The sequence below is a fragment of the Phyllobates terribilis genome, unplaced genomic scaffold (genome assembly GCF_046119375.1).
Source record: "Phyllobates terribilis strain yellow unplaced genomic scaffold, ASM4611937v1 Scaffold_3__8_contigs__length_932513732, whole genome shotgun sequence".
In the NCBI taxonomy this organism is placed as follows: domain Eukaryota; kingdom Metazoa; phylum Chordata; class Amphibia; order Anura; family Dendrobatidae; genus Phyllobates; species Phyllobates terribilis.
Genome location: NW_027362763.1, coordinates 68707391 through 68779479, shown reverse-complemented (window position 1 = coordinate 68779479; position 72089 = coordinate 68707391). Strand labels below are relative to the sequence as shown.

General features: G+C 45.5%; 1 protein-coding gene across 3 annotated transcripts; it reads left to right on the top strand.

Annotated features, from left to right (window-relative positions):
- Window positions 1-18753: 18753 nt before the first annotated feature.
- Window positions 18754-44699, top strand: LOC141258821 (cytochrome P450 2C23-like). 3 transcript variants are annotated; one of them, XM_073673981.1, is made up of 10 exons: window positions 18754-18908; window positions 33325-33515; window positions 35199-35361; window positions 38012-38161; window positions 39004-39164; window positions 39700-39876; window positions 40552-40693; window positions 41151-41335; window positions 42228-42369; window positions 44369-44699. In XM_073673981.1, the coding sequence occupies exons 2-10, from the start codon at window positions 33348-33350 to the stop codon at window positions 44545-44547; spliced, it is 1467 nt and encodes a 488-aa protein (XP_073530082.1). In that variant the 5' UTR covers window positions 18754-18908; window positions 33325-33347; the 3' UTR covers window positions 44548-44699. The 3 variants fall into 3 exon arrangements, with proteins under 3 accessions (XP_073530082.1, XP_073530084.1, XP_073530083.1); XM_073673982.1 differs by lacking the exon at window positions 18754-18908 and adding an exon at window positions 23382-23534; XM_073673983.1 differs by lacking the exon at window positions 33325-33515 and having other exon boundaries at window positions 18756-18908.
- The last annotated feature ends 27390 nt before the right edge of the window (window positions 44700-72089 follow it).

Sequence of the window (72089 nt, the reverse complement as noted above, 5' to 3'; positions counted from 1 at the left end):
GATTGACGCACAATTCGTGGGGACGGTAAGACTTGGACAGCAGCCCCTTGTCCTGCTGTCACCATAGTTACCCAGTGCCCAGTCAGCGACATGTAACGCCCCTGTCCATGCCTTCTCGTCCAAGTGTCTGTGGTGAAGTGCACCCTGTCACACACAGAGTTTCTCAAAGAAGCGGTGATGTTGTGTGCGACAAGCTAGTGGAGCGCAGGCACACCTTTCTTTGAGAAGTAGTGCCGACTGGGCATCTGGTACTGGGGCACTGTGACGGACATAAGGTCTTGAAAATCCTCTGTGTCCTCCAGGTGGAAAGGCAGCATTTCTGTAGCCAACAGCTTGCAGATGGTGAAATTCAACCTCTTAGCTTTCTCATGGCTAGGAGGAAATGGTCTTTTACTTTTCCACATCTGAGGGACGGAGGGCTGGCTGTTGTGCTTAGACGGTGTTGAGTAGGGTGTCCCCGGCAAACTGCCGGTCTGTGAGGAAGATGCAGGTGGACATGTTAGGTTGCCTTGATCCAAAGGTGGTGCTCTCGATGTCGGAGAGCGCTCAACACTAGCAGGTGTTTCCACTTCCCAATGAACTGACGACCTGCCAATCACACTGGCTGTTGCGGGTAAAGAGGTGGCAGGTCTGCGTCCAAAAACATGTGTGACTGCTGTCCCCCCAGTCACAGAGGATGAAAAGGCTGCGGATGCACAAGATGGGGCAGACGGTGGTTGGCCCAGCCGGCTAGGCCGCATTGTAGCACAGTGAGCTTCCCACTGCAACTTATGCTTCATATCCATGTGACAGTACATGCATGAAGTACTCAAACTATGGATTTTTTGGCCTCTACTTAGCTTTTGCTGACAAATATTACAGATAACACGAGTTGGGTCATCCTTATCGATCTGAATAAATGCCCAGGCTATGCAAAGCTTAGAGTCCATGTGACCTGAAGAGCCACTACGACTTGTGGTCAGAGGCAGAGTTGTGGTTGAGGATGCAGTTGTTGACGTGCTTCCAGTACTCCGTCTCTGTTCAGGAAGGCGCAACCTAACCTCGTCGTCAATAGCATCTGTGATGCCCCGCTGCGCTTGGTATCACAGATCCTAGAAGAGTGCATTGATGGAATCCTCCACAAGAGGCCCCCATAAACATTCACACATCTCCACCTTCCACCTCAGACTAGCAGAGGGAGCCCGTTAGGGATATAAATAGGGAAGGTGGAGCTAGGCAGTTCAGTTCCTCTGAAGAGTTCCTGCAGTAGAGAAGCCTAAGAGAGGTCAGTCTGCAGTGGAGCTCAGTCTAGTCTCGAGAACGCAGTTAATAGTTCAGCAGTGGAGCACGAGGCTCCTGCTTGCTAGATTCAGGGAGCCCAGATAGAGCTTAAGGTGTGCCGGTGCCGTAAGATCAGTGAAGCGCGGCAAGCTGCCGTTAGTGTGTATAGCCTAGTGAGGGCCCGAGTAGGCCGAAGGCGAGTGGCGAGTTAGTACATAAGGGGCAGAGGAGCTTAACCAGCTCACCCCGAAGCATTTACCGGACACAGGATCCGAGCTTACCGGTATCTCTATGACCCAGTAAGGCATAACCGGAATCCCTGGAGAACTACAAGTCCTAGGATCGCTAAGGTGCTGATATGTAACAGAGCCAGGAGACGCTTAGGCCCCGCATACTGGGAGCGTGAACTCCAAGAGAAGGCCCTACCACAAGGTCAGCCAGCGCAGGAGAGAGACAAAGTTAGGCCTAGCTCAAGGCAGGTCAGAAACTTACTACGCAAAGGCAAGAAACAGGAGGCCCTACACCCGCTCATTGGGGAGGATCCTGATATGCACCCTTCACCCTACAGTGCTCCGGGATGTGCCTGAATTTCCACCAGTAAAAGGTACTGAAGTGACTACCGTGTCGATTCCCGTTCTTGCTCTGACCCAGCTGGGTCTCGCCTGTCCTGCATTCCCCCTGCATACGCTGCCCTGAGACCTAGCTCCACCTGTGGGGAGCTATACCATCGAGCTGCCTTATCACCGGCCTCAGTGGACTGCTGCAGCGCTGGTGCTTGTCACCAGATACCACAGGTGGCGTCATGAACTCTTATAAAATTAACAATTATCCACCCTTTTAAAGAGAGACCCCAGGGTACGGGCCAGGGAGCCGACCACCGCGACATCCCCAAGGCCAGGCAAATGCCCGGGTACCGAGTCATCCCCATCCCCAGGGCTAGTCACATCCTCCTCCACCTCCTCTGCTGACCTCATCGACTGGCTGACTGTGGGTTGACAGTAAGTGGGATCTCCAACCTCGTCATCATCACCCTGTGTGTTATCACACCCGTCGTCCTCAGAGCCAACCTCTTCTTGCCCTGACCGAAAAGTCAAGTTGTCGCTCCAATCAGGTATTTGAGTCTCATCATCGTCTTCATCATTGTCTCCACCAACAGGAGTTACAGTTTGGGAACAAGGGTCTACATTATGCTCAGAACCTTCTTCATCTGGTCCTGGATCCGACTTATAAAGATTCTGGGCATCAGATCAGATCATTTCCTCATCTGGATTAACAGAAGCTCTGGAGCAGACCTCCGTTTCCCAGGCTATAGTATGAGTAAACAGCTGTGCAGACTCAACCATCTGTGTTACCCCATACTCAGACGGGCAGCTGGAGACTTGGGAGCTGTGAGGAAGCAAGTGCGATTGGGGTGACACCTCTGAGGACTGGAGTATTTGTGATGTTGAAATTGAGGTGATGGAGAGCCCACTTGAAGGAGCACTTGATATCCGTTGAAGCACCTGCTGTTTTTGTGCCTCATCTAAAATTTGTAGCGATGGGCGTGTCCGTAAGAATAGGATCGTATCACATTGTCCACGAAAAGAAGTCGACATCTTAGTTTGGCTGGAAGATGGTCTTTCTTCTGCAGATGTTACTCCCCCCCCACCGTGGGGGGCCTCGACCCACCGGCGGACAGGCACCAGTATTGGGATAGGGGGGCTGGCCGTCAGGGTCCACCGCGGCTCTGGCACAAACCCGGCGACACAGAGGTGGCACGGGCAGGAACGGACTGGCCGTGTCGGCTTCTCACTTTTTGGATTTTAGAATGGCATGACATGCCTATATCTGTGTCTCTCCCTCCTTTTACTCCTCCACCTCTTTTCTTTTCTCATGACTATATGTACTTGTCACTTTTCCATGTGTTAGTTGTGTCTTCAGAGCAGTTTGTCAGCTTTTGGACACCTTTGAAGGTGTTTTCTATGTGTTTCTATGTGTTTTTGTTTGCCTGCCATTGGTTTTAACGGTGTTCGAAGGTGTTCGACGAACAGTTCGACGAACAGTTCGGTGAACACACGAGTGTTCGACGAACCGAACCGAACTCGAACACTACGGGGGTGGCTCAACACTAGTTATATACACTGTATGTTGCACACACCCCAGTATATAATACACAATGTATGTTACACCCAAATATACACATTGCTTTTTACACACACATATGTATATACTCATAGCACATACACAAATGTATACACAGAACACGCATATTTATACACAGAGCACATACATAGGTACAGACCAAAAGTTTGGACACACCTTCTCATTTAAAGATTTTTCTGTATTTTCATGACTATGAAAATTGTACATTCACACTGAGGCCATCAAAACTATGAATTAACACATGTGGAATTATATACTTAACAAAAAAGTGTGAAACAACTGAAAATATGTCTTATATTCTAGGTTCTTCAAATTAGCCACCTTTTGCTTTGAATGCTTTGCACACTTTTGGCATTCTCTTGATGAGCTTCAAGAGATAGTCACCGGAAATGGTTTCCACTTCACAGGTGTGCCCTGCCAGGTTTAATAAGTGGGATTTCTTGCCTTATAAATGGGGTTGGGACCATCAGTTGTCTTGTGTAGAAATATGGTAGATACACAGCTGATAGTCCTACTGAATAGACTGTTAGAATTTGCATTATGGCAAGAAAAAGAAGCTAAGTAAAGGAAAACGAGTGGCCATCATTACTTTAAGAAATGAAGGTCAGTCAGTGCAAAAATTTGGGAAAACTTTGAAAGTTTCCCCAAGTGCAGTTGCAAAAACCATCAAGCTCTACAAAGAAACTGGCTCACATGAGGACCGCCCCAGGAAAGGAAGACCAAGAGTCACCTCTGCTTCTGAGGATAAGTTTATCAGGGTCACCAGCCTCAGAAATCGCAGGTTAACAGCAGCTCAGATTAGAGACTAGGTCAATGCCACACAGAGTTCTAGCAGCAGACACATCTCTACAACAACTGTTAAGAAGAGACTTTGTGCAGCAGGCCTTCATGGTAAAATAGCTGCTAGGAAACCACTGCTAAGGACAGGCAACAAACAGAAGAGACTTGTTTGGGCTAAAGAACACAAGGAATGGACATTAGACCAGTGGAAATCTGTGCTTGAGTCTGATGAGTCCAAATTTGAGATCTTTGTTTCCAACCACCGTGTCTTTGTGCGACGCAGAAAAGGTGAACGGATTGACTCTACATGCCTGGTTCTCACCGTGAAGCATGGAGGAGGAGGTGTGATGGTGTGGGGGTGCTTTGCTGGTTACACTGTTGGGGATTTATTCAAAATTGAAGGCATACTGAACCAGCATGGCTACCACAGCATCTTGCAGCTGCATGCTATTCCATCTGGTTTGCGTTTAGTTGAACCATCATTTATTTTTCAACAGGACAATGACCGCAAACACACCTCCAGGCTGTGAAAGGGCTACTTGACCAAGAAAGAGAGTAATGGGGTGCTACGCCAGATGACCTGGCCTCCACAGTCACCAGACCTGAACCCAATCGAGATGGTTTGGGGTGAGCTGGACCGCAGAATGAAAGCAAAAGGGCCAACAAGTGCTAAGCATCTCTGAGAACTCCTTCAAGATTGTTGGAAGACCATTTCCGGTGACTACCTCTTGAAGCTCATCAAGAGAATGCCAAGAGTGTGCAAAGCAGTTACTAAAGCAAAAGGTGGCTACTTTGAAGAACCTAGAATATAAGACATATTTTCAGTTGTTTCACACTTTTTTGTTAAGTATATAATTCCACATGTGTTAATTCATAGTTTTGATGCCTTCAGTGTGAATGTACAATTTTCATAGTCATGAAAATACAGAAAAATCTTTAAATGAGAAGGTGTGTCCAAACTTTTGGTCTGTACTGTACATGTATACACGGAACACATACACACTTGTATACACACAAAAATGTATACGGAGAGCACATACATATTCACATGTATACACTGAGTACAGACGCAAATATGTATACACAGACCACATACATATATACATGTATACACTAAGCACATATACACACATATGTTTAAACAGACAAATGCAAGCACAGAGCACATGCATTCAAACATATATTTATACAGAAAGCACATACATACTATGACAGGGTCACTGGCAATGTATGTGAGGAAAGATATGTATAACGAAGTTTGCTATCTTCCGTGATGTGAAAACACAGAAGTTTCTCTCCAGCATGTTATGTACTGAGAGGGGTTAATAGGTCATGACATGGTTTGTTTTTTTTGTGAATAGCTGTAAGAGATGAGAGAGATGGCAACTCTCCATATCTCCACTCCAAGAGTGTGGTACAGAATGTTAAATGTCTGGCCACTGAGTTTTTTTCTCTATCTGTGTGTCTTGAGGCAAGAGAGCACCAAAGAAGTGTTTATGTGCAACTGTGCTGGACTCTGTTGATTGAAACGCTGAGCGGGCGGATTTCCCAGGCATATTGATTGTGCTATACGTTACCTTTTTGTTTCCAGGATTTGTCAGAAAGGCCATGTTTATTTTGTTGAACCCTGCACTGCTTTATGCCGTGATTTAAATAAACCAGCAGAAGAAACGTTCTTGAATCTACCGATATGAGCAGCTGAGTTAGTTGCATTACCACAATACAGACATATTTGCATGCACAGAGCACATAAACACATTTGTACGCATAAAGTACAAGCATACAGATATACACAGAGCACATAAACACACATGTACATACAGATCACATATATACAGACACGTGCATATACAAAGCGCATATGACTCGCCCCCTGGGCCGTGGGGTACCCGGACCCGGGCCAGTAGACGCTGGGGGTTGTAATCACCGTGGCGGCGACCCGGTCCCTGACCCAGGGCAGTCAAACCAAGGGTAGTCTATGTGTAAAGGTGTTTAATGTCCGACTACGCCACCTGTGGAATGCGGTCAATAGGAACCGCCGCTGCGGAACAGTCCTCTGAAGATGGTGGTATAGCAGCTAAGGTAGTGTAACTCCCCACAGGAAGAGTGTAGCTCCAGGGCAGCGGGTGTAGATTATGGTGGTTATGGTGCAGGTAGTCAGTAATAACACTGAGTCAGATAGTGCAGTCCCAGGGTCTTTACTCATGATTATAGCAGTTCCAGTTACAGGCGCCAGTGCAAGGCCCACGGCGTCCTGTGTTCACACAGTGAGGGGTTCAGCCGACCCTCAGGTAACTCCAGAGCATTTTACAGGACCCCCTTCTGTGTGTCCTCTCTCTGGCCTGCTCCCTGCACCTCACACCCAGTGGCACTTCTATCCGGTAACCTCGGGCCTTGGCGGGCGACGTGTGTTCGGTCCCCTGGTCCTATGCCGCTACCTTCTTAGTGTACTGGTGTGGACTTGTGGCCTGCGGTACTTGAAGTGCTGCAGCCCCCGGTTTCCTAGTTGGGCCTTGTAGCTCCTTGCTAGTTGAGGGACCGGTTACCTTTTTCTGACCTGACCCTCTACTATGCTAGTAGTGGCGGGTGTACGGGTGGCTTGCTGCACGGCCCATACCCCTGGGGTCCCTTCTATTCCTGGAGCCTTCCTGCTCCCACTCTTCTCAGGTTCAGGCCTCCTGACTAGGCCCGCCTGTGGAGCAGAGCTCATACCGAGCCCCTGATTCCTGTCTTCACCTCAGTCCGACTGGACTGGAACTCTCTGTCCGGACTCCCTTGATCTAAGATGGCTCTCATACTTATACTCCTACTCCAGTGATCCCAGGATCTACGTCCTCCACCCATCCACTACATAGTTCCCCCTTTCTAAGTGGTTCCTCCCCACTCCAGCCATGGACAAGCGACTGTGCTCTCCGGTAGGAGCAATCTCGTGTAGTGGATGTAGTGTTAGGGTCCTGAGCCATAATCCTTCCTTACCTGAGAGTGAGGTACCACATCTCTGGATGAGATGCAATAACTCTGTGGCGACCGAACCCTCAGGGGTGCCACACATACACAGACACATGTTCTGGTGACACTGTTGGGGATTTATTCAAAATTGAATGCATACTGAACCAGCATGGCTACCACAGCAGCAGCATGCTATTCCATCCAGTTTGCGTTTAGTTGGACCATCATTTAATTTTCAACAGGACAATGACCCCAAACACGCCTCCAGGCTGTGTAAGGGCAGACATATTTGCATGCACAGAGCATATAAAGTACAAGCATACAGATATACACAGAGCACATAAACACACATGTACACACAGATCACATATTTACAGACACGTGTGTATACTAAGCGCATACACAGACACATGTATACACAAAGCACATACCTACACATAAATGAATTCACACACAAATTATAGAGGACTTTCTAGTCTGTCTCCTCATATTCAATTTTTCTAGCCATCTGCAGGGTACATGACCTTTCTTGACATTATGGTCACATGACCAAGTTGTCACCAACGGTCCTGCTACAGTATTAACATCGGAAGCTACACTGATAAAGCAGAACTGCTATAATCAATGCAGTTTCAGTTGTAAAAGTTAGTGATTCCTAAGGTGGGACCTGGTCAATAGTCCCATTTGTCTCCACCCTAAAGCTGGCACTGAGTTTTATAAAAGCCACATTATTTGTCTTGCTCCGCTTGGCAGTGTTATTTCTCGGGTAATGTATGTGCACAGTGATGCCACCAGCAGGATAGTTAGTTCAGATCTGGAGTATAAGGCTATGTGCCCACGATGCAGAAATGAAGCAGAAAATTTCTGCAGCATTTCTGCATCTCCCTGGCAGAAAAAACGCATGCGGATTGTACATGCGTTTTTCCTGCGTAATACATGCGGATTGACAAGCGCTTTCCAGGCGATTTTAGCATCACTTTGAAAGTGCTTGACAACTAAGTCACACTATATAAATCCATGCAAACGGCATGGATTTATATAGTATGACCGTAAAGAATGGTAAAAAATAAAAAAATAAACCTTGATACTTACCTTCCGATGGCCCGGCGTGTGTTGCTGCGCTCCTTCCAGGCTGCCAGCTGATCGCGGGACACTGCACTGAAAGACCTGCCGTCACATGACTGTGACGTCAGCTCAGGTCCTTCAGTCTGCTGGCAAGCACAGGGAAGGAGACCGGGGGCCGTCGGAAGGTGAATATAATCTTTATTTTTTATTTTATTCTTGTCTTTACAGTTTCTATGGTACCTGGGTGTGGAGGAGACTCTCCTCTCCTCTACACCCGGGTACCATCCGCACATTAGAACGTGCCAATTACGCAAGCACAGATGCAGTCTTGCGGAATTGGCGCGTTCTAATGCAAGTCAATGGCGGCAAAAACGCAGCACTTCCGCAAAATTAATGGACATTCTGCGGATTTTTGAGCGCAGCATAAGCGCTGAGGAAAAATCCGCAGCATGGTCATTGAAAGTGCGGAATTGCATAGGGGACCATGGCAGAAGGCTTACCATGCGTTTCCCAAGCGTTTACGCTGCGGAAAATTCCGCAGGTTAAACGCTTGAAAAACGCATCATGGGCACACAGCCTAATACAGGATGTAACTCAGGATCAGTACAGAATAAGTAATGTAATGTATGTAAAGTGCCAGCACCAGCAGAATAATGAGTGCAGCTCTGGAGTATAATACAGGATGTAACACAGGATCAGTACAGGATCAGTAATGTAGTATATATACACAGTGCCTGCACAAGCAGAATAGTGAGTGCAGCTCTGATCAGCTGTTGCTCACTGTGGTGAATGTGGGTGTGGTGGCTGCAGATCCTGCTGTGCGCTCCAGAGCTCTGAGAACCAACATCTCTCCTCCTGGGGATCTGCTCTCTCCTACCCAGGAAGGGAGTGGGGTTCCTGGGATGAGTGATAGAGCCAAGTCCCAGGCTTCTGCTTCCCGAACCAGGCCGGCGGGGTGCAGGAGAAACCAGCAACCGGCCTGCACATCAGAGGATTCGGGGGTGAGACGCTCCATCAGGAGTCACAGCAATGTGGCTCCTACTCCCCCCGGGACTGAAGAGACTCCTTGAAGCCGCAAGGCTTCCAGCATGGAGGAAAAGCCTGACAGCATGCATGATGGCGCTCCTTCCAGAGGAAAGCTGAGTGCTCATGAAGGTGAGGCCGACCTCACTGAGGAAGGTTGGGTGATTCAAAGTCCCCGGGAGTAAGTGTCCACCTATGCCTCCCGGGTCATGAGCCACCTCCATGATTATGAAGATGCAAGTAAGCTCATCAGGAGGCTTCGGGAGGAGCTGCGCTGCACTAGCGTCAAAGCTGAGGGAGCCTCCAAATCGAGGAAGACAAAGCTCCAAGCAGAGGTAAAGAGGCTAACAACTGAGATTAATGTGCTGGAACTAAGGAAAGCTACCATCAGAGAGCAGAGTGGTCCTTTAAAGGAAAAACTGATAAATGAAGACCGATTAAGAGAAATGGCTGATAACAGAGAGCAAAGGCAGATGGGGCTGGAGCCTGAGAGTCAGGTGGATGGTGATAGTGATGATGACCAGCAGAAAGCTCCACCTGGGAGCCTGCAAAGTTACCCGCAGGCCACGTGCAGCGAGCTCCCTGCAGGACAGGCGACAATGACATCCGGTCACAGTTCTGCCGGCTCTGGGGAGGACAGTGACAGCAGCGGCCAGGTAGGGGCGCTAATGGCGGAAATAAAGCTCCTGGAGTCCCCAGTGTGCCTCCAAAACTTCCATCTTGGTGATGATCTACCAGAAGAGGCACCTGGGGGCCACAAAAAGGCTAAGAAGACCAAGTCAAAGCTGCAGAAAGCGGTAAGATATGTATATTCCCCCCTCCCTGTACCCCCTGAGTCGGCGGCAGGCTCAGCTCGCTGTATAAGCCCCGTTGCCCAGCCCAGCCCAGCCTGTGTTCTGCTGTGGATCCGGTGCAAAGGTGCGGGGAGTTTTCACAGCATGGTAGTGAGGCACAGAGCTCCGTTTCTGCTTGTAGTAGCGGGGACACAGCAGGAGGTGCATCAGATGAGAGGCTGGACAGTGAGGGCGGCCGGCGGTGGGTGTTCAGTCAGGCCACGATGCTGTGGTGCGCTCCTCAGTGGGAGGGGGAGCAGCCCAGTGTCAGGGGAAGCTCCGGTAGCCTCGGCGCCTCTGAATGCTGTTGTCCCTGATCACTTAGTTGAGGAGCGGCGGCAGTGATAGGGGGTGCTGTCAGGGCTGAGAGTTCCGGTCCTCCCACCAAAGTGTTATTTTGTGTTGGCACCGCTGGTCAGGAAGATCCTGATGCTAAAGATCAGCGGCGCCTCACAACAGCTAAAGATCAGCGGCACATCGCTGCAAATGCAAAACAACGGAAATTACCAACTGATGATGTGGAGGGCACACAGAAGACCAGGGGTGAGGTTGCCTCCAGTTCTATGGAGGTGACTGAGCCCTTTGTGCATGATGATACTGAGGTCAAAATGTCATCCACCATTGTTACTGGTCCAGCAGGAATGAATGTGGTGGTGGGTGTGAATGAGGCCAATTCATTGTCTAGTGGTGTGGTTGCTGGCTTGGTGGAGGGTGAGATGGAGGTGGGTAATGGTGATGTTGTTGGGGCTGATGTAGTCACTGGTCCAGTTGCCCCCCCGGTGGGGGCAACACCTGTCCAGAGTTATGCCAGTGTCACCTCTGGGGTAAATAGGGCATCCTCCTCCTCGTCTCCGGGCTTTGGGGACTGCATGTTGCAACGGCGCCTCCTGGAGGTTCTAAAGAAGGGGCGAGAGATCACTAATTGTAGAGGGTCGACAGGTTGATCTATCCTTCTGGATAGAGAGGCATGGCCTCGGAGCCTTCCGAGAGCAAAAAGGAGGGGATACAGTGTGGTCCCTCCCAACAGCCAGGCAGGCAGTGTGTGTAGGAATGTGGTCCGTCTTCGGTGGAGGGGCTGTGATGCATGTCCTCCAAGGTCTAAAGTTGTGGAGCCCCTGCTGAGGATGGGCTTCAAGGCGATTGACATCTACACCTTGATACATCCCTATTCCATGCCTGAGTTTGATGTCAGCTTTGTTTGGCCGGAGGGGCTTGAGCTCTTCTGCACGAATTATGAGTTGGCAAAAAATTAGCCCGGCTGGCGAGACTTTGCCGTTCAGGCAGTGTGTCGCCAAAACCAAATCAAGAGAGTGACCGTGATGACGAGTCTCTTTCTTGTTATGACATCATGACGTGGCTTGGTCAGTATGGAGAGGTGGTGGAGATGCCAAAGAAAAACCGCAACGAGTTTGATATCTGGTCAGGGGCCTGGGCATTTATGGTTTAACTTAAGCGTTCAGGTGGTACGGTTGCCCACATTCCATCATCTGCCTTCCTGGGTAGGGATCATATCCTGGTCTTCTACCAGGGGCAACTGAAGCTCTGTCACAGGTGCGGCGACCCCACACACTTCAGTGCAAACTGCACTATGCAGAAATGTGCGTTGTGTGGGGTGTCGGCCATCTTGCTGCCTCTTGTGTGGAGATTGGGTGCCACCTGTGTGGTGAGTTAGGTCACCCATTCAGCCGTTGTCCTCGCTCCACTCTAATACAGTCGAGACCCCGGTAGGAGAAAGCCGTGAAGCCTATTCTGCTGGGGAGCGGACTAGCAGGGGTGGGGGAGCTGAGGGGCCAGGGAAGAAAAGCAATAAAAAGACGCCTGTCCAGCTGAGGCATTAGACAAGCGCAGACAGGGCTACTGGGGCAGCCCCTGTCCTCGATGCCAGTCTTGCTGCTGAGGCCCCGAGGGATGATGAGTAGGATGAGGAGGCAAGGAGGATCCATAGGGAGGAAACCGCCTCTGCCTCAGAATCCTCCCATTATGAAATTATGGATGAGGATAATAAGCGGTGGCTAGAGGACAAGCATAAGCTTGGCACCAAAAAGAAAAGAAAGAAGGGTGATAAAACATCTTCTGCCGCTCTAACCAAGTTACCTTGGAAGGTAAAACTGACTCCCCTCTAGTTGGTCTTTTTAACTGGTTCCAAGACCTTGATAACATCTGTTCCTCTGAAGAGGAAGCTGAGGGCGAGGTTCCCGCTTCGGCGGAGATTACAGGGGGCGCCGAGTCTCCTTCTCCTGGGGATGCAAGGTTCTTGGGGGGAGGGACTGGCCCAGAGTCCGGAGACGAGGACGAAAAAAGAAGCAAAAATGTGGGAATGGACACCTCTATGTCATTAAAGAGTCGGAAGGATTCCTCGTCTGAGGCAGAGGATAAGGGGAGTTGGAAGAAAAAAGCCATACAACTCGATCACCAATGATGGCGGTACCCACTCCGTTGACACTGGCATCGATTAATGTCGCCAGCAGTAAGTCAAATATGGCTAGATTTGCGGCCTTTGATTTTCTCAGCCGGGTTGAAGCTAACACTTTCTTTTTGCAAGAGACCAGGCTGCCAAACATGGCAGAGGTGTTTAAAGCAAAGAGGGAGTGGAGACTTGGGCCCTCCTATTGGTCTCTTGCAGCCGGGCGGTATAGCGGAGTAGCGGTCCTTTTTACCGCACCGGTAGAATGCCTACGGTTTATTTAGTTAGAAATGAGGAGGAGCCAGATATTAGATGTCCTCATGAAGGGACAGGAGCTTCAGCTCATTAACATCTATGGTCCCCAATCTAAGTGGGACCGGAAGTGTCTCTTTATGAGGATCAAGCCCTACCTTTTTATGAGTCGGCAGGTCGTCTTTGGAGGGGACTTCAACACTTTCACGAGGCCCCGGGATAGAGGAGGTTCCAGTGACAAGCTGACTTATGATAGCGTCGCCCTTAGTAGCATAGCTAGTGAGGCTCGCCTGGTGGATGTCCACATCCAGCACACCCCAGGCCACGAAGGGTTCACCTATCATAGAGGTAACTGTAGGTCCAGGATAGACAGGTTATATATAAAGGAGGAAGCCGTCTCTTCAGCAGTATCTGTTGTCGAGGTGGAGTTCTCTGATCACTGTTTGATTTTGTTTTCTCTGAATGTTACAGACACCCCCCCGGATGGGAAGAGGATTTTGGAGGCTCAATTCGTTTCTCTTAGAATAAACGGAGAGAAGACAGTCCTTTGAGGATTTTCTTCAGAGCCAGGTACCCTTACTGAATCTTTGTAGTAGTAAGTCAGAATGGTGGGAGATGTTCAAGAAAAGGGTGGTGAGATTCTTCCGTCAGCTCTCGAGCCTCAGGAGCCTGGACCGGTATCGCCTGTATCAGGGCCTGAGGAGTAAACTCGAGCATCTTGTCTCAACTGGAGGTAGCCACGAGGAGATCTCCAGACTGAAATCTTTGCTAATGAGGTGTTAGTATGATAGACACGCATCTTTGGTTTTTGAGAGGGATTACGGGAAGTACCGCTCGCCCGACGCTTACAGAAACTGCAAGATGTCAGTGAATAGTAAAGTTGTTACAGGACTGGTTGACACTGTGGGTTCCCTGAAAAGATCCAGATCAGGGATCCTGGAGGTCGTCACATCCTTCTTCTTGCACCTCTTCGGAAAGATGGATCTGGTTTGGGATGAGATGTCAGCTTTTCTGGCTGAAGCCGTCCCCAAATCAGGGGTAGACCCCTCTCTTGGCATTTTGACAGAGATGATCAGGGAGGGAAGAGGAAGTTAAGTTGGTGATTGAAGGGCTTGCCCTAAAGAAATCTCCCGGTCCAGATGGCATAACATCTGAATTCTATAAGACCTTTATGGACGCCTTGGTTCCCCTCTTGACTGAGTTATTCAATGAGTGTCTTTCCTCAGGCACTCTGCCTAAGTCAATGAGGAGGTCTGCCCTGATCATCTTGTCAAAGGGTAAGGACTCATCTTGCATTGAGAATTGGCGTCCGATAGCGCTTCTCAATGCAGACAGGAAGGTTTTGGCAAAGATGCTGTTTAATCAGCTGGTGAAATTTGCGCCCCGGCTCCTTTTGGGGGCCCAGCATTGCTCTGTTCCGGGCCGCAGTATGATTAGTGTTGTACTCTGTGTCGGAGAGGCGGTGGAGCAGGATAGGGCTGGCCACTGGAAGGGGTACATGCTGTCATTGGACCAGGTAAAAGCATTCGATCGGGTTAATCATGAGTACCTCTGGTCTGTCCTGAGTTTTGCCTGCCGGGGAGGTTTGTTGATTGGCTTAAGACCTTGTATGCTGGGGCAGAGAGTTTCCCGCTTGAGAACGGTTAGATTGGTAGCTCTTTTGAGGTTTGGTGTGGTGTTCGCTAGGCTTGTCCCTTGAGCCTGCTGCTTTATGTGTTTGCGGTTGACCTGCTTCTTAGGAGGGTGGAGCGTGGACCGTTGGCTGGGAACGGGATGGACCGGACAGCACCGGAAGCCACTCTGAAAGTGGTGGCGTATGCCGATGACATCACCGTTTTTGTTTCCTCTGACGGGGAGGCAGAGTGGCTGATGTCAGAGGTAAATCGCTACTCGGAGGCATCCGGGTCTAAGATCAACCGGGATAAGTGTGAGAGTCTCTGACTGGGAGGAGGAGATCCTGGTTTTGATCTCCCGGACTGCCTTCCAGGACCCAAAGTCTCTGCAAAAGTTCTTGGCATCGAATTTGGCCAGGGGGATTACCCCAAACAAAATAGGTACAGCAGGCTAGAGATCGGCACTCAGAAGGTGAACCAATGGAAGGGTTGGTATTTGACCCTAAGGGAAAGGATAAACCTGATCAAAACTTGCCTGCTCCCTTTGCTGATCTATGTGGGGAGTGTGTTCATCTTGCTGGAGCCTCTGTGGACTCGGGTCTACAGTTTGTTCTTCCAACTGTTATGGGGGAATAGACTGAACCTGGTCAAGAGGGAGGTTACTTACCTTACGAGGAGACTAGGAGGGTTGGATAAGGTCAACCCTGTGGTATTCCTTGTGAATGCCTTCATTAAGATCAATATTGCAAACCTCTGGAAAGAGAGGGCTCCTCCGTGGGTATTCTCCTGTAGGGGATGGTTTCAACCTTTCTTCCAGGAATGGGAGACAGAAGGGCAAGTGAAGGATCTACGCACACCGCATGGAGATCTCCCAGCTTACGCTACCCTGGTTCTGAAGGTAATTCACCGGTGAGGTCTGGGAATATGAGAGGTCAGGACTCTGCCGAGGAATATCCTTGACAAAAGGGTTCTGTTGACCCATTTTCAGAGACCTCTGGTGCTCAGGGATTGCCCAAGTCGGGTTCTTGGGGTGGGTCTGCATCTTTTGAATTCTATCAGGATCCCCTCGAAGTTTTGGGACTTGGCTTGGTGCTGCTTCCATGGGAAACTGTGTGTGGGACCATCTGAAGTGTAGGATCTCTGAGGACAGGAACTGTCCTTGGGAGCATTGTGGTACCATGCTGGAAAGCATGGACCACTTCCTGCTTTGTTGTCCCTTTAACATAGAGGTGTACAACAGGGTGGGCTCCTCTATTAGCTGGCCCCGGCTGGCCGGTCTCTCTTATGCGGAATGGGCCTATGAAGCATTCGGAGACCTGGGTAGTCAGGACCACTGCACCTTATTTCTAGTTAACGCAGTGGTTAGGTATCACATGTGGAACGCACAGTGCTTAGTATCGACGCAATAGAAAATCCTCCAAGTGGACCATTTCTTTAGGACCATACTCGGTGACCTGGTGAAGGTGCGCTCTTTGGAGTATGAGAGACTGGGTACATGATGGAACCACTCTCCTGTGGATGGGCTTTTCTTTTAGTGTGCCCTAATCTGGTCATCTCCTTTCCTGGTGGTGGGCTGCTGCTGACACAATAGACTTTTGTTTTGTTTTGATCAGTAGACAGTGATGTAGGGCTGCAGGCACCGAACTTGGGCTTTGTCAGTTGTGGTTATTGTATTGTTTGTTATTGTATTGTTTGTTTCTGTATATATTGTATATAAGGATATGGATTTGGGTGTCCTGTCAGGTTTAATAAGTGGGATTTCTTGCCTTATAAATGGGATTTGGACCATTAGTTGTGTTGTGCAGAAGTCTGGTGGATACACAGCTGATAGTCCTACTGAATAGACTGTTAGAATTTGTATTATGGCAAGAAAAAAGCAGCTTGGTAAAGAAAAACAAGTGGCTATCATTACTTTAAGAAATGAAGGTCAGCCAGTCGGAAAAATTGGGCAAATTTTGAAAGTGTCCCCAAGTTCAGTTGCAAAAACCATCAAGCGCTACAAAAAAACTGGCTCACATGAGGACCGCCCCTGGAAAGGAAGACCAAGAGTCACCTCTGCTTCTGAGGATAAGTTTATCCGAGTCACCAGCCTCAGAAATTGCAGATCAACAGAAACTGAGATTAGAGACCAGGTCAATGCCACACAGAGTTCTAGCAGCAGACACATCTCTACAACAACTGTTAAGAGGAGACTTTGTGCAGCAGGCCTTCATGGTAAAATAGCTGCTAGGAAACCACTGCTAAGGACAGGCAACAAACAGAAGGGACAAGTTTTGGCTAAAGAACACAAGGAATGGACATTAGACCAGTGGAAATCTGTGCTTTGGTCAGATGAGTCCAAATTTGAGATCTTTGGTTCCAACCACCGTGTCTTTGTGCGACACAGAAAAGGTGAGCGGATTGACTCTACATGCCTGGTTCCCACCGTGAAGCATGGAGGAGGTGTGATTGTGTGTGGGTGCTTTGCTGGTGACACTATTGGGGATTTATTCATAATTGAAGGCATACTGAACCAGCATGGCTACCACAGCATCTTGCAGCGGCATGCTATTTCATCCTGTTTGTGTTTAGTTGGACCATCATTTATTTTTCAACAGGACAATGACCCCAAACACACCTCCAGGCTGTGTAAGGGCTATTTGACCAAGGAGGAGAGTGATGGAGTGCTACGCCAGATGACCTGGCCTCCACAGTCACCAGACCTGAACCCAATTGAGATGGTTTGGGGTGAGCTGAACGCAGAGTGAAGGCAAAATGTCAAACAAGTGCTAAACATCTCTGAGAACTCCTTCAAGATTGTTGGAAGACCATTTCTGGTGACTACCTCTTGAAGCTCATCAAGAGAATGCCAAGAGTGTGCAAAGCAGTCATCAAAGCAAAAGGTGGCTACTTTCAAGAACCTAGAATATAAGACATATTTTCAATTGTTTCACACTTTTTTGTTAAGTCTATAATTCCACATGTGTTAATTCATAGTTTTGATGCCTTCAGTGTGAATGTACAATTTTCATAGTCATGAAAATACAGAAAAATCTTTAAATGAGAAGGTATTAGCTTGTATATATTTTTTGGGCTATTGTTTATTTTACTTATTATATTGTTATTATTTTGTTTGGTAACCGGACCAGATGTCACAGTGTAAGTAGTTGTTATTCTGTATATATGTATAATATGTATGTGAGGAGATAGGGAGCGACAGGACCAGTTTCATTTCATTGTTTATTTTGTGGTTATTTTGTTATGTTTCTGTTATTATTATTGTTATGTTTTTCATTTTTATAATAAAAAGATCTACAGGATGTAACTAAGGATCAGTACAGGATAAGTAATGTAATGTATGTGCACAGTGACTGCACCAGAAGAATAGTGAGTGCAGCTCTGGAGTATAATACAGGATGTAACTCAGGATCAGTACAGGATCAGTAATGTAATGTATGTACACAGTGACTGCACCAGCAGAATAGTGATTGCAGCTCTGGAGGATAATACAGGATGTAACTCAGGATCAGTACAGGATTAGTAATGTAATATATGTACACAGTGACTGCTCCAGCAGAATAGTGAGTGCAGCTCTGGAGTATAATACAGGATGTAACTCAGGATCCGTACAGGATCAGAAATGTAATGTAAGTACACAGTGACTGCACCAACAGAATAGTGAGTGCAGCTCTGGAGTATAATACAGGATGTAACTCAGGATCAGTACAGGATCAGTAATGTAATGTATGTAAAGTGACTGCACCAGCAGAATAGTGAGTGCTGCTCTGGATTATAATACAGGAACTAACTCAGGATCAGTACAAGATAAGTAATGTAATGTATGTACACAGTGACTGCACCAGCAGAATAGTGAGTGCAGCTTCGAAGTATAATACAGAATGTAACTGAGGATTAGTACACGATAAGTAATGTAATGTATGTACTCAGTGACTGCTCCAGGAGAATAGTGAGTTCAGCTCTGGAGTATTATACAGGATGTAACTCAGGATCAGTACAGGATCAGTAATGTAATGTATGCACACAGTGACTGCACCTGCAGAATAGTGAGTGCAGCTCTGGAGTATAATACAGGATGTAACTCAGGATCAGTACAGGATCAGTAATGTAATCTATGCACACAGTGACTCCATCAGCAGAATAGTGAGTGCAGCTCTGGAGTATAATACAGTCCCAATTTATTTACATTTTTTTACTCTTTATGTCAATTTTATCTTAGAGTCAAAAAGCATACAAACTAAAGTTAAACTAATGTTAAACTAGAGTTACTTTTTAACTCCCTTATCCATGAATGTAATAAGTTTGTCTTTCACAAATTTAACCTCTTTAAAACTGCCTGCTGTGAAGAAATTACTTAATAACGGGTCAGTAGTTTCTTGGAGAACTTCAACTTTATGGTTATTGTTAGGCGAATCTGCTATGTAATGTTTATAGATGTTCATGAGACAGATTTCACAAGGTGAGGTCAGTACAAGGTTTACATATTCTCTCTGCGCTTGGGATTATTTATTACACTCCCTCATTGTGGAGTGTATGACAAGGTAAAGAGGAAAGAAGTGAGCCGCCTGCGTCCACTGCATTCACTGGATGGTAAGCATGACTCCTACTAAAATCGATATAAAATGTCATTAAATTATTCAATAACATGACATAAAATAAATGTATCAAGTTACTATATAATACTGTAGCAGAGTTATGGAGGGGGCAAAGTTTGATATTGTTTGCAGATGAATAGGGGGTGGCACTGACTATGTAAAGTTAAGAGGATCTTTTTTTTAGACATTTTTATCTTTGCAGTACATTCATTATGGCTTTTGTGCCATTTGTAAACTATTTTTTCAGTGTTTGTCATTTTTTACTTTTGTTCGATAATTTTTATTTTTCTGGTACTTCTACTAATTCATCAATTATTTGAGACTTTTTGAAATGTTGGCAAACTAATAGATTTTGCACTCCATTAGAATAGTGTAATATAATTGTGCATAGTCTCTTTGCACAAGGGGGAACTAACGTGCAATATTTGAAAGCTTAGTGAAAGTATTGTGCAACATAAAAAAGTGCAAATAAAGAAAAAGAACAAAAATAAAAGCATTTTTGAATTTATGCCAAATTTATCAAACATTGTGAGCCATTTTTATGAAATTTGGACAAATTCCATGAGCGCAAAAAGAAAGACAACATAAAAAAATACTTAAGAAAAAAAACAGTGAATCTGGAATCTTTCTGTGCTATTGCTCAAAAAATTAAAAGTAAAAGCCACAGTAAGAGGAATTAAAATTCCCCCAAAACGCAAAAATAAACGTAACAAAAAATTACAACACTATTTCCCTTCCCAGGTCTAAGAACTAATGCACTACCAGGGTGCAGAAGACTTATATGACAAAGATGGCAGCTATACAGATGCAAAATACTGATGAGACAATCACTCCAAACCTACCATTTTATGGAGGGGGTGACTGCTTAGTATTTGAATTGTACACAAGAAGTGCTGTTCACACTTGGGTAGTGCACCGTATCCGGCTTAAAGCCTATTAGTGATGTCCATACTATTAGATTGGGCGGTCTGCCAAGCACTATCCAAGTGAACCCCATGAGGCGTCATTAATAGGCTGTAACCCAGACACTGTTCACTACCTGTGTGTGACCAGCCAAGTATACAAACCTTTTTTCTGTGCAATTTTAACCACTCTACAACCTATAACATATAGGCATGTCATAGGTCGCCTCCACCTCTTTGATATGGGCTCCGGTGATGAGCCGAAATATTTTCAAGCATATGACAGCTGATATGATCAGCTGTCATGTGCCCCTAAAAGAAAAGGGTGGAATCGAGATACACCCATGGCTGTTAACATGTTAAATGACGCTGGCAATCTGTAAAGCGCATCACTACCTCCACCCATCCGTACCCCTGTCACATGATCACGGGGCGCCAATGGGATGGCATGACAACCGGGGGTCTGCAGAAGACACCTATGCTTGTCATTTCCAATCTACTATGAGCGCCTCCCGGTGGCTGGCGTTTATAGCAGAAGAACATTTCTACTACACACATGTGTAGCACAAGCGATCAGATGATCGCTGCTTCAAGTCTCCTAAGGAGGCAATTAAAGCATATAAAAAGTAAAAAAATAAAAAACATGTAAAAAATGTAAAGCTTAAATCACCCCTCTTTTTCCCATTCAAAATTAAACAATAAAAAAAATACACATATTTTGTATTGCCACGTTCAGAAACGCCCAATCTATGAAAATATAAAAAGAAAATAATCCGATCGGTAAATGACAGAACGATAAAAAAATTAAAAACCCAAGAATTATGTTTTTTTGGTCGCCGTAACATTACAATAAAATGCAGTAATGGGCGATCAAAGCATCCTATCAACCCCAAAATGGTATCAATAAAAACATCAGATTGGCCCACAAAAAATAAGCCCTTACCCTGCCCCAGATCACGAAAAATGGAGACGCAAGAGTCTTAAAAAAGGGCATCAATTTTTTTTTTTACAAACTTTTAATTTTTTTTCACCACTAAAATGAAAGAAGAACCCATACATGTCTGGTATCTGCGTATATGTAATGACCTGGAGAATCATAATGGCAGGTCAATTTTACCATTTAGTGAACAAAAAGCAATTGTGGAATTGCAATTTTTTTGCAATTTCACTGCACTTGGAAATTTTTTCCCAATTTCCAGTACACAATATGGTAAAATCAACATTGTCGTTCAAATTTACAACTTGTCCCGCAAAAAATAAGCCCTTATACGGCCATATTGACAGAAAATGTAAAAAGTTATGGTTCTGGGAACAAGGGGAGCAAAAAACAAAAACGCTAAAATGGAAAATCCCAAGGTGGTGAAGGCATTAATACTAAGCAATCACCCCCTCCATGAATTGGTTTGGTTGTTGTGACTAGTTGTCTCATCAGTATTTGTCCCCTGTGTTGCCGCCATCTTTATTATATAGGTTTGCTACATCCTGTTCTTTACCCTTGTTCATCTGTGATAGGAAGGGGTCATGGCCTAAATGTTACTCTGTTTTGCAACAAAATTAGCCACTTTTGGCATGTTTTAACCACGTCTGGACCCCAAAATTTTAAATGTCCGAGCAGTCTGGTGTCTGCAGTGATGTTTTCAGATGTCACTGCAGAGAACACAACTACACATGATTATACAGTTGAGGTAGGTCCAGCTGTCAGAGGCAGCCAGAGTTCCCATAGAAAAGGCAGAGACGGATTACTACCGTCTGTGCATTCTCCATCTCTGTATACACAATAACTAAACAAACGCTGTGTATGGAGTAATAGGAAGCGCTGAGGGCACTTTATCTCTCTGCTACGCATCCAGCTAGGAGGCATTTCCACTGTAACTTGGGCTAATATACCAGCCCTAGTTACAAGGGAATAAGATAAAGAAATTAAAAATATTTAAATATTGATATGCGTCCCCCCCACCCAAAAAAAAGGACTCTTAGGATTTATGAGGAGCACAATATTTTAAAGAGTTGAAAAACAAAATGAATAAATAAATAAAAAATAGCAGGTAAAAAAAAAAAAAAAGCTATTGTCAATCAATATACGGTAATAAACTGTATACTGTTTATGTGTACATATACATGTATATGATATATAAACATAATTGTTATAGAATGAGGAACACATTTTAAAATGTATTTTGCTTGTCTTGTGTGGTCATTAAAAAAAAAATAAAAAATGGGAAAAACAGATACTTATTTCCCTTATTTTCCCACGAATATTGTCTGATATCTGGAAAAAAAAAAGAGACAATGACAGTGACAAAAAAAATAATCCTCTTGTATCACTAAAAGAAGACACAAAAATTAGTTAAATATCCGAACAAGAAAATTTTTTTACAGCTCCTTAGACTGCATGGTTGAAAAATCCTGAAAATGTGCCTGGTCAAGAATGTGGGTATTTCGCCTGGTCATAAACTGGTTAAGGCTGTCTAATTTAAGTTTGCAATGTTTAAAAATTAGAACATAGCGCTAAATATGCCCCCTCTCTTCATCATCTGCGAGACAGTGTGGCAAATCAGGGATGTTCATATGGGCGGAGCTGATTTTTTTGCACAAACAAGCCGGAACCCCGAACACGAACACTAATTTGAAATGCCGAACAAATTTGCTCATCACTAGAAAGCACTAATCCCACCACTGCTGTAGATGACCAATGAAACTGGCAATAACCCTTCTGTTTCCCTAAAGGAAAGCTAGAGATAACTTCTTTAGTACCCCAAACCACTTTAAAAAAGGATATACCTCTTCCACGCCTATAGACTACCAGAAAATTTGTCCTTTTCATCTCTCATGGCACTTGACCATCAAGAAAAGTGACAATACCTCCTTTTCTCCTCCAGACCACTCAAACGAGGGAAATAACCCCTTCAATACCTTAGACCATCACTTCTCTAGATCACCAGGGAAGCTTCCAACAAAGCTTTTTCTACCCTAGACGACAATAAAAGAAGATGCATAACTCTTCTACTGCTGTATCTTAGACCACTTTCTAACCTAATTTCTTTACCCTAAGACAATCTTAATATTAGAGTTAGATAGAAGGACTTCTCTCTTATGGGCAGACCGTGCAGCCTGCCTCACGGGATTGATTTTCTACGCGTAAAACAATATCCCCTATCATTCCCTATATCTTACTCTTTGAGCTGAATTATTATAATACTTAACACCTGTTCAAGCTATTTAGGAGCAAATAAAGTTAAAAAATAGAATAATCAATCCACTCACCAATGTCATGTGTCTGCAAACCGGGTAGCCAAAATCCATGTTATATCCATGAGAAATATACTACAATATCATAGAAATTCTGTAAGTAATGTCAAGTGAGAGGTGAATATTTATATAACACTTCATAGCAATACAACTTCTAGCCTTTCATTGGGTATGCAACCCTTGTTCCAGGAGTACAAAGACTCTGTGTTCCGGGGGACAGGAGATTAGTTTTTCCAGCAGCCTTTTCAGGTTCTTGGAAGCTAAGACAGAGGCTCATTGTGCTAAGAGTAGGGGGTCTTGATCATCAGTAGTGACTGTCAAAAGTGATGCATCAGGAAAACGCTTTATTGAGCTGATAAGGAGACGAGGGAGAGAAAACGGTGGGAATATATCACATGGGGCATTGTAAGAAACACTCAAGAAACTGGTCGATCAAGCAACTAACTACTGCAAGGAGCTAAATACACCAGGTCAGTGAGCAAAATATACAGTATATTTGGGTCAGGGGAGAGTGGAATTGTACTTAAGAACAACGTGAGCTAAAGACACAAAACTTTTTTTTTCTGCAAGTAAGATTCAGAAAAAGAAATTAAAATGCAGATCTGCGTCCTTCCTTATTTTTGCACTTGGCTTGATATTTCAGCTGGGCAAATCAATTTGAATCTGAATAAGGATCTCTTTGGATTTTATAAAAAATTTGCTTCTGAGATTATTATTATTAATTTATATAGCACCATTGATTCCATGGAATGTACATTTGAAGGGGTTACATACCAGATACAGACATCACTTACAGTAAACAAACTAACAATGACAGACTGGTACGGAGGGAAGAGGACCCTGCCCTTGTCTGCTTACATTCTACAGGAATGAGAAAGGACACAGTAGGTTGGGGGGTTGCAGTGCAGATGCAGTGATGCTGTGGAAATGAGCGGCATGGAAGTTCAGAAGCTGGCTTCCGGTCTTGTGCAGAACACCTCTGAAGCCGGGACGAGTATACACCCCACTTCAGAGACGCAGTGACACTGACGAAATGAGTAGCGCGCATGCACTAGATTTGCATTAGCTGGCAAAGTGGCCGGCTCATACAAACTATGTTATCACCCACACAATGGTGTGATAACATGGAAAGAGGGCTGACAAGTTTAGGGCAACTAGCGCCCCATCGACTCATCAAACCCCTCATTGGCATAGGAAATGGGGACATTATAAATTCTTATTAGAGCATTTATTTAAATAATTTACATTATACAGGGCTGGTTATGGAGGGAGTTTAATCATATATAGGTGAATGCTGCTTCGTTGGTGGGCATGGTGGACCTGACAGGTTCCTTTTTAAAAGTGAAAGGCCGAGGTTCCTCTGGGATTTGCAGTTGGAGTGGCTTGAGTAAAGTCTGTCCGAGGTAGCCTTTTTGAGCTAATGGCCTTTACAGAGAGTTGATCTGCATATACACTTTTGATAGCTGCTGTCTAAATGACAGTTATTCTTCTCAAGTAAACCGTTTAGATGTATGTGTGACACCCCAGGGGTCTGGTTGCCACAGTGATAGAGATATTACGTCTGAGAGCAGGTGGGAGGTCTCTTGGTCAGGGATCCTATGCATGCCACACCTCCTGCACAGTCCTGGGAGGGGAAGAACTTCCCCTATATAAACCTAGGGCTGAGGCAGGGTTAGTGAGTAGAGAAGAAGTAGAGACAGAGAAAAGAAGCAAATATAGGAACAGAACATCAGGAGCTCTGTGGGAGCAGTGTTACAAGGAGTCAGGGGCTGGCAGCTGCAGAGCTCGCCCTGACTGAGAAGATTTCTTACCGGACCCGGAGTCCGAGGCTGTGGGGACTAACTCCTACCCAGCAGCAGAATCCGTCAGGCAGGGGATTCCAGGTCCTCTGGCCAAGAAACCCGAAGGCACGGTCACACGCATGGGACCAGCACCGCCGTCGTGGAGCGGAAGCTACTAGAAGGCCCCGAGTCACCGGCCATACGGGTGAGCACCACACGGTACACTGAGGTACGTGGGCTACTTATACCCGCCTCTAGCAAGGTAGCCAGAAGAGTACAGTTAGTTTGGGAGGCCTACAACTCCGCCTGGCCAGGGGAGATCCCATCTGCTCAAGGACTGACCAGGCCCCAATCGCTAGCCAGTACTCCGGGAGGGTCTATCTTTGTCACCAGTAAAGACCCTGAACTACACCGTACTGTCTCCGAGTGGTTCCTGCTACCCCCATCATCCACGTCGGCTGCCCTGAGGCCATACCCCTCCCGTTGGGGGTTATACTATCACGCTGCACAATCCTACCACCGGCCTCAGCGGTCTGCCCTGCAGCAGCAGCTCCTTAGCTGTACTCAACGGGTGGCATAGTCGTCCAACATCTACCGCTGATACATCGCCGCTCAGTTTGACTCCCTGGGCACGGACCGGGTCACCGCCACGAGACTACAACCCTCAACAGATCCGGCTCCGGGTAAGCTCCCGCGTGCGCAACGCAGCGCAACACAGGCCCAGGGGCGCGTCAACTTTTGGCGTAGTCGGCAGGATTTCGTGCCCGCAACCACCGGTACTGCGTGCCTGAAAAAGACTGTTCAAACTTACCTGTGGTGAAGATTCCCGCACCATCTTCAGCCTTCTTCCCGCCATCGGTGAAGATTCCCGCCATCCGGCACCATTTTCAGCCTTCTTCCCGCCTTCCGTGAAGTTTTCCCGCCGTTGGACGCCATCTTGAAGACGTCGTGCGCGAAGAAGAGGGGCGTGGACTCTGAAAGCGCGCGAGAACTGAAGCCCCGCCTCACGTCCGGACGTCGCGTAAGGTCCTGGAAGGAGCCCAGCAGAGCCCAGCAGACGCCGACGTCACAGGAGCACGACGGAAGGTCCTCAACCCTGACGATCTACTGCGGAGCCGCGGCCTACGGAAGAGGATCATCGCAAGGTAGGCCACGGTCCACTAGGGGGGAGGAGGATGTCGGATACGGAGGAGAGCTTCACTGCCTCAACCCCCACCAGCGCCACCGCTGCTGCAGTCATGCCTTTCACCATGCCCTATATCCCGGGAGCGGTCTGGCTACCCCAGTACTCAGGGGAGTCACATACCAAGCATGACTTTAGAGAAAAGCTGGATAGCCTCTTCCAGGTGTACCCCCTCACAGAAGAGCAAAAAGTGAGCATCCTGGTGGCCCAATTAACTGGGGCAGCCCGAAGGGAGGTAAAGTCCTGGCCACCTGGGGGGAGGACTGTCGCAGGGATACTAACCCGGCTGAGGGACACCTTTGATACCCTCACCTCAGCCGAGATCAAGCTTAGATTCTACGGGTGCAAGCAGCGAGCATACAAGAGTATAAGGGACTATGCCCTGAACCTACAAGAGGCCCTGAGAGCCATTAAGCAGACCGACCCTGACGGCGTGGGAGACGAGGACAGGCTGTTGACTGAACAATTTATAGAGGGTTTATATTGCAATGCCCACCGAACCCAGTTGCAGGCAATGGCCTTACAGGACCCTCATCTGGGATTTGCACAGTTCAAGGACAGAGCCATCCGGGTGCTCCGAGAACCGGCACCAGGTGGCGTTGTGACCCACAGACGCCCCACTACCACTTACCACCAGGAGGCGGCACCCTTGTCGGCAGGGCCTGTGGGAGCTGATGCACAGGCTTTGAACAATGACCCGGCTCCAGACCTGCACCATCAGGTCCAAGAGCTAGCTAAAAGCGTTGCTGCGCTAACCCGAACTGTGCAGTCTTTACAGGTTTCCACTCCAGGGAAGATCCAGCTGGCATCCGGACCGGAGGACATCCCGTGGCGTCGACCAAGGAGGACCCCACCGGCCAGAGGGAGACCCAGCGACCGATACAACGAGGACGGACGACCCATCTGCCGCCGCTGCAATCAACCCGGACATATGGCAAGGTACTGTCCTTTAAACTGGCACAACCTGGGGTAGAGGGCCAACCCCCAGGAAAAAGATCACCAGGCCCATCGAACTGGCACGACAAATATGTTGGAGGACGTCCAGTCTTACCCGTGGTACTGGATGGCATTTCTATGAGTGCCCTACTGGACACCGGGTCACAGGTCACCACCATCCCGTACGTGCTCTTCAAGCAGTACTGGAATGACTCGGATATCACCCGCTACCCTGACGACGACTTGAGTATCATCGCCAGCAATGGTCAGCCCGTGCCACAGATTGGATTTAAAGAGGTGACCATTAAAATCGGTAGAGTCGAACTGGCAGCACAGGGACTGATCATTGTAGACATTGACAAACACGAGAGTCACCCAAAGATAACTCTAGGAACTAATGTAATTGAAAATTGTCTTGCAGAGGTGATTTTCCTTTTACAGCAGGTTGCCAAGAACGCCAGCTCCGGCGAGCAGCGAGTGCTCGAAAAAGAGATCCGGGCACTGATGCGACGGCAACAGGTGGAACTCTCCGGCGGTGAGATTGGTAGCGTGAGAATGTGTGACCCTTTCCCTATTGCCATGCCCCCAAAAAGTGAAATGATGATTTGGTGCCGGGCAGCTATTGGTCTGAGAGGTAGAGATTACCAGGCAATGGTAGAACCAGTTTACTCAGACAGTAGGCCCACCATCTTGACAGCACGGGGGGTGGTTAATGTACGCCATGGGAGGGTGCCCGTTCGCATAATCAATATCGGGAAGAGGGAAGTGTACCTGCCCGGTATGCCACACTAGCCAAATTATATACCATTAACCAAAATGCTATACAATCTGTGGAACCCTTGCCTCCATCTCACCCAGAGGAAGGTAACGGCTCTAAGAAAACAATGGAGGACTGGTGTCAGCAACTACATTTGGGTACTGACTCCACTCCCTCACACCAGAAACAGGGAGTCTATCGGGTGGTTCAAGAGTACGAGAGAGTGTTTAGTAAACACCCGTTAGACTTCGGGCGAGTCAAGGGGGTAGAACACCACATCCCCACGGGAGACCATCCTCCCATAAAAGAGAGGTATCGACCCGTACCCCCTGCACACTACCAACACGCCAAGGGGATGCTTAGAGACATGAAGGAGGCTGGGGTGATCAGGGATAGCTGTAGCCCCTGGGCAGCTCCACTAGTCTTAGTCAAAAAGAAAGACAACACCATGAGGATGTGTGTAGATTACCGGAAAATCAACCGTATCACACACGAGGATGCGTACCCCTTACCAAGGATAGAGGAGTCTTTGGCTGCTTTAAGATCTGCTAACTTCTTCTCTACCTTGGATCTCACTAGTGGGTACTGGCAGGTTCCTGTAGCAGAGGCGGACCGGGAGAAGACCGCATTCACCACACCGATGGGACTTAGCGAGTTTACCTGTATGCCGTTCGGACTCTGCAACGCACCAGGAACCTTCCAACGATTAATGGAGTGCTGTCTGGGCCACAGAAACTTCGAGACGGTCCTGTTGTACCTGGACGATGTCATCGTATATTCTAAGACTTATGAGGACCACCTGAAACACCTGGCGGAAGTGTTCGAAGCTCTGGCAAGCTACGGCCTAAAGGTGAAACCCTCCAAGTGTCACCTCCTGAAACCAAAGGTGCAGTACCTGGGACACGTGGTGAGCGCTGACGGAGTGGCTCCCGACCCTGATAAGATCACCGCAATTAAGGAATGGCCAAGTCCCTCCAGTGTAAAGGAAGTGCGGCAGTTCCTCGGGTTGGTAGGCTACTACCGCAGGTTCATCCCCGGTTTCACCAAAAAGGCAGCTCCTATGCAGGACCTCCTGATAGGCCAGTCCCGGAAGGCCAAGAACCAGAAGCCGCCCTTCAGATGGGAGAAGTTGGAAGAAGAGTCCTTCCGCCAGCTGAAGATGGCCCTCACGGGGGATGAAATCCTGGCGTACCCGGATTACAGCCAACCCTTTATCCTCTACACCGACGCAAGTAACATCGGGCTAGGAGCCGTGCTGTCCCAGATCCAGCAGGGGAAAGAGCGAGTAATCGCTTACGCCAGCCGAAAACTGCGACCCACCGAAAGAAACCCTGAGAATTACAGCTCATTTAAGCTAGAGTTCCTGGCAGTGGTGTGGGCAGTCACCGAACGCTTTAAGCACTACCTCGCTTCTTCCCGGTTCGTCGGGTACACGGATAACAACCCGTTGACACACCTGGACACGGCAAGACTCGGTGCCCTAGAGCAGAGATGGATGGCCCGCCTGTCCAACTACGAGTTCACCATCAAATACCGGGCAGGACGCTCCAATACCAACGCGGACGCCCTGTCCAGGATGCCAAACCTACCGGACGTAGGAGAAGATCCAGAGGGACTGGAAGAAGTCGAACTCCCCGCGTTTCACCGTCATGGGACTATCCAGTATTCCCATCGGGTAAGGAGTAAGCAAGGCGCTACACTTAACCCCTTACCTCACTACAACTGGGCGGAAACGCAAGACAGTGACCCTGCCGTCCGGCTGGTGAAGGAGATGCTGACTCGGCCAGAGGCTCGCCTTGACCCAGACGCTCCGGAGGAAGCCAAGCAACTGTGGGCAGAAAAGAGTAGACTGTTCCTTTACAAGGGGAAGTTGTGCCGCAGGATGGTTAACTCCCGGACGCATGAACTAATCTGGCAAGTAGTGGTGCCACGACGAGACGCAGCCATGGTGATGGAGGCATACCACGATGGAGCTGGGCATTTCGGATGGAAGAAGCTGGAGTTCCTGCTGCGCGGGCGGTTCCATTGGGTAGGCATGAGGGGAACCATCGAGAGGTGGTGCAGAGACTGTGGCCCGTGCAACCTGAGGAGGAAGGACCGTGCCAGCCAGAAGACTCCCCTGCAGTCCATCGTCACCCGGCAGCCGTTGGAACTGGTAGCCTTGGATCATGTAAAACTGACCCCAAGCAGAAGTGGCTACGTCTACGCACTAACCATCGTGGATCACTACTCCCGGTTCTTGGTTGTCGTCCCCGTCAAGGACTTAACAGCTCGAACAGCAGCTAGAGCCTTCCAGCAGCATTTCTGCCGTCCACACGGGTACCCGGACCAAGTGTTGACAGACCAGGGACCTGCCTTTGAAGCGGAGGTCTTCCAAGAATTCTGCACTCTGTATGGCTGCCGGAAGATAAGGACGACACCCTATCATCCGCAAACTAATGGACTTTGTGAGAAAATGAACCAGGTGGTGATAGATCTTCTGAAAACATTGCCCCTGGAAGAACGCAGTCTGTGGCCTGAGAGGCTGCCCGACCTAGTGGACCTATACAACCACATCCCGGTAGGTTCCACCAACTGTACCCCGGCTTACCTGATGAGGGCAAGACCTGGGAAGCTACCTGTTGACCTGGAGATGGGAGTCCTGACACCCGAGGACACTTCACCAGAAGCAGACTGGGACACAGAGAGGCAGCAGCAGTACCGGAAAGTACAGGAGAGCGTGGAGCGAAGTCTCTGTCAAGCTAGGGAAAGACAAGAGAAAACTTACAACCAGTGTGCTCCCGCTGTTCCCCTGGTACCTGGAGAGCAGGTCTTGAAGAGGAAAAGGCGGCTCCACAAGTTGGACGACCAGTGGGAGAAGGACCCGTACATCGTACTGCCCTCAAGCCACGACAACCCAAAGGTCTGTACCATCAGTAAAGACGGAGGGGAAACCACAACCATTGTATCCCGGGATCACCTGAAGAAGTGTCCCAAACAGCTACGGAACCCTGAAGAGGAACAAGAAGACCCTCGACCCGTAGAGGAAAGGGAAGATATGGTTAGTACTGTGCTCGGAGACTTCCCTCGGTCTTGGACTCAAGTCAATGGCGCAGTTGTGGTACCCGTACTCACCTTCCTCCAACCAGCATCCCAAGCACCTACGGAGCAACAGCTAGAGCTGGAAGAACAGCCGGTCCAGGAGGCAGAAGACCCCACACCAGCAGACCAGGAGGATCAACCCTCTGCTTATAGTGAACCTGCCATGCCTCTAGTGAGCCAAAGGGCCCGTGGACAGCTGCCCAGTTTACCCTTGACAGTTCCTACACCCTGTAGTTCGGGGCTAGACAGTCAGCTCCGTAGGTCCACTAGGGCCACTAGAGGCCAGTTACCCGCACGATGGAGGATTTGAAGTGTATAAGTTGTTTTATTTATGGTTACCTGTTTTTCTTGTTGCTTGTAAATAATTATGTGTTTCTAGTTATTTTTAGGAGTCCTTGGTGGATTTATCGGGAATCCTTGTACAATTAGTTGGAGCGTAACCCAGGATGGACTAAAAGACTGATAAGGACTCGGGGCAGGACAGACCCCTACCTGGTTACGTCTCCCTGTTTTGGTGAAATGGACACCTTTGTTTTCTTCAAAACTGCACCCGGTTGCGGACACGCCGTAACCATCTTTATGTGTTTTTCTTATTGTATTATTATTGTTTATACCTTGTTATGTTTTTTCTAAAAATATGTTTAGTCCCGGAGTACTAAAGTTCACTAGGGGGTAATGTGACACCCCAGGGGTCTGGTTGCCACAGTGATAGAGATATTACGTCTGAGAGCAGGTGGGAGGTCTCTTGGTCAGGGATCCTATGCATGCCACACCTCCTGCCCAGTCCTGGGAGGGGAAGAACTTCCCCTATATAAACCTAGGGCTGAGGCAGGGTTAGTGAGTAGAGAAGAAGTAGAGACAGAGAAAAGAAGCAAATATAGGAACAGAACATCAGGAGCTCTGTGGGAGCAGTGTTACATGGAGTCAGGGGCTGGCAGCTGCAGAGCTCGCCCTGACTGAGAAGATTTCTTACCGGACCCGGAGTCCGAGGCTGTGGGGACTAACTCCTACCCAGCAGCAGAATCCGTCAGGCAGGGGATTCCAGGTCCTCTGGCCAAGAAACCCGAAGGCACGGTCACACGCATGGGACCAGCACCGCCGTCGTGGAGCGGAAGCTACTAGAAGGCCCCGAGTCACCGGCCATACGGGTGAGCACCACACGGTACACTGAGGGACGTGGGCTACTTATACCCGCCTCTAGCAAGGTAGCCAGAAGAGTACAGTTAGTTTGGGAGGCCTACAACTCCGCCTGGCCAGGGGAGATCCCATCTGCTCAAGGACTGACCAGGCCCCAATCGCTAGCCAGTACTCCGGGAGGGTCTATCTTTGTCACCAGTAAAGACCCTGAACTACACCGTACCGTCTCCGAGTGGTTCCTGCTACCCCCATCATCCACGTCGGCTGCCCTGAGGCCATACCCCTCCCGTTGGGGGTTATACTATCACGCTGCACAATCCTATCACCGGCCTCAGCGGTCTGCCCTGCAGAAGCAGCTCCTTAGCTGTACTCAACGGGTGGCGTAGTCGTCCAACATCTACCGCTGATACATCGCCGCTCAGTTTGACTCCCTGGGCACGGACCGGGTCACCGCCACGAGACTACAACCCTCAACAGATCCGGCTCCGGGTAAGCTCCCGCGTGCGCAACGCAGTGCAACACAGGCCCAGGGGCGCGTCATATGCATGACTCAATCACTTCCAGATCCCCCGTTCCTTCCTTATGCTGACATCTACAGTCAGGGGAGAGTGAGGAAGCCATATACTCATGAGATTTTGCAACATTTTAAAAAGTCAAAATGTATCAATCTGGCTTAAAAAGGACCCGTTTTCAAAGTTTTCATTCTGAACTGAGCACACAAAATAATACCGGCTGCAGAGCGGAATAAAATATACATATAGTTTATTATTTATCTCTCCATTGCAGAGATAAGTATTTGGCAACTAATGAGTTAACTCTTTTTTTACATCCAAGTAGGTGATATCAGACAGTTTCAGTGGGGGCGTGTACTTCCTCCTACTGTTTGATGCTGACCAATCATAAGCGGAAAGAACACAGCTTACAGCAGTTTTCTCATTGTGATATGTAATGATACAGCCCTGTTCTCCTTGTCTGATAACACCCACTTGGACGTTAAAAAAGTTAACCTACTAGGTACCAAATACTCTGCCCTCTAATATCTCGGGAACGAGAGGATAAATTGAAAAAAGATATGCTACGCGACTATGTAGCCACAATTACATTGTGTTTCTAGCTCAAAATGGAAAATTTGGTGTAAGATGCTCTTTAATTCTTATTTATCCACATCCAGTTTTCACAAGTGGAGCAGAAGCTTTAATAAATTCTTCTCAAAACAATTTTCTTTTAGACAGGTTTGATAAATGAGGCCCATGGCTCTAATTTATCTACCCGGATGACCTGTCTTTTTCTTCAAGGTGGACGCATCTTTAGGATGATCTCTAGTCATTGCTTTTAATTTTTGGTTTCTTTTTTGTATGTATATATATATATGTCTCACATTTCAGGTGTCACAGAGAAGACTTTCACAATGGAGCTCATCTTACTCCTTATATCACTTGCTGTCATCCTGTTTTTGGCCAATGTGTTTAAGAATCATAAAAAGTATGCCAACTTTCCTCCCGGACCTAAATCGTTACCGCTTATTGGAAACATGCACATTATCAACACAATGAAACCTCAAAAGTCTTTTATGGAGGTAAAAAGCGCTTTGCTATACAACTGAAGCTAGTTAAGAACTGTTACTTAAAGATTCCAACTCTCGGGCTAATGTTTAAGATTGTCTATGGCTCCATGGCATATACAGAGCATGGTGTTCTTAGAAAATATGAAATGGTGCCCAATGATGACTGTTCATATTGCTGCCCATCCCTATCACTGAACAAAGGGTTCTTTGGGTTTAAGCTTAATCCTAGCTCAGAACTGTCAGGCTATATAGTGCGTGCTAAAAGTTTTGTCATCTAGACTATTTTGCTGAGTGGCTCAAACTTATTGACTCTCAAAATTTACATACAGAGCATGCAGCAATTAAACCATTTCACTTCCCAAATTCTGCTCAAAATATTACATACAAGGACAACTGCATAAAACATAATGCCAAATGTAAACCAGAACCCCAAAAAATGAGCCAGAGCATATGTTGGTATAAGTGCAATGCATTTACACTGCGGCCATTTAACAAACAGAATCTAAGATAAAAAAAATGAGCTAATACCCTGTAGTAAATAAATAAATAGTAATAGTACATATAAACAACACAAGGTACTTGGTTAACATTGTTTTGATAAAAAAGGCCATCCCACCACGGCAAGGTGTACCCAAATTTTTGCTGTTCATTTTGTTAATATAACTTTCTACAGGCATGTGTCTAAACAGTCGGGACCCAGGTCCTACTCTGCCCTAATCTATTTTTATGTCTGCTGATACATAGGGATGTGATCTGCATCAGTTAAGTACCATCCCGATTGGGGTACACCTTGTCGGGGTGAGATAGCTTTTATATTTTTTTTATAATCAAAACAATGCTAACTTAGTACCCCATGTCATTTATATGAACTATTACTATTTGCTTACTTACTACAGGGTGTCACAGTTGTAACTCACATGCGTTCCTGCCACCATGCTACTCCACATGGCTATGGAGAGGCGTGGCCAAATCCTGCAGGAATTTAACTCTGTTGTATCCTGCAGGGTTTAGATCAACCAACCAATCACCAGGAAGCAGGTGCTATATCAGGCAGCACCACCCTCCACAACTTGCCTGAGCTAAGGTCCCAGTTTGCTGTTAGCATCTAGTTTCCAGTCAAGGTGTTTAGCTGTTTATCCCTCCCATAACTCACCCTATCTGTTATCTCCACTGCTGAACTTGGCTACATATCCTGAACCTGTGCTGCCTGCCCTGACCCCGGACCATCTGATCACGCTTATGTCTCACCCCTCTTTACCTCGCGTACCTGCTCTGACTCGTGGGTCAGCAGCTGCAGGTCCAAAAAGTGCCCTGGAGTGGCTATCCTGCAGCTCAGCCTATCCTCACCATCAGAGGTGTTAGTGAAGACCAGGTAGCCACTTAGTTACGCCCATACAGGGTAAGTCTGGCCAGTGGCACAGTGGGTTCACACCCAACAGCATTAAACGGGATGTTTGTCATCTTGACTTTATCTTAGATTTTGTTTTATAATACCAAAAGCAGCAACCACTGCTAATAGATTAGTGATGAATATCCTGCTGATAGTTTCCTTCAATTGCACACAAGAGATTTGCTTGTCTATATGGAAAAAAAATGAATTCAAATACAGACGATATAATATGAAATGGAACAGAATATGGACCTATAAGTGACATAATGTTATAATGGGGGTCATCACGTGGCTTCTGATTCCAGATATCAAAGACGTATGGCTCAGTGTTCAGCGTCCACTTGGGCACGGAAAGGTTTGTTATCCTGTGTGGTTATGACGCAGTGAAAGATGCTCTTATCAACCATGCGGAGGAATTTGCAGGAAGGCCGGTTACAGCTATGGGTTCTAGAACATCACAAGGATATGGTAAGTTATATTAATTAAAAGTAATAAAGAAATAAATATTTAAAAGATGGATTTATAGTTCTGCTCATGCCTGTAACTTTGCAATTAAGGGTTTATAGTCACTATTGGGATTTGGAGCACTGGACAGCCCAAATGATTCCTGAGTGAGAACGTACTAATAAGTTCATGTGAGGAGACCAATACTGCTAAATAGTACAGGGATTGGTGAGAACATTGATCACTACAGTTTAACCCCTTAGTTCTAACCACTACTAGTGACCGCAGCATCTTAAGCGGTCAGAGGTTGAAGGCTCCCTTTGTCTGGTTATTGGCCCCTCTGCAACCCAATTGCTGTAGTGCTGATCTATTGTCATGGCAGCTGGAGGCATACAATGGCCCCCATGGCTGCCAACTTAATCGTTCTATTCGATCCCACATGACTGGTACCTTCGTCTTATTTTAACATATGCTGAATGTTGTAAATGAATAAAAAATGAAGAGCAAAATAATGATTATCATAGAATTGCTGTTTTCATTCATTTGCCTCACAAAAAATGTATAAAAAGTAAGAAACTACATTATAAAATAAATAGAAAAATCACATGTTCCCTAAAATAGTATAATGAAAATGTCAACTTGTCTCACCAAAAAAAAAAAAAATCACACTAAAGGAAAATAGAAAATCTGTTGTGCTGGAAATTTAACCTGTTTTTAGGTCAATTTTTGTTGCCGATTCTAGATCTGTCGTTATTTTTCTACCTGCATACGGCCGATCGAACACTAGGACTGGTGTCTACTAAACATTATTATTTTTGCCTTATTGGTTATTAAAACAAATTCATACATGTAGATTTCTTTTATTTATGAAGAATTTACATCACAAAATACGAATAACATGCACAAAAAGTTGTCATTGATACATTGTTCATTTACAGAGATAACTCGCATAAGCGGTGCTTTGGAGATTTCTTGCGATTAGTTTCACCAGGGCAATCACTTTGAATAAACCAGCAGTAATCCGCCAGCATGTGGGTATCCCAGTGTCCTCAGTATCTTTCTTCTATAGTTCTTAAGTCTTGGTGGAATCATTCACCTTGCTCTTCACTTCACCAAGATTTTCTGAGAAACGATCCAAGTGGCTGTGGAGATAATGCACTTTGATACTCGTAATGCCAAGGTGACGGACAGAAGATGGGATTCTTTCAACTAGTTCAGTGTAATTATCCGCTTTAGAGTTTCCAAGAAAAATATGTACAACCATATTGAAAGAAGACCATGCGTCTGCCTCAGCAGCGTTCAATGAATCTTCTGATTTGAGGATCATCAAAAATACCTGCTGTGAAGAAACGGCACCAGGGGGCCCCGCAGAATCCCGCTGTCGCCACTTCTTCCGGTGAATCCACACCCCGCTACCTGCCTGATGTCACGCAACGCCACACGGAGCACGTGATATGGATCAACCCTTTGCACCAACGTGACGTTCTGCACCCCCTCAAGGACGCGTAAGGTCAGATCGCCACAGTTCTACACCATCACCTCCTGTCCACATGGGTACAGCAAGGCACCAGGGGGTGGGACAAGGTGGTCCACTCAGACACTGATGTGGCCCCACACTCTCCCACACTCCTGACAGGCTGAAAGGCTCTTTCACTACTCCAATGAAGCAGAGCCTAGTCAGCTCTTGTGACGTAACTCCGGACAGTCAGAAGTTACGGGCACAAAATGGCTCCATGGAACCGAAGCGGTGTCGGTAAAAGGTGAAGCCACTGAAAGGTGACTATAAGAACGGGGGCAGGGGCTTACATTTAAAGCGCTACTCCAGCGCTGATAAAAAAAAACCCGCTGGAGTGGTGCTTTAATACTTATTTAAATGCGCATTTCATTTAATAAGTATTAGAATATTTGTCACATACCTTACAGACCAACTTTGATTTTATAATTAATACCCTTGTCGAGGAAAAAATTCCAAATTCATGTGTGGTCAACTGGACATTTTCTCAAAAAGTAGAGCTGGTGCAAAACATATTAAATACATAAACTGATTCAGAGGACCTAAGGCACCAAAAACATTTTTTTTATACAAAAAAAGGAATTTATAAATTTTGGATCTTCATAGTCATACTGACCTGTAACATAATGTTGACATTTTACCTACAGTGTATAGTAGTGACTGAAAAAAAAATTCCCTGCTTCTAAAAAGTAGTGTTTTCAAAACATTATCTGTACTCCAAAATCAAGCCATTAAAAAATTCAAATTATCATTTGTGTCCTCCTAGAAGATTTGGGGTTCTATATAAAAAAAACTAAAATATATTGAAATTAATAATCCACTGCAGAGGTGGACGGTAAACTGAAAAGCAAATGATAAACTTCAAAATTAAAAATCCTTCCATTCTAGAGAACAGAAAGTATTTTTAACAAAAAGTAAATTGCAAAGTTTCTTTGTTTTACAAGCACTTTTGCAATTTTAACCATTTACAGACATGAAAAAATCCCCATTAAGAAAGTAAAATGCTGTCCGAGAGTGGATATTCATTAAAAACAAGAAGATGGTGAATCAGGGTTGGATGATGGTATCATGAGTAAAAGCTGTGATTTTGGTAACTTACTGGCCAGAAATACATCATGAAAAGATCATTTCAATGGTATAACCCCCTGCTTGTTTTTGCAGGCATTCTATTTTCAAACGGGGAGAACTGGAAAGTGATGAGAAGATTCACTCTGTCCACATTAAGAGATTACGGAATGGGAAAGAAGGGTATAGAAGACAAAATTATTGAGGAGTGTGAATGCCTAATGCAAAAATTTAGATCTTATGGAGGTAATTACTGGATGTTCATGTTCTGCAACCATAAGTAAATTAAAAAAGATTAACTATCTCATGCCAAAAGTAATAGGAGTCATCTGATTCATTTACAGTCCTCTACCTATGTTCATATAGGTAGAGACTGGTCATTCTTGCTAAGGGGGATGGGAAGGAGCCATCAGGGACCTTCCTCCATGACTAATTCTAGTCTTCCTATTCACCTCGTCCCGGTCCCCCATTTCCAATTACATTATTTTTTATTTAGTTTTTTTTAACTCGCTTATATAGCGCCATCATATTCCACAGCATTGTACAGCCATTATCATTGTTGTCCCCCTTCAGGCTCACAATCTACATTCCCTATCAATATGTCTTTGGAGTGTGGAAGGAAACTGGAGAACCCGGAGACAACTCATATAAACACGGGGAGAACATACAAACTCATGACTGAATAATATTCTTTCTATTAGTGATGAGCGTATTGATTCAAGGAACTCCAGTCCAGGTCATTGGTAACCAGTCACCAGAAGGGAGACCAGTGAATGTCTTACTTTATGTTGTTCGCGGCACAGCATTTGACTTGCTGGGGTTGGCGCTCTGTCTTCTATACGATGTGAGGCACAGATGATATTGTGCCGGCCCCCACTGGTCAAAAACCGTGTTAGCGATGTCGGAAGGTAAGACATTTTGCTGGTCTCCCATCTAATGTCCAGGTACCACTGACCTGGACCAGAGTTCAGTGAATCGATCTGCTCATACCTAATAGAAAAGATATGATGAAGTCATGAAAATGGATCGGTTTTTCATGCAAATTGAACCACTCATCTATACTTAATATATATATTTTTTATTTTCAGGAAAACCTTTCGATAATCTGAGTAATATAAATGCTGCCGTGGCTAACATAATTGTGTCCATACTGCTGGATCATAGATTTGAATATGATGACCCCACAATTCTGAAGCTCATGAGGTTAATTAATGAAAATATCAGGATTGTAGGAAGTGTTATGATCAGGGTAAGTATTCTTCTACCACTGATATCCAAATACAAATGGGGAATTTCCAAGGATGCAACTTCAGGGGAAATGTGATGGTGAATCTGTTAGTTTTACTATGCTGCTTTAAGAACAATTGTATATAGAGGAAGATACAGTGCCAATTTTATTAATTTTTTTTTTTTTTACAATTTTACATTTTGGCAGCCTTCTGTTATTTCTTCTGGGAATACGAGAATAAATCTACATCTGAATATTACAATTTATTTTGCCAATGGAGAATGCCTCGATTTCTGACTTATTTACTTATAATTACTTATTTATTCTCACATTTTCAAAAGAAATACCAGAGGAATAACACCTTCATCACCTTCATTTACAACTAATGTGTAAAATTACATTACTGTCATGTAATATATCTATAACCATAAAGCAAAAAAAGCCATCCCACCGCGACAAGGGATACGCAATTGGGACGTATATCTATAATCCATAAATAGCTGTTATATACCGTATATACCTGTTGAATGAACAATGTTACTGCTTCTATCTTAAGCTGTACAACAGTTTTCCTATGCTGATTGGTTTGCTACCGGGGAAACATAAAACGATTTTTGAAAACCACAATAAGATGCAGAACTTTGTACGAGACACATTCACAAAAAAGGAAAAAGAATTGGATATAAACAATCAGAGGAACCTCATTGATGCCTTCCTTGCTAAACAACAAGAGGTACAGTAGTCCCAATTTATATAGAATATTGAGTGCAAACAGCCATCATACTAATACACAAAAGAAATTGTCCAATTTATGCAATAATTTACAAAGCTTTGACCTTCCACATTACATATTTATGGTCTTCAGGGTTGCCAACTGTCCAGAAAATCCAGGACAGCCTGAAAAATTAGGGCATGTTTTGCCCTGTCCGTAACATTTTTTTAAGGCATTTCTGATTTTTTTTTGAAGCTGAAGAAGCTTATGCGGATTTCTTTTACTGTAAGTATAATCATTTTACAGACAACAGTGACTGCAGTTCATGTTTTCATAGAATAATTATGGACTGTAGACATTTATCACTTTTAATTATCATGAATAATTACAGTTTTCCAAAGTGTCCATAAAAATATTATTTGTCCATGTTTTTTTGACAAGCTATCCAGAAAAAAATAAAAAGTCAAGCTGACAACCCTGATTGTCTTTTGATGTAACAAAAACTGCAATTTATATTTTTTTTTTCGTTTGGGTAATCTAATTTTTGTCAAAGATTTTAAATTGCTAAAAATAATTGCACAATTAACAGATTGTTACCAAAGTTGCTGAAAATAGGAGCATTTTCTTGACTTCTGCAACTGTACGTGGTAAAAATTTATCTTATTCTTTAAGCTATTTTTCATTTATTTCATGAAGGGAAAGCCAGAATCTAAGTTATATTACCATAATAAAAACTTGGGCATGCTGGTCAGTAATCTATTTGCTGCTGGAATGGAGACTACCTCAACCACTCTGAGATGGGGTTTACTGTTAATGATGAAATATCCCGAAATCCAAAGTAAGCAATTGATTTTATTAAAATATTTACAGTTTTCCATTAATGTGCATTTAGATTGAAAGTAATATAAATTATTCTTATAACATAGTATTTTATGTTAGAGAGATCAAAATGGAAAATGAAATTGCTTAGTACCATCACAAAACCTATTTTGTATTTTATATAATGTGTGAACAAAAATTTGTATTTCTACTATAGCTTAACATGAGTACATGGATTACTAAATTTATAGTAAAATGAAACTGAAAAAAATATTTTCTACTTAATAATTTTGGGCACAGTAATGGGCTCTGTATGCACCCCATAATAATGCAGCACAGTCTAAATGCAAATCTGAATGCATTTTAGACAACATTCTATGTTTAGTTAATGTAATCACAACTGTATTTACTTCTTTTCTTCAAGATTGATACTTTACTGAACTATAACTGCCAATATTTATAATTTTACCTGACAGAAAAAGTGCAATGTGAAATTGAAAATGTAATTGGATCTGCTCAACCCCAAGTAGAACATAGAAAGGAAATGCCTTATACTGATGCTGTCATTCATGAAATTCAAAGATTTGGTGACATTGTACCAGGAAGCCTCCCTCATGCAACAACTAAAGACATCACATTCAGGGGCTATTTTCTGCCAAAGGTGAGATGTACAGTATTGCTTTTATTAATATTACTGGGCATTAGTTAAGTAGAAATAAAGATCCTAGTTAAAATTTTAGCAATTAATTATTCATTGCATGCCTTATTCTACAGTACATTGTAAACTTTTTGCAGGCATGTCTTTTTTGTTACAATATAGTTTCTACATGATAACAGTGACTTAATTCTATAAAGCATCTGTTATATGGAAATGAGCATTTACTAAAGCAATCAGTTGGCAGATGTATGCAGTAATGTTTAAAGTTCTTTTAGTTATGATTAAGGAATTGTCCACTACTGGTGTAGCTTCTGGAGTTTCAAAGGTTGCAGGTGAACCTAGGTCCTGGAGCCTTTCCAATATGAGTAGATGAATACTACATAATCAGTGTGATAATTAGGCAGCCAGGGTCTTGTTAAGGTTTTTATATTGGAGCCTAGACGTTTTGAAAGGAACCTGTTACATTGGATAACGCTATTAACGTGTAGATGTATGGCTTTCTGCAGATTAATAGCGTTAGAAAAGAGTCCAATCTCTGTACTGAAAGTCCAGCTCCCAGGAGAAAAGGAGCTTTGTTCCTCCCAGGAGCCACTGGCTTTCAGTCATAGTGGCTTGCTGGGATGGCTACAGTAACCAATCAGTATATAGTGGGCGGATGTGCATACCACTGCACTTTGAAAGACAGCTGGTTCTGCGTGCAGTGCATTAGTTATAGAGGAGGCAGACAAAGATTTATTTGGCTATACTAAGTATGCATGACTCAATGAAACAAAATTCTATGATGGCATGGTAGTAAACAGAGTGCCTTTGACCCTCTAGCACATTGCTTAGGAATTAATAGTGCCTTCATACACTCTCCATGTACGTGGCTCTACAATATACATATTTTCCCCAGGGTACAACTGTCATCCCATTGCTGCACTCTGTGCTGAAAGATAAAGCCTACTTTGAGAAGCCTGAAGAGTTTTATCCGGAACACTTTCTGGACTCAGATGGAAAGTTCAAGAGGAATGAAGCCTTTGTCCCTTTTTCATTAGGTAACAATCATGTTCTTTGAATTATCATGAATGGGATATTCAATTTTGCACATTTAGGGAAAATGTATTGTTAGAATTGGCTACAAGATGGTATATTACATCTCTTTTAAAGTGGTTGTCCAGTCTAAATCGATGTCTGCAGTCATTTTGTGTGACTTCAGACTTACAAATCCTCTCAGTGCACGCACTATGAGCTGTGAGAATTCATTGGTTTCTAAGCTGGGATTGGAGGGTATGTATGCGTTATACATACTCCTGGCCAAAGCCTGTCCAGTGGGCGTGGCTTCACTTCATACACTTGTATAGAGCGACACTATGCCTTCTAGTCGGCCACACCCACTGGATGGCTGTTTCACTATTTGGGGTGCGGCCTCGTTCCATGCAAGTGTTTGGAGCGAGGCTGCACCCACTAGACGTACTCTGGCAGGGAGTATGTATAACTCATATATACCCTCCGGTCCTGGCTCAAAATCGGCAAAACCTTGCAGCACACAGTGTTTGTGCTGGGTGGATTCATAAGTCTGCAGGCACACAGAGTGACTGGTGTCATATTGATTTGCACTGGACAACCCCTTTAATGATATAGCAGATTTAGCTTCTGCTATTTATCCAGATGAGAACTTTATTATGACATATAATAGATATAACAGATAAAGCTGGCAGCAGTTTCCCTACTGAATTCAAGATCTATTGTGATAGATATACTACATATATAATGGTGCTTGAAAGTTTGTGAATCCATATTTCTACATAAATTTGATCTAAGGCAACATCAGATTTTCACACAAGTCCTGAAAGCAAATAAAGGAAACCAAATAAAAAAAGTTAAAAATTTGCTATTTTTTAAAGGAGGAAAATTACTCAAATATCATGTGTCTGTGAGTGGCAAAGTATATGAACCATTGGGATTAGCTTAACATTTGAAAGTGAAATTAGAGTCCTATTTTTTTCAATCAATGGGATCTCAATCAAGTGTGAGTGGACAACCTATTTTTATTTAAAGAACAGGAACTGTCGGTTTTCGATCTACACAACGCGTTTATGGAAGTGAATCCTGGCATGAACAAAGGAAATTTCTGAGAGCCTCAAAAGAATTGTTGATACTCATCAAGCTGGAAAAGGTTACAAAACCATTTGTAATGAGCTTGCACTCCAACCAGCCAACAAATAGTGTACAAAAGGAGAATATTTAAGACCATTTTTGTCCTACCCAGAAGTGGACTACCATAAAATTTTAAAACTTGTTTTATTCCATATGTAAATCAGGGGGCTTTGGTTCACCCTTGACATGACCAAGAGTTCGGTGCACTTTTTTCCCCTCAATTTGCATACTGAGCAGTTCCTCTGTTCCTCTCCTCACTGATTGACAGCATTTCCTTGGCCAAAGTGAGCACTGCCCAAACCCTACCCATATTGCTGTGTGTGCACACTCAGTATGAACGAGAAATTAGCGAACACAGTGTGGGGGCAGCCCATATTTCACCATTGCCCTCTGACAGTGCATCATTGCTGATATTGACTTATTCTTTGAAGCAATGAAGACAGGAGATGCATGTAAATGATCCTATTCTCCTCTTTAAAGCCTTCCACTACACTTCTGGGTGTATTAGTATAGCGGGTGGTGGCTACTGTTAGGAGGGTCCGCCCCATAATGTAATGTGTGCATGCCTAAGACTCTTTCATAGTCAGTGTGCATGCACAGCGAGACAGTTTGGGTTCAGGCAGTGCTTGCTTTGGCCAGGCGAGGACTATCATTCAGAGTCAGAGAAACTGCTCAGTATGTAAACTGAGGAGGCGTAAAGGTGCACCAAGCTCTTGGCCACATCAAGGATGCATCAAAGCCCCTTGATTTGCATATCGGATAAAACAAGTTTTAAAAGGTATTAAGACAATGAAATACAGTATACACCACCTATATGATTTTTATATTGATTAACTCCTCTATATATCCTCTATATTGTTCTTTCTAATTCTTATCACCTTCTTATATTTTGTACAGGTAAGAGAAGTTGTGCTGGAGAGAACTTGGCAAAGATAGAAATGTTCCTGTTCTTCACAACCCTGCTACAGAACTTTACATTCCAGGCCCCACCAGGGGAAGAGCTTGACCTTAGCCCGGCACCAGGGTTTACTAATGCCCCATTACCCCATGAAATTTGTGCAATCCCTCGCAGATGAGACATATTTGCCACCAAGTTCACCACCAAAAAGACTTATAAGAAATTCATCCCCTGCAAGTCATACACAACACACTGCTAGTTGAATAGTTTCACAATGTTTGTACAGCCTGTTAATTTCAGTAAGAGGTATTGTGCCAAGATAGAAGATAACTTACTGATCATTTCGAGTCCTACTTCTTGGACTCCCCATCAGTACTGAGAGTGAAACTCTTCAGAGCTCCATCTGAATAGAGTAGAGATTGAGCATTCACACCACCATTTTAGATATTCTCTATGGGACTGCCAGAGATAGCCAATCAATTTTCTGAAAAGTTTCTGGAAGATCCTTAAACAATGAAGAGGAGGTGCACATGCTGAACCTCTTCTCTGCCCAGCCCCAATTTTGAGATTAGTGGTGGTCTAAGTGATCGGACCCCACCCACAGATCAGTAAATTATTACCTATGCTATGGATAGGAGATAAAGTATAATCTTGATATAAACTATGAAATGATGGTGGCTCTTCCAGCATCTTCCCATTTCATCACTGTGAAGGAGCATTATGCTATGGTGATAGTTGAAGTCTTATAAATATTTTGTTAATGGCTGTGATCATTGAAATGCCCACTATGGTTAAAGCATGATATGTTCCATCAACATCATTGGATGTCACTTCCACTTTAGTCTGTTATGTAAATAGTAACATGATCAATAAGGTTGAAAAACGATCATCAAGTCCGACCTACAGATGTGTCTACTATTACCTCTTTTAACATTTTTTGAAGGACTTCAATTTCTCACTATATAAATTCAATACAATATTTAGACATGCTAGCAAAACCACCAAAGGACTGTAACGCACATCACAACCACTGGGTGTCTGCATATAGCATACATATAGATATGGATACATATAGCATAAACATCTCCTAACAGAGCATCCAAAAATTATTATTTTTTCCGCAAAATTGGTTATCTTGCAGCGCACATTATGATATATGTTGAGCTTACAGAAAAATAATTCCACATTTGGATAATTCTTCAGCTATAAAGAGTAAATAAAAGTATAATTAATAACAATGATAAAAACCAACAGCGTCACTGACTACCCCCTGCTGTCATTCTGCATATGACAATTTCAGTGATTAATATGGCTACTTTAGACTTTTAAATTATATCCATGTTGATATTTTTCATTATGATTGTAAATCACATTACATTAATATAATATGATTTCAAATAAAAAAATGAAAAAAAGCTAGTAGAACATTTCTTTGTGTCTGTAAGGGAGGAGAATCTGGCCATGGCTAGATTTCTCATTTCCAGAGGGGATCTAATTTGCACTCTACAAATTAAAACGCTATAGTATATGCACAGTATGTGTATTGTGTTCACTATTTTTAGTATTAAAAATAATTTTATCGAGGGCTTTTGGACCACCTGAAAACGGGGCTCTGCAGCCCCATCTTAAATGCAGTAGAGATGTACGTCCTCTTGCTCTGCTCCATTCCTTGCCTATACCACTATCTTTTGGACTTCCAATGAACACTAATTTATCCCCTATCTTGCAGAGAAGGGCATAATTTGTGATTTTGGAAATACTCTTTTAAGCTTTTCCTGAAAATTTGGATCAAGCAGAGTATGTAAACTTTTGTTTTTTAACATTTCAATGTAAAAGCAATAGAAAAATAAACCAAACAGATACGATTAAAGGAAACTTCTAAGGTGATTCAAGTTGCCCAAATAGCGGGCGTCATGAATCTCAGCCTGGCTGCATGATTAAAGCCAGGAGCTGTATATTAATCTCTGACAGGCTATGACATTTCAGAGAAAATATGCTTTGAAGATTCACGGAAGAACGATAGCCGGAGATCAGACTAGTCCAGATCCTTCCCCAGCCGTCTCTTCCCAGCACTTCTAGTGGTAATTGACAAGTCTCTCCCTGTAAATCATGTTGCCTGTGGTGTAAAAATATCCTACTGTTTTGTGTATACAACTAATATGCTGACCTACAGCTGGTAAAATAAGTATTGAACACATCACCAATTTTTTAGAGTAATCTATTTCTAAAGGGGCTATTGACATGAAATTCTCACCAGATGTCGGTAACAACCCAACCAATCCACACTGGCAAAGAAATCAAATCATGGCAATGAATTAAGTTGTGTGTAATAATGAGAAATGACAAATACGCTTACTGAAATGTAATTAATACTTTGTACAAAAGCCTTTGTTGGTGATGTCTCCTGTATGGAGAAACTAGTCGCAGGTATTGCTCAGGTGTGATTTTGGCCAGTTCTTTCACATTTTGTATTTTTGGAGAAAAAAATTATGTCTTGACTAGCTCACAAATCAGGTAGCACACTTTCTCTTACACATGAGCCTAAGTATAAAGATTTTTCATATGTAGCAAAATTATGATAGAGGGGTATTAACTAGAGATGAGCGAATCTTTTGAAATTCGAATTTGGTTGATTTTCTGAATTTTCTGCAAAAAATTGGATTTTCCGGGAATAACTTTGTGCAAATTTCATAATTAATAAACCTCTAAGTGCCTGTAACATCTGTGTAGAACACTGTGAGTTCCTCTTTCAGTTCATTGAACACGTTTTGAGCTCTTTAATTTAAACATAGTATTTTTAATGTCCAAATGACTTCAACCTATCTGGCTAGAGGAAAAGGCATAATAACCAGAGATAACACCCTTACTCACCTCTGGTGCCGGTGCCATTCCAACAGGGTCGGCATTGGCTCTCCCGGGAATTGTATGACATTGTCACATGATCCCTTTGGCCAATCAGCTCTGACTTCAGTCTCCCCTCCTTCAGACAAATCACAAACATCTGGAGGAAGTGAGAGCTGTTTCATCGTCCAGGAATTAATCTTTAATATGAACATAGTACAACAGTTTATTAGCTTATTGCAAGCAAGGAGTAAAGATGGGAGGTCGATAACAACTATTTAACTAGCCAGGTAGAGAGTATGCAGGATAGCAAAGGAATTATAAGGTGAATGCACAATAGGATCAAACGGTGGATCACACCAAACACATTGAATATATAAGACTTAATACTAATACTAAGATGTGATTCTTAGTAGGCCTTAAATCTTAGAGAGATGGTATCACAGGGCCATGCCAGGCAACCTGCAAAACTCGACGTGGAGAATGACAGAGACTAGTGGCCACAGGACAAATGCGCAACAACAAGAACATAGTTTTGCCTCTATACAAGTCCCTAGTGCGGCCACACTTAGATACTGGGTACAATTTTGGTCTCCAATGTAAACAGAATAACATAAACTGGACATACACTATAGTGAGTGCAGAGAAGAGCGACCAAGGATATTAATGGAATGGTTGACTGAATAAGACAGTTTATCAGACTTGGGGTTATTCAGTTTGAAAAAATGAAGATTAGGGGCGATCTTATTACAATGTACAAATATATGACGGGTAGTGTTGAGCATTCCGATACTGAAATATCGGGTATCGGCCGATATTCGCGGTATCGGAATTCCGATACTTAATTCCGATACTTTTGCAATATCGTATACCGGAATCGGAAGTTCCCATAATGCAATGAGCCATTTTCATTTTATTCAGCCAATGAGGATCCTAAGAAGTGTGGGCACATCCTGATAGGCATGTAGGCATCTTAACTAATGGCATGGCTGTGATTGGCTGCTGAAATGATGTCATGATGCACTATAAAAGCAGCTGCCGCCATTTTGAACTCACTCTGCTGTGAATTCAGTTAGGGATAGGACGCTGTTGTTCTGAGGGACAGTTTTAGCTACCTATTTGGTCTATTCTGCTTTACCCAAGCTACTTTATAAATCGCTTTGCCTTGCAGTGCTAGTGCACAGTTCTCTGTGCTGTTCACCGCTTTCTGCAAGGTCTGTGTGTGTGAGTGCAGCTCACCCTGTAGTGTGTGCTTCAGCCACGTCTGGTTGTAGTGCACTCAGTGTGTGTCACTGCCTCATACATTGTCCTTTTTTGCCAATTCATAATTTTTCCTGATATCTCCTATTAGTGTGGTGGTTCCATCTGTATTCAGCTAAATTGGTTCCAAACACACTATATAGGAGTAGATAGAGAATTTTTTTGGTCTTGCAGCGCTAGTGCACAGTGCTCTGCATCTGTACTGTTCACCGCTGTCTGCAAGGTCTGGTGTGTGAGTGCAGCTCACCCTGTAGTGTGTGCTTAAACCACGTCTGGTTGTAGTGCACTCAGTGTGTGTCACTGCCTCATACATTGTCCTTTTTTGCCAATTCATAATTTTTCCTGATATCTCCTATTAGTGTGGTGGTTCCATCTGTATTCAGCTAAATTGGTTCCAAACACACTATATAGCAGTAGATAGAGAAATTTTTTTGGTCTTGCAGCGCTAGTGCACAGTGCTCTGCATCTGTACTGTTCACCGCTGTCTGCAAGGTCTGGTGTGTGAGTGCAGCTCACCCTGTAGTGTGTGCTTCAACCACGTCTGGTTGTAGTGCACTCAGTGTGTGTCACTGCCTCATACATTGTCCTTTTTTGCCAATTCATAATTTTTCCTGATTTCTCCTATTAGTGTTGTGGTTCCATCCGTATTCAGCTAAATTGGTTCCAAACACACTATATAGGAGTAGTTAGAGGAGCCTTTCTGCAGCATTGAGCCCTGCAGCCCCAGCCAGATTAGTGTTAGCCTATTTTTTGTAGCCTCCTCTATTGCATTGTAGGTTACCTTCCTACATTGTAATAGCTACAAAAAGTTTGTGATACTATCGTTATTACATCTTTAGGCACATCCAGTGTCTTTTTGTGACAAAAAAAAACTAAATAAAGTTCACCAAACACTCCACTTTACAGTTGTGTAGGCCACATTAGCTCATATTAAAGTCTAGTCCACACTTTATAAAATTAGTGTTTCTTATACCTGTTAGCAGCTGTTCAGGAATAAGCACACTAAGCCCTTAGTACTTTTCTGCCTATCTTTATCAGTCTACCAAGATGAAGAAGGCAGAGAGTAAGGCATGTGGGCGTGGGCGTGGGCGTGGGCGTGGAGTTTCTGCAGGGAGAGGACGTGAGGATTCTGTGCCTGCAGGGAGAGGACGTGGGGATTCTGTGCCTGCTGCGGGCACCAGTGACTCAGCATCCCCCAGTTTTACTAGGGAACAGTCCTTTATGCGCAGCTTTGTAGGAGCTAGCCGTACCCCACTGCTGCGGGAGGACCAAATTGAAGCCGTTGTCGGATGGATGGCAGCTAACGCATCGACTTCAATTAGTTCCAGATCCTCTCAGGTCCTGAGCACTGAAGAGCACCCATCTGTCTCTTCACCATCTGCCAAATTGCCCAGGCAGTCAGAGAGCCCTGGACAGGAGCCATCTCTACTTCTGTTCTCTGAATCTCTTGGCTTGGAAAGAGGGGGCCAGCCAAGCAGAATTTGAGAATTTGAAGAAGAGGTAGTATGCAGTGATGCGCAACCGTTTTGTCTCTCTGAATCTGAAGAGGCGGGTGGGCCAGTGCCTATGGTCAGCAGCACACTTAAGTACACATCTGATGATGAGACTCAGGTGCCACTTTCTGGTGCGTACTGTGCTGTCGAGACTACCCAGGAGAAGCAGTTGTTTGAAGAGGGTGGTGTAGATGATGAGGTCCTTGACCCATCATGGCGTGAGGGACAGGAAGGTGGTGGAAGCAGCTCTGAGGAAGAGATTCCCCGAACAGCCCAAAAAGGAGGGAGAGGGAGGGGGCAGACTTGGTTGCCTGTAGCCTCCACTTCGGCACCCATTAGGATCATGGCTCTTCCAAAATCCAAAGCGGGCGCTCCCAAGACTTGCAGTGCCTGGTCCTTTTTTAACACAGTTGCAGATGACATTTGCTTTGTCAAATGCAAGCTGTGTAATCAGAAGGTGAAAAGAGGGAAAAGTGTCAGCAACCTCAATACCACAAATATGTGGAAACATGTGCGGACCAAGTACGTGGTGGAGTTACAAAAACACACTAAAGACCTAGGCCAACCTACAGCGCCACCTACCACCTCTTCAGCTCGTGTTGTAGCCTCTTCCTCCAGCTCAGACACAGCTGGTTAGGCTTCCTCACAGGATTGCCATGGAAGAATCTCTGGCACTGTTGTACAGAGACACAGTGTAATTCCACCCACAGCACCACTTTCCCAGTCATCCTCACACTCCCAGGCCAGTCTACAGCCATCGTTAGCACAGGCATGGGAGAAAAGTTGCCCATACTCGGCAAACCACCCCCGAGCACAGGCTCTGAATGCTGACATTGCTAAACTACTGGCCCTTGAAATGCTATCATTCAGGCTGGTGGAGACTGACACATTCCGTAACTTTATGGCATTGGCAGTCCCACAATACAACGTGCCCAGCCGCTTTTATTTCAGCAGGCAAGCCGTCCCTGCCCTGCAACATCATGTGGAGGGAAAAATTAAACATGCGCTACAAAACGCCGTCAGTAGCAAGGTCCACCTGACCACCGATGCGTGGACCAGTAAGCATGGACAGGGACGATACCTTTCCCTCACTGCCCATTGGGTAATTGTTGTGGAGCCGGGTACAGATATTGAACTCTGGGCCTAGGCAACCTCACTCACATCCCATGTCTGGCACATGTGCTCAACTTGGTCGTGCAGAGTTTTTTGAGGGACTATCCGGATCTTGATCCACTGCTTCACAAGGTCCGCATAGAGTGTGCTCACTTGCGGCGTTCCAGCAATGCAAGATCACGCATTGCAGCTCTGCAGCGCCGATTACATCTTCCGGAACATCGCATCATATGTGACCTACCCACCAGGTGGAATTCAACGTTACATATGTTGGAGAGGTTGTGTGAGCAGCAGGCAGCATTAATGGAGTACCAGCTGCAGCAGGCGCAAACAAGTCGCAGTGCGGGCCGTTCACACTTCACCACCACTGAGTGGGCCTCTATGAAGGTCATTTGCCACGTTTTGCGTGCCTTCGATTATTCCACGCGGATGGCGAGTGCAGATGATGCACTAGTCAGCATGACTATCCCCCTTATCTGCCTGCTTGAAAAAACACTGCAAGCACTAATGGACGAGGTTTTGGAAGAGGTGGAGGATGAGGAGTCACAAATGCCATCTAGTTCTCTACAGTCTGCGCAACGTGGTTCCTCACAAAGGCCTAGGTAGGGGACACTTTGTGAGGAGGATGAGGAGGAGTCAATGGATGAGGAAGACCAGAGGAGGGAGGTACACAATGCTCTAGTAGTCAGTTTCTAGAGCGAGGGTGGGGTGATGCAGAGCAGGCAGAGATCACGCCTCAAGCAGGGGACAGCGTTTCTTGGCCAGTTGGCAGTCTGCAGCACATGGTTGATTTCATGCTGCAGTGCCTGAGAAACGACCGCCGCATCGCCCACATTCTCAACACGGCTGATTATTGGGTGTCCACCCTCCAAGATCCTCGCTACCGGGACAACTTACAAAGCCTCATAACTAGAGATGAGCGTTGTTCTACTCGAACTGTTCGCCAATCTCAAATTCGAGCTGTTTTGGGCGGTGTTCGAGCCGTTCGGCGAACACGAACAATTTGAGAAAAATTCGGCTGTTCGAGGTTATGATCGATAACTGTTCGTGCACCAAAATCATAACTGGATTTTTTCTCAGTAATGATGAAAATTAATGTTAATACGCAGTTTGAGTGTACAGCGGGGTGGGGGGAGGGGCAGGGGATGGATCTCTGCAGGAACAATGAAGATCTCCATTTTTTTTTCTCTTTCCCGCATTTACAGTGGGGAGGTGCAATCTGTCAGCCTATCAGCAGCGCACACACGGAGCGAAGTTCTTTTTTTCACACAAGCAAGGGCATGTGTCATTGGCAGTGTATGTCACATGTCCTTGCCCTATAAGACCAAGCCATTTTCCCCGTCGCCACCATTTTCTCACTGCTGCAGCTGCGTGTTAGACGGCACCGCTGTTGCTGTGTGCGCTATACCTTGTTAATTTCAAGCCAATTTTCGCACAAATATACAGATAGCTTGGGAGTAGGGAATAGTTGTGATTGCAGTCCTTTTAAGGACTAGGTTACAGCATTTCCTACGACTTTTATCAGGCAGGTCTGTGCTCTTAAATAGATAGGTTGTGGGAGTAAAGACTAATTGTAATTGGAGTCCTTTTCAGGATTAGGTTACATCAGTTCCTATCAGTTTTTGCCAGGCAGGTCTGTGCCAGTGCTGTGCAAGTTTTTTTCACAGCATTTGGCTGAATCTAGCAAAGCTAATCCTTTTTGGCCTATTGCAGAGTGTGTTAGTCAGTGGAGTAGCCTATCTGTGTTGCAAGATATACCACCTGTGTATAGAATACCAATTTTTTTACTGCACCTAGTGAAGTAAAATCTTTTGGGCATAGCATCATTCTATTAGTCCATCTATACTGACCTCCATCAGGTTGCAAACTGAATCTAATTTTTTTCTGCATCTAGCTCTGAAAAAATATTTGGCCTTCTAGCAGTGTGTGGGACTTGTTCTATTAGTCCACCTATACTGACCTCCATCAGGTTGCAAACTGAATATATTTTTTTCTGCATCTACCTCTGAAAAAATATTGGGCTTCTAGCTGTGTGTGGGACTTGTTGTATTAGTCCATCTATACTGACCTCCATCAGGTTGCAAACTGAATATAATTTTTTTCTGCATCTAGCTCTGAAAAAATATTTGGCCTTCTAGTAGTGTGTCGGACTTTCTCTATTAGTCCATCTATACTGACCTCCATCAGGTTGCAAATTAAAAATAATTTTTATCTGCATCTACAGTACCTCTGAAAAAATATTTGGGCTTCTAGCTGTGTGTGGGACTTGTAGTATTAGTCCATCTATACTGACCTCCATCAGGTTGCAAACTGAATATATTTTTTTCTGCATCTACCTCTGAAAAAATATTGGGCTTCTAGCTGTGTGTGGGACTTGTTGTATTAGTCCATCTATACTGACCTCCATCAGGTTGCAAACTGAATATATTTTTTTCTGCATCTACCTCTGAAAAAATATTGGGCTTCTAGCTGTGTGTGGGTCTTGTTCTATTAATCCATCTATACAGACCTCCATCAGGTTGCAAACTGAATATAATTTTTTTCTGCATCTAGCTCTGAAAAAATATTTGGCCTTCTAGTAGTGTGTGGGACTTTCTCTGTTAGTCCATCTATACTGACCTCAATCAGGTTGCAAACTGAATATATTTTTTTCTGCATCTACCTCTGAAAAAATATTGGGCTTCTAGCTGTGTGTGGGTCTTGTTCTATTAATCCATCTATACTGACCTCCATCAGGTTGCAAACTGAATATATTTTTTTTCTGCATCTAGCTCTGAAAAAATATTTGGCCTTCTAGTAGTGTGTCGGACTTTCTCTATTAGTCCATCTATACTGACCTCCATCAGGTTGCAAATTAAAAATAATTTTTATCTGCATCTACAGTACCTCTGAAAAAATATTTGGGCTTCTAGCTGTGTGTGGGACTTGTTGTATTAGTCCATTTATACTGACCTCCATCAGGTTGCAAACTGAATATATTTTTTTCTGCATCTACCTCTGAAAAAATATTGGCCTTCTAGCTGTGTGTGGGTCTTGTTCTATTAATCCATCTATACAGACCTCCATCAGGTTGCAAACTGAATATAATTTTTTTCTGCATCTAGCTCTGAAAAAATATTTGGCCTTCTAGCAGTGTGTGGGACTTGTTCTATTAGTCCACCTATACTAACCTCCATCAGGTTGCAAACTGAATATATTTTTTTCTGCATCTACCTCTGAAAAAATATTGGGCTTCTAGCTGTGTGTGGGACTTGTTGTATTAGTCCATCTATACTGACCTCCATCAGGTTGCAAATTGAATATAATTTTTTTCTGCATCTAACCCAGCCAATAGTTTTGGCCTAATACCACAGTTTGGCCACTCAGCTCTGCTCGGTTACCATCCATTGTTTTTTTGTGCAAACAACTCCAGAGTTGTGAATTAGTTAACCACCAAAATGAGTGGAAAAAGACCTGCTGCTGGTGGAAAGGGGAATAGGCGTGTTGGGAAGGGGAAAAAAGGTTGTGTCCGTGGGGTAGGTGTTAAAGCAACAGTAACATCTGCAGAAGAAAGACCATCTTCCAGCCAAACTAAAATGTCTACTTCTTTTAGCGGACAATGTGATAAGATCCCTTTCTTACGGCCACGCCAATCGCTACAAATTCCAGATGAGGCACAAAAACAGCAGGTGCTTCAACGGATATCAAGTGCTCCTTTAAGTGGGCTCTCCTCCACATCAACTTCAACATCACAAATACTCCAGTCCTCAAAGGTGTCACCCCAATCGCACTTGCTTCCTCACAGCTCCCAAATCTCCAGCTGCCCGTCTGAGTATGAGGTAGAACAGATGGTTGAGTCTGCAGAGCTGTTTACTCATACTATAGCCTGGGAATCAGAGGTCGACTCCAGCGCTTCTGTGAATCCAGACGAGGAAATGATCTGCACTGATGCCCAGAATCTTTATGAGTCGGATCCAGGACCAGACGCAGAAGGTTCTGAACATAATGTAGACCCTCATTCCCAAACTGTAACTCCTGTTGGTGGAGACAATGAGGAAGACGATGATAAGACTCAAATACCTGATTGGAGCGACAACTTTAGTTTTTTGTCAGGGCAGGAACAGGTTGGCTCTGAGGACGACGGGTGTGATAACGCACAGGATGATGATGATGAGGTTGGAGATCCCACTTACTGTCAACCCACAGTCAGCCAAGAGATGAGGTCAGCAGAGGAGGTGGAGGAAGATGCTAGTGACGACGAGGTCAGGTTGCGCCTTCCTGGACAGAGACGTAGTACTGGAAGCACGTCAACAACTGCATCCTCAAACACAACTCTGCCTCTCACCACAAGTCGTGGTGGCTCTTCAGGTCGCATGGGTGCTAAGCCTTGCATAGCCTGGGCATTTTTTCAGATCGATAAAGATGACCCAACTCGTGTTATCTGTAACATTTGTCAGCAAAAGCTAAGTAGAGGCCAAAAAATACATAGTTTGAGTACTTCATGCATGAACCGGCACATGGACATGAAGCATAAGTTGCAGTGGGAAGCTCAGTGTGCTACAATGCGGCCTAGCCGGCCGGGCCAACCACCGTCTGCCATATCTTGTGCATCCGCGGCCTCTTCATCCTCTGTGACTGGGGGGACAGCAGTCACACCTGTTTTGGGGCGCAGACCTGCCACCTCTTTACCCGCAACAGCCAGCGTGATTGGCAGGTCATCATTTTCTTTGGAGGTGGGAACACCAGCTGGTGTTGAGCGCTGTCCGACATCGATAGCACCACCTTTGGATCAAGGCAACCTAACATGTCCGCCTGCATCTTCCTCACAGACCGGCAGTTTGCCGGGGACACCCTTATCAACCCCGTCTAAGCACAATAGCCAGCCCTCGGTCCCTCAGATGTGGACAAGTAAAAGACCATTTCCTCCTAGCCATGAGAAAGCTAAGAGGTTGAATTTCACCATCTGCAAGCTCTTGGCTACAGAAATGCTGCCTTTCCGCCTGGTGGACACAGAGGATTTTCGAGACCTTATGTCCGTCGCAGTGCCCCAGTACCAGATGCCCAGTCGGCACTACTTCTCAAAGAAAGGTGTGCCTGCGCTCCACCAGCATGTCGCACACAACATCACCGCTTCTTTGAGAAACTCTGTGTGTGACAGGGTGCATTTCACCACAGACACTTGGACGAGTAGGCATGGACAGGGGCGTTACATGTCGCTGACTGGGCACTGGGTAACTATGGTGACAGCAGGACAAGGGGCTGCTGTCCAAGTCTTGCCATCCCCACGAGTTGTGCGTCAATCCTCTTTATGTCAAAGTTCCTCCACTGCTTCTGCCTCCTCAACCTCCTCTCGGTCTTCCACCTGCACCCAAAGCCTGTCTGGTCATGCCACAAGCTTTCTAACTGCGCAGAAGGGATCCTGCACACCTCCTTACTATGCTGGCAGTAGGGCTCAACGTCATCAGGCGGTTTTTACATTGAAATGTCTGGGAAATGTGAGTCACACAGCTGAGGAGTTGTGGTCAGCTCTGGAGAACCAATTTCATGAATGGTTGTCTCCACTGGACCTGAAATCAGGGAAGGCCGTGTGCGACAATGCTACAAACCTGGGTGCGGCCCTTCGCCGGGGCAATGTCACATACGTGCCTTGTATGGCTCACGTGTTGAACCTGGTTGTCCAGCAATTTTTAGCCCACTATCCCAGACTAGATGGCCTTCTGCAGAGGGCACGGTCGCTGTGTGCTCACTTCCGCCGTTCGCATCCCGCAGCTCAGCGACTTACATCTCTACAGAAGTCGTTGGGCCTGCCACTTCACCGGCTAAAATGCGATGTGCCTACCCGGTGGAATTCAACTCTGCACATGTTGCAGCGACTGTGGCAGCACCGACAAGCCCTGGTGCAATACGTTCTGACGTATAGCCTGGGCCAACGAGATTCAGAGGTGGGGCAAATCACGCTGGAGGAGTGGTCTCAGATCAGGGACCTATGCACCCTTCTGCACAGTTTTGAAATGGCGACGAAGATGTTTAGTGCTGACGATGCCATTATCAGCATGACTATTCCGGTGATTTACATGCTGGAGCACATGTTAAACAGAATTCGGAGTCAGGTGGTGGCACAAGAGGAGGTGGAGGAAGTAGAGGAGGAGGTGTTGTATGCGGAAGGGCTAACATCTGCAAGGTCCAGATGGTCGGCAGCACCAAGGCGGCAGGCATGTGAGGGTGGGGGAGATGGTTTTACCAGGGCGCATGGTAGCAGCCAAACTAGTGAGGAAGGTGCAGGAGCCCAGGAAGAAGTGGAGGACGAACTGATGGAAGACTCATCAGATGAGGGAGACCTTTATCACATTTCTGTTGTGCGAGGTTGGGGGGAGAGGACAGAGGAAGGAAGCATGATTGTTACCTCGCCACCAACACAACAGGGACTTGGTGCTCCTGGTTGCGCAACACACATGAGTGCCTTCTTGCTGCACTACCTGCAACATGACCCTCGAATTGTGAGAATTAGAAATAATCCTGACTACTGGGTTGCCACACTGTTAGATCCCCGGTACAAAAGTAAATTTGCAGAAATTATTCCTGCCATAGAAAGGGATGCACGCATGCAGGAGTATCAGCAGAGACTGTTGCAGAATCTTACATGTGCTTTTCCACAAAATACCAGTGGTGCACGTAGTGAATCTCACAGTTCCAACTTGCCAACCGTGGGACCGTCAAGTGTTCAGCACTCAAACCGTAACAGAACCACAGTATCTGCTGGTAACATCAATTTTGCGGAATCATTTCACCACTTTTTTAGCCCATCCTTTGCAAGGCCACAGGAGACAAGAAGTCTGACACATAGTCAACGCCTAGAGAAGATGGTACAGGAGTATCTCCAAGTAAACATTGAAGCCACGACTGTGTCACTGGACCCTTGCTCTTTTTGGGCTTCCAATCTGGATAAATGGCCGGAGCTAGCCACTTACGCCTTGGAGATCTTGTCATGCCCCACAGCCAGCGTTCTGTCTGAACGTGTGTTCAGCGCTGCTGGTGGTGTGCTGACAGATAAGCGCACGCGGCTCTCCACTGATAATGTAGACAGACTCACGTTCATAAAGATGAACAAATCATGGATCCGAAACGACTTTTCTACCCCTGTGTCATCCTGGGGAGAGTAAAAGCTTGATGATTGGTTAAAATCACCCTACCAACCATTTTAAGCTTTCAAATTACTAATCATGTTTATCTGTATCTTGGCTGGAAAATAATTTGGGCTTTGTAGCAGTGTGCAGCACTGATTCTATTAGGCCATCTATAATAAGCTCCACCAGATTTAAAATTACTAATCATGTTTATCTGTATCTTGACTGGAAAATAATTTGGGCTTTGTAGCAGTGTGCAGCACTGATCCTATTAGGCCATCTATACTAAAGCTTCACCAGATTTAAAATTAATAATAATTTTTAGCTGCATCTAGCCCGGAAAATAATTTTGGGGCTCCGAGATGCGCAAGACACATAAGTGCCTTCTTGCTGCACTACCTGCAGCATGACCCTCATATTGTCAGAATTCGAAGTAATCATGACTACTGTGTTGCCACACTCTTAGATCCCCCAAACTTTTCGATCAACCTTTTCATTTTAATAAAGACCAAAAAAATGGTCATTTTTGAAATTATAAGCATTAGCAGGTTGTTAGAAACTGAAATCAAACAGTTTTCAACTCAAAACTTTATTCTAGGTGATGTTACATTTTCACATAGGACCCCTTGTTCGAAAGGAGCTTCTGAACTCTCTCGTCCATTGAATTTGTCAGGTTTTGGATGGTTTCTGCTTCAATTGTTTTGCATGAGGACAGAATACCCTCCCAGAGCTGTTGCTTAGATGTGAACTGCCTCCCGCCATCATAGACACTTCTTTTAATGATGCTCCAAAGGTTCTGAATGGGGTAGAGGTCAGGGGAGCATGGGAGTCACACCATAAGTTTGTCCCCTTTTATGCCCATATCAGCCAGAGATGCAGATGTTTTATGTGCAGCATGAGATGGTGCATTATCATGCAGAAAAATGATCTTGCTGTGAAGTACACGGTTCTTCTTCTTGAACCATGGCAGGAAGTGCTGTTTGAGAAAATCCACATACATTATGGAGTTCATCTTTAGCGCCTTCAGGGATCCTAAAGGGGCCGACAATCTCTCTCCCCATGATTCCAGCCCAAAACATTACTCCATCTCCTCCTTGTTGGCGCTGTAGCCGTGTTTGCGTGGGGTGTCCATCAACCAGCCATCCTCCACTCCATCCATCTGGACCATCGAGCGCTGCACGGCACTCATCCGTGAACAAAACTGTTTTGAAATCAGTCTTCATGTAATGTTTGGCCCACTGGAGCCATTTCTGCTTGTGTGAAGTGGATAGAGGAGGTCGACAGGATGGCGTATGCACAGCTGCAAACCTCTGAAGGACCCTGCATCTTGTTGTTCGGGGGACGTTGGAGGCACAAGCAGCTTCAAAAACTTGTCTGCTGCTATGACAAGGCTTTTTTGCCGCTGCTCTTTCAACCTGACGTAATTGCCTGTAGGAAAGAGTCCTCAATTTGCCCTTATCAGCACGCACACGTGTGTACTGTGAATCAGCTACATACTTCTTGATTGCCAAGACACTTCATCCTGATCATCGCACAATGTTGATTGTAGTCATGCCTTGACCTAAACACTCCACAATTTGTTGCTTCTCAGCAGCCGACACATCCTTTTTCTTTCCCATTTTGGCAGAAAATGTAGGCTGCTTAATAATGTGAGAGAGCCTTCTTAAGTAGTCTTGCCTTTCATTGGACACACCTGCCAAACTAATTAGCACAGGTGTCTGCAATTGCTTACAGTGATATAAAGAGCCCTGACACACATCACCATCAATGAGTTTAACTGACAAACAAACAAATTCTTCCCTTATCACTCCTAAACACTTTTTGCATAATAATTTGGAACACAGTGTACATGTGCTTTTCCACAAAACACCAGCGGTTCACGTAGTGAATCTTACAGTTCTAACTTGCCAACCGTGGTCTGTATGGAGTTGTTCAATAAAGGGCCCAAAATTAAGATAACATAGATGGGAGAGGTCTCTATGAATAGGAATTCCTAAGTATTTGATACCCTGTGAGGGACAGGCAAAGGGAAAGTTGGACTGGATGGAATACTATATGGATTTGGGGAGGGAGACATCGAGGGCCTCAGACTTCGCTGCATTGATTTTAAAATTTTACCATGTAACAAAGTGATCTATTTCAGCCATAACAGCATGGATGGATATATGTGATTGAGTGATATATACTAGGACATCATCAGCAAATAGAGAGCACTTGTACTCGGTGCCTCCCACCTCAATCCACCTAATATTGGGGTTATGGCGAATTGATGAGAGCAGGTGCTCCGTCACTAGGATGTATAAGAGAGGGGACAGAGGACATCCCTGCCTTGTCCCATTGGTGATTGTGAAAGGTGATGAAAATGTTCTGACGCACCCCCTGGGCCTTGGGACACCCGGAGCCGGACCCTTTTTGGTGGATGCTGGTGGTTGTAGTCTTCGGGGCGGCGACCCGGTTCCGTGGCTCAGTGCGGTCAAACCAGTGGCGGAACTATTTATGTGGTTTTGATGTTTAAATGTACGACTACGCCACCCGTGGATTGCGGTCAGAGTGAACCGCCGCTACAGGGCAGACCACTGAGGCTGGTGTTGTGGGTGCAGCAGAGCGTAGCATAACTCCCCACGGGAGGAGTATAGCCTCAGGGCAGTGTATGCGGAGGATGGGGGTGATGGTGCAGGGCAGCAGCAGTAACGACACGGAGTCAGTGATGCAGTTCAGGGCCTTTACTCACAGTTCTTATTATCCAGACCACGTCTGCAGGTAACGGCTGCCCACTTCGTACTGTGCTCACCAGGTGAGGGGCTCAGACAACTCCCAGATAACTTTGGAGCACTTCACAGGACCCCCTTTGTGTGTCCTTTGTCTGGCCTTTCTTACCAACACTTCTGTCCGGCTGCCTCGGGCCTCCCCTTGGTAAACTTGGCGCCAGTTTCCCTGACCCTATGTGGTGCCTTCCTAGCGGATGTAGCGAGGGGCTGCGCCACATAAAATGTCAGAGCCTCCGGTTTCTAGCTGAGGGTCGTTTCCTGCCTCCACTAGTTCGGGGACCGGTCTCCCCCTTTGGCCTGACCCCTCCACGCAGGTGGATTCGGGCGTGCGGTGGCGACTCGCCCGTCCGCACCCCTGGGATCCCTTCATTCCTCGTTCCTGGAGCCTTCTCCGCTCCTCTTCCTTCCTTCTCCCTCTTCCAGGCCTGGGCCTCTGTTACTAGGCCCGCCTCCGGTGCAGAGCTCATGCAGAGCCCCTGCTCCCTGCCACTTCTGCTCAGACTTCTCTGCACTGAACTAAGATGGTGCCCACCTTTTATACTCCCTTCTCAATGCACCCAGGAACTGCTTCCTCCCTGCTCCTGCACTACCGGGTTCCCCTTCCTCAGTGTTCCCTCCCCCCACTCCAGCCAGGGACAGGGACTGTCGTGCCCATCTCAGGGGCATATTGGTCGCCCTGCCCCATGGCAATGTGGTGTAATGCATGCAGGTGTCGGGTCCTGATCCACACTCCATCCTTACCTGAGAGTGAGATATCACACCTCTGGGTGAGGTGCAATACGTCTGTAGCAACCGAGCCCTCAGGGTGCTCCAGTTCCATTTATCTTCAGCCTAGGTGACGTATTGTGATACAGGGCCGTGATTTTGGCTATAAAAGGGTCCCCTAGACCCCTACCCCAAGCTTTTTAAGAGAATCATATATGGCGTGCCAGGAGACTCTATGGAATGCTTTCTCAGCATCCAACGAGAGTATCTAATTACAAATTTTTAACTGCATCTAGCCCAGGAAATACTTTGTGCCTAGTCAGCGGATTATCCCGGCTGTTAAGCAAGCTACACCACCTGTAGTTTAGACACTTATTTTTTCAAAGGAAATGCTTTGGGACCATGGGATACTTAGTGAAGAGCATCAGGAGGCACCCCAAGGCATAGGGGCTGGGACTGGCAGTAGGATGCCTTGCGGTGGACAGCCGAGCTCGATCCTTATAAAAGCTTTTTAACTGCAGCAGCTTTAGTGGACGCTACTGGAGCTGGAATTACGCGGCTGCTGGCATGAGACTTGCCCTCCAATAGATCCTTGTAAATGGATTTAAAGTGTATTCATTCAAATTAGAGAGACAATTTAAATTAAAAAGCTTAGAGCTGCCTCCACCACAGGGGGGCTCGCTCGACCCACCAGCGGACAGGCACCAGTATTGGGAGAGGGGGGCTGGCCATCAGGGTTCACCGCGGCTCTGGCACAAACCCGGCGACACGGAGGTGGCACGGGCAGGAGCGGACTGGCCGTGTCGGCTTCTCACTTTTTGGATTTTAGATGGGCATGACATGCCTATATCTGTGTCTCCCCCTCCTTTTACTCCTCCACCTCTTTTATTTTCGCATGACTATATGTACTTGTCACTTTTCCATGTGTTAGTTATGTCTTCTGAGCAGTTTGTCAGCTTTTGGACACCTTTGAAGGTGTTTTCTATGTGTTTCTTTGTGTTTTTGTTTGCCTGCCATTGGTTTTAACGGTGTCCGAAGGTGTTCGACGAACAGTTCGACGAACAGTTCGGCGAACACACGGGTGTTCGACGAACCGAACCGAACTCGAACACTACGGGGGTGGCTCAACACTACTCATAACACTGTTGAACCGGGAGCGTAAAATGCGGGAGTACCAAGAAGCACTGGTGCATTCCATCATGTTCTCCATTCCAACCGAGAGCAGTGCTGCTAGTGCTTTACAAAGCAGCTCAGTGCGTCGAGGCAGTGGAGGAAGCTCTGCACAAAGAGGGAGCAGAAGCAGCGCCTCAGCACAAGGCAAGACCAGTATGGCCGAAATGTGGCAAAGTTTTGTGTCACCGCCGCCACAAATGTCTACACCATCACAGACGGCTCCAGTCAGCAGGAGGCAATGTTTCCGTCAGATGGTGACAGACTTCATGTCTTGCCCTCTTAGTGTACTCCCAGACGGCTCTTCTCCCTTCAAGTTTTGGGTCTGTAAGCTGGATACATGGCCAGAGCTTAGTCAGTATGCATTGGAAGTGCTAGCTTGCCCTGCGGCTAGTGTATTATCGGAACGCGTCTTTAGTGCCGCAGGTGGTGTACTAACAGACCGTCGCATGCGACTATCCTCCGATAACGTTGACCGGCTTACTTTTCTCAAAATGAACAAGGCCTGGATCTCTCATGAATTTGCCAGTCCTCTTCCAGAATAAATAATTGGTTTGCAACAGTATCCATGTCTCCTGTTCTGTTCATGTTTCTACCACCTGAACTGTAATCCCTGAGCTCCAACACCGCCAGTTGGCGCTCGGAAGTTCCGTCTGCACAGTCAACACTTGCTTCCGTGTTATTGGGGTTCGGTAACGTCAGCTGTTCCCCTGCTGTGCGGACGGCAATTTCTCCTGCTCTGTCCACATTGTCACTACTACAGATTTTAAAGTTGCTCCAATTACAACTCTGGCTCCTCTGTATTCAGTATTATCCATGAGCTCCAACACCGCCAGTTGGCGCTCGGAAGTGCCGTCTGCACAGTCAACACTTGCTTCCGAGTTATTGGGGTTCGGTAACGTCAGCTGTTCCCCTGCTGTGCGGACGGCAATTTCTCCTGCTCTGTACACATTGTCACTACTACAGATTTTAAAGTTGCTCCAATTACACCTCTGGCTCCTCTGTTTTCAGTATTATCCCTGAGCTCCAACACCGCCAGTTGGCGCTCGGAAGTGCTGTCTGCACAGTCAACAATTGCTGCCGTGTTATTGGGGTTCGGTAACGTCAGCTGTTCCCCTGCTGTGCGGACGGCAATTTCTCCTGCTCTGTCCACATTGTCACTACTACAGATTTTAAAGTTGCTCCAATTACAACTCTGGCTCCTCTGTTTTCAGTATTATCCCTGAGCTCCAACACTGCCAGTTGGTGCTCGGAAGTGCCGTCTGCACAGATAACACTTGCTGCCGTGTTATTGGGGTTCGGTAACGTCAGCTGTTCCCTTGCTGTGCGGACAGCAATTTCTCCTGCTCTGTCCACATTGTCACTACTAAAGATTTTAAAGTTGCTCCAATTACACCTCTGGCTCCTCTGTTTTCAGTATTATCCCTGAGCTCCAACACCGCCAGTTGGCGCTCGGAAGTGCCGTCTGCACAGTCAACACTTGCTGCCATGTTATTGGGGTTCAGTAACGTCAGCTGTTCCCCTGCTGTGCGGATGGCAATTTCTCATGCTCTGTCCACATTGTCACTACTACAGATTTTAAAGTTGCTCCAATTACACCTCTGGCTCCTCTGTTTTCAGTATTATCCCTGAGCTCCAACACCGCCAGTTGGCGCTCGGAAGTGCCGTCTGCACAGTCAACACTTGCTGCCGTGTTATTGGGGTTCGGTAACGTCAGCTGTTCCCCTGCTGTGCGGACGGCAATTTCTCCTGCTCTGTCCACATTGTCACTACTACAGATTTTAAAGTTGCTCCAATTACAACTCTGGCTCCTCTGTTTTCAGTATTATCCCTGAGCTCCAACACCGCCAGTTGGCGCTCGGAAGTGCCGTCTGCACAGTCAACAATTGCTGCCGTGTTATTGGGGTTCGGTAACGTCAGCTGTTCCCCTGCTGTGCGGACGGCAATTTCTCCTGCTCTGTCCACATTGTCACTACTACAGATTTTAAAGTTGCTCCAATTACAACTCTGGCTCCTCTGTTTTCAGTATTATCCCTGAGCTCCAACACCGCCAGTTGGTGCTCGGAAGTGCCTTCTGCACAGTCAACACTTGCTGCCGAGTTATTGGGGTTCGGTAACGTCAGCTTTTCCCCTGCTGTGCGGACGGCAATTTCTCCTGCTCTGTACACATTGTCACTACTACAGATTTTAAAGTTGCTCCAATTACACCTCTGGCTCCTCTGTTTTCAGTATTATCCTTGAGCTCAAACACCGCCAGTTGGCGCTCGAAAGTGCCGTCTGCACAGTCAACACTTGCTGCCATGTTATTGGGGTTCGGTAACGTCAGCTGTTCCCTTGTTGTGCGGACAGCAATTTCTCCTGCTCTGTCCACATTGTCACTCCTACAGATTTTAAAGTTGCTCCAATTACACCTCTGGCTCCTCTGTTTTCAGTATTATCCCTGAGCTCCAACACCGCCAGTTGGTGCTCGGAAGTGCCGTCTGCACAGTCAACACTTGCTGCCATGTTATTGGGGTTCAGTAACGTCAGCTGTTCCCCTGCTGTGCGGATGGCAATTTCTCATGCTCTGTCCACATTGTCACTACTACAGATTTTAAAGTTGCTCCAATTACACCTCTGGCTCCTCTGTTTTCAGTATTATCCCTGAGCTCAAACACCGCCAGTTGGCGCTCGGAAGTGCCGTCTGCACAGTCAACACTTGCTGCCGTGTTATTGGGGTTCGGTAACGTCAGCTGTTCTCCTGCTGTGCGGACGGCAATTTCTCCTGCTCTGTCCACATTCTCACTACTACAGATTTTAAAGTTGCTCCAATTACACCTCTGGATCCTCTGTTTTCTCTATTATTCCTGAGCTCCAACACCGCCAGTTGGTGCTCGGAAGTGCCGTCTGCACAGTCAACACTTGCTGCCGTGTTACTGGGGTTCGGTAACGTCAGCTGTTCCCCAGCTGTGTGTCCGGCAAATTCTCCTGCTTTGTCCACATCCACTGTACTACTGATTTAAAACCTCCTCCAAATACACCTCTGGCTCCTCTGTTTTTAGTATTTACCCTGGGCTCCAATACCGATAGTTGCTGCTCAGAAGTGCCGTCTGCACAGTCAACGCTTGCTCCAGTGTTATTGGGGTTCAGTAACGTCAGCTGATCCCCAGCTGTGTGTCCGGCAAATTCTCCTGCTTTGTCCACATCCAATGTACTACTGATTTAAAACCTCCTCCAAATACACATCTGGCTCCTCTGTTTTTAGTGTTTACCCTGGGCTCCAATACCGCTAGTTGCTGCTCAGAAGTGCCATCTGCACAGTGAACGCTTGCTCCAGTGTTATTGGGGTTCAGTAACGTCAGCTGATCCCCAGCTGTGTGTCCGGCAAATAGAGATGAGCGTTGTTCGACTCGGACTGTTCGCCAATCTCAAATTTGAGCTGTTTTGGGCGGTGTACGAGCCGTTCGGCGAACACGAACGATTTGAGAAAAATTCGGCTGTTCGAGGTTATGTTCGATAACTGTTCGTGCACCAAAATCATAACTGGATTTTTTCTTAGTAATGATGAAAATTAATGTTAATACGCAGTTTGAGTGTACAGCGGGGTGGGGGGAGGGGCAGGGGATGGATCTCTGCAGGAATAATGAAGATCTCCATTTTTTTTTCTCTTTCCCGCATTTACAGTGGGGAGGTGCAATCTGTCAGCCTATCAGCAGCTCACACACGGAGCGAAGTGCTTTTTTTCACACAAGCAAGGGCATGTGTCATTGGCAGTGTATGTCACATGTCCTTGCCCTATAAGACCCAGCCATTTTCCCCGTCGCCACCATTTTCTCAATGCTGCAGTTGCGTGTTAGACGGCACCGCTGTTGCTGTGTGCGCTATACCTTGTTAATTTCAAGCCAATTTTCGCACAAATCTACAGATAGCTTGGGAGTAGGGAATAGTTGTGATTGCAGTCCTTTTAAGGACTAGGTTACAGCATTTCCTACGACTTTTATCAGGCAGGTCTGTGCTCTTAAATAGATAGATTGTGGGAGTAAAGACTAATTGTAATTGCAGTCCTTTTCAGGACTAGGTTACATCAGTTCCTATCAGTTTTTGCCAGTCAGGTCTGTGCCAGTGCTGTGCAAGTTTTTTTCACAGCATTTGGCTGAATCTAGCAAAGCTAATCCTTTTTGGCCTATTGCAGAGTGTGTTAGTCAGTGGAGTAGCCTATCTGTGTTGCAAGATATACCACCTGTGTATAGAATACCAATTTTTTTACTGCACCTAGTGAAGTAAAATCTTTTGGGCATAACATCATTCTATTAGTCCATCTATACTGACCTCCATCAGGTTGCAAATTGAATATAATTTTTTTCTGCATCTAGCTCTGAAAAACTATTTGGGCTTCTAGCAGTGTGTGGGACTTGTTCTATTAGTCCATCTATACTGACCTCCATCAGGTTGCAAATTCAAAATAATTTTTTGTCTGCATCTAGCTCTGAAAAAATATTTGGCCTTCTAGCAGTGTGTGGGACTTTCTCTATTAGTCCATCTATACTGACCTCCATCAGGCTGCAAATTAAAAATAATTTTTATCTGCATCTACCTCTGAAAAAATATTTGGCCTTCTAGCAGTGTGTGGGACTTTCTCTATTAGTCCATCTATACTGACCTCCATCAGGTTGCAAATTAAAAATAATTTATATCTGCATCTAGCTCTGAAAAAATATTTGGCCTTCTAGCATTGTGTGGGACTTTCTCTATTAGTCCATCTATACTGACCTCCATCAGGTTGCAAATTAAAAATAATTTTTTGTCTGCATCTACTGTAGCTCTGAAAAAATATTTGGCCTTCTAGCAGTGTGTGGGACTTTCTCTATTAGTCCATCTATACTGACCTCCATCAGGCTGCAAATTAAAAATAATTTTTATCTGCATCTACCTCTGAAAAAATATTTGGGCTTCTAGCTGTGTCTGGGACTTGTTCTATTAGTCCATCTATACTGACCTCCATCAGGTTGCAAACTGAATATAATTTTTTTCTGCATCTAGCTCTGAAAAAATATTTGGCCTTCTAGCAGTGTGTGGGACTTGTTCTATTAGTCCATCTATACTGACCTCCATCAGGTTGCAAATTGATTATAATTTTTTTCTGCATCTACTTCTGAAAAAATATTTGAGCTTCTAGCAGTGTGTGGGACTTGGTCTATTAGTCCATATACACTGACCTCCATCAGGTTGCAAATTAAAAATAATTTTTATCTGCATCTAGCTCTGAAAAAATATTTGGGCTTCTAGCAGTGTGTGGGACTTGTTCTATTAGTCCATCTATACTGACCTCCATCAGGTTGCAAACTGAATATAGTTTTTTTCTGCATCTAGCTCTGAAAAAATATTTGGCCTTCTAGCAGTGTGTGGGACTTGTTCTATTAGTCCATCTATACTGACCTCCATCACGCTGCAAATTCAAAATAATTTTTTGTCTGCATTTAGCTCTGAAAAAATATTTGGCCTTCTAGCAGTTAGTGGGACTTTCTCTATTAATCCATCTATACTGACCTCCATCAGGTTGCAAATTAAAAATAATTTTTTTGTCTGCATCTAGCTCTGAAAAAATATTTGGCCTTCTAGCAGTGTGTGGGACTTTCTCTTTTAGTCCATCTATACTGACCTCCATCAGGTTGCAAATTCAAAATAATTTTTTGTCTGCATCTAGCTCTGAAAAAATATTTGGCCTTCTAGCAGTGTGTTTGACATTCTCTATTAGTCCATCTATACTGACCTCCATCAGGCTGCAATTTAAAAATAATTTTTATCTGCATCTACCTCTGAAAAAATATTTGGCCTTCTAGCTGTGTGTGGGACTTGTTCTATTAGTCCATCCATACTGACCTCCATCAGGTTGCAAACTGAATATAATTTTTTTCTGCATCTAGCTCTGAAAAAATATTTGGCTTTCTAGCAGTGTGTGGGACTTTCTCTATTAGTCCATCTATACTGACCTCCATCAGGTTGCAAATTAAAAATAATTTTTATCTGCATCTGGCTCTGAAAAAGTATTTGGCCTTCTAGCAGTGTGTGGGACTTTCTCTATTAGTTCATCTATACTGACCTCCATCAGGCTGCAAATTAAAAATAATTTTTATCTGCATCTACCTCTGAAAAAATATTTGGCCTTCTAGCTGTGTGTGGGACTTGTTCTATTAGTCCATCTATACTGACCTCCATCAGGTTGCAAACTGAATATAATTTTTTTCTGCATCTAGCTCTGAAAAAATATTTGGCCTTCTAGCAGTGTGTGGGACTTTCTCTATTAGTCCATCTATACTGACCTCCATCAGGTTGCAAATTAAAAATAATTTTTATCTGCATCTGGCTCTGAAAAAGTATTTGGCCTTCTAGCAGTGTGTGGGACTTTCTCTATTAGTCCATCTATACTGACCTCCATCAGGTTGCAAATTCAAAATAATTTTTTGTCTGCATCTAGCTCTGAAAAAATATTTGGCCTTCTAGCAGTGTGTGGGACTTTCTCTATTAGTCCATCTATAGTGTTGAGCCACCCCGTAGTGTTCGAGTTCGGTTCGGTTCGTCGAACACCCGTGTGTTCGCCGAACTGTTCGTCGAACTGTTCGTCGAACACCTTCGAACACCGTTAAAACCAATGGCAGGCAAACAAAAACACATAGAAACACATAGAAAACACCTTCAAGGGTGTCCAAAAGCTGACAAACTGCTCAGAAGACATAACTAACACATGGAAAAGTGACAAGTACATATAGTCATGCGAAAATAAAAGAGGTGGAGGAGTAAAAGGAGGGGGAGACACAGATATAGGCATGTCATGCCCTTCTAAAATCCAAAAAGTGAGAAGCCGACACGGCCAGTCCGCTCCTGCCCGTGCCACCTCCGTGTCGCCGGGTTTGTGCCAGAGCCGCGGTGAACCCTGACGGCCAGCCCCCCTCTCCCAATACTGGTGCCTGTCCGCTGGTGGGTCGAGCGAGCCCCCCTGTGGTGGAGGCAGCTCTAAGCTTTTTAATTTAAATTGTCTCTCTAATTTGAATGAATACACTTTAAATCCATTTACAAGGATCTATTGGAGGGCAAGTCTCATGCCAGCAGCCGCGTAATTCCAGCTCCAGTAGCGTCCACTAAAGCTGCTGCAGTTAAAAAGCTTTTATAAGGATCGAGCTCGGCTGTCCACCGCAAGGCATCCTACTGCCAGTCCCAGCCCCTATGCCTTGGGGTGCCTCCTGATGCTCTTCACTAAGTATCCCATGGTCCCGAATCATTTCCTTTGAAAAAATTAAGTGTCTAAACTACAGGTGGTGTAGCTTGCTTAACAGCCGGGATAATCCGCTGACTAGCAGACACTGCTACTAGGCACAAAATATTTCCTGGGCTAGATGCAGTTAAAAATTTGTAATTAGATACTCTCGTTGGATGCTGAGAAAGCATTCCATAGAGTCTCCTGGCACGCCATATATGATTCTCTTAAAAAGTTTGGGGTAGGGGTCTAGGGGACCCTTTTATAGCCAAAATCACGGCCCTGTATCGCAATACGTCACCTAGGCTGAAGATAAATGGAACTGTAGCACCCTGAGGGCTCGGTTGCTACAGACGTATTGCAACTCACCCAGAGGTGTGATATCTCACTCTCAGGTAAGGATGGAGTGTGGATCAGGACCCGACACCTGCATGCATTACACCACATTGCCGTGGGGCAGGGCGACCAATATGCCCCTGAGATGGGCACCACAGTCCCTGTCCCTGGCTGGAGTGGGGGGAGGGAACACTGAGGAAGGGGAACCCTGTAGTGCAGGAGCAGGGAGGAAGCAGTTCCTGGGTGCATTGAGAAGGGAGTATAAAAGGTGGGCACCATCTTAGTTCAGTGCAGAGAAGTCTGAGCAGAAGTGGCAGGGAGCAGGGGCTCTGCATGAGCTCTGCTCCGGAGGCGGGCCTAGTAACAGAGGCCCAGGCCTGGAAGAGGGAGAAGGAAGGAAGAGGAGCGGAGGAGGCTCCAGGAACGAGGAATGAAGGGATCCCAGGGGTGCGGACGGGCGAGTCGCCACCGCACGCCCGAATCCACCTGCGTGGAGGGGTCAGGCCAAAGGGGGAGACCGGTCCCCGAACTAGTGGAGGCAGGAAACGACCCTCAGCTAGAAACCAGAGGCTCTGACATTTTATGTGGCGCAGCCCCTCGCTACACCCGCTAGGAAGGCACCACATAGGGTCAGGGAAACTGGCGCCAAGTTTACCAAGAGGAGGCCCGAGGCAGCCGGACAGAAGTGTTGGTAAGAAAGGCCAGACAAAGGACACACAAAGGGGGTCCTGTGAAGTGCTCCAAAGTTATCTGGGAGTTGTCTGAGCCCCTCACCTGGTGAGCACAGTACGACGTGGGCAGCCGTTACCTGCAGACGTGGTCTGGATAATAAGAACTGTGAGTAAAGGCCTTGGACTGCATCACTGACTCCGTGTCGTTACTGCTGCTGCCCTGCACCATCACCCCCATCCTCCACATACACTGCCCTGAGGCTATACTCCTCCCGTGGGGAGTTATGCTACGCTCTGCTGCACCCACAACACCAGCCTCAGTGGTCTGCCCTGTAGCGGCGGTTCACTCTGACTGCAATCCACGGGTGGCGTAGTCGGACATTTAAACATCAAAACCACATAAATAGTTCCGCCACTGGTTTGACCGCCCTGAGCCACGGAACCGGGTCGCCGCCACGAAGATTACAACCACCAGCATCCACCAAAAAGGGTCCGGCTCCGGGTGTCCCAAGGCCCAGGGGGTGCGTCAGAACATTTTCATCACCTTTCACAATCACCAATGGGACAAGGCAGGGATGTCCTCTGTCCCCTCTCTTATACATCCTAGTGACGGAGCACCTGCTCTCATCAATTCGCCATAACCCCAATATTAGGTGGATTGAGGTGGGAGGCACCGAGTACAAGTGCTCTCTATTTGCTGATGATGTCCTAGTATATATCACTCAATCACATATATCCATCCCTGCTGTTATGGCTGAAATAGATCACTTTGTTACATGGTCAAATTTTAAAATCAATGCAGCGAAGTCTGAGGCCCTCGATGTCTCCCTCCCCAAATCCATATAGGATTCCATCCAGTCCAACTTTCCCTTTGCCTGTCCCTCACAGGGTATCAAATACTTAGGAATTCCTATTCATAGAGACCTCTCCCATCTATGTTATCTTAATTTTGGGCCCTTTATTGAACAACTCCATACAGACCACGGTTGGCAAGTTAGAACTGTAAGATTCACTACGTGAACCGCTGGT

Excerpts from the sequence above, each read along its gene's own strand:
- LOC141258821 (XM_073673981.1), top strand. The coding sequence starts at position 33,348 with ATGGAGCTCATCTTACTCCTTATATCACTTGCTGTCATCCTGTTTTTG. Across the intron at positions 35,362-38,011 it reads TAGAACATCACAAGGATATG|GCATTCTATTTTCAAACGGG; the intron begins GTAAGTTATATT and ends TTGTTTTTGCAG. Across the intron at positions 40,694-41,150 it reads GAAATATCCCGAAATCCAAA|AAAAAGTGCAATGTGAAATT; the intron begins GTAAGCAATTGA and ends TTTACCTGACAG.